The sequence below is a fragment of the Salmo salar genome, chromosome 12 (assembly GCF_965601325.2).
Source record: "Salmo salar chromosome 12, fSalSal1, whole genome shotgun sequence".
NCBI classification, from domain to species: domain Eukaryota; kingdom Metazoa; phylum Chordata; class Actinopteri; order Salmoniformes; family Salmonidae; genus Salmo; species Salmo salar.
The window spans coordinates 62,674,829-62,734,910 of record NC_138302.1 but is presented as its reverse complement, the minus strand read 5'-3'; the positions used below and the strand labels follow the sequence as shown (position 1 = coordinate 62,734,910).

The 60,082-nt window shown below is 43.7% G+C and overlaps 2 protein-coding genes across 2 annotated transcripts; both read left to right on the top strand.

Moving 5' to 3' along the window:
• Positions 1–7,848: 7,848 nt before the first annotated feature.
• Positions 7,849–47,648, top strand: LOC106565414 (inactive dipeptidyl peptidase 10). The gene is made up of 22 exons (XM_082959563.1): positions 7,849–8,212; positions 14,789–14,817; positions 16,752–16,866; positions 17,906–18,001; positions 38,903–38,997; positions 40,206–40,323; positions 40,818–40,972; positions 41,177–41,274; positions 41,389–41,512; positions 42,435–42,539; positions 42,756–42,847; positions 42,958–43,005; positions 43,215–43,333; positions 43,416–43,463; positions 44,460–44,558; positions 44,651–44,717; positions 45,184–45,378; positions 45,987–46,041; positions 46,193–46,289; positions 46,467–46,525; positions 46,856–46,928; positions 47,097–47,648. The coding sequence occupies exons 1-22, from the start codon at positions 7,849–7,851 to the stop codon at positions 47,303–47,305; spliced, it is 2,460 nt and encodes an 819-aa protein (XP_082815689.1). The 3' UTR covers positions 47,306–47,648.
• Positions 47,649–54,463: 6,815 nt separating this feature from the next.
• On the top strand, positions 54,464–59,757 carry LOC106565415 (protein canopy homolog 2). The gene is made up of 6 exons (XM_014132526.3): positions 54,464–54,601; positions 55,246–55,351; positions 55,499–55,614; positions 55,771–55,968; positions 56,250–56,346; positions 59,239–59,757. Exons 2-6 carry the CDS (start codon positions 55,246–55,248, stop codon positions 59,280–59,282), a joined length of 561 nt encoding a protein of 186 aa, XP_013988001.2. The 5' UTR covers positions 54,464–54,601; the 3' UTR covers positions 59,283–59,757.
• The last annotated feature ends 325 nt before the right edge of the window (positions 59,758–60,082 follow it).

The window sequence follows — 60,082 nt, the reverse complement described above, 5'->3', positions numbered from 1 at the left end:
TCATTCCCCATCAGAGCTTGAAAACCAGAGTACATGTACAAAAAGAAACCTTTTATAATATGCCATTTAGCAGGCAGTTTTATCCAAAGCAACTTAGAGTCCTGCATCCGCACATTTTACATATGGGCGGTCCCAGGAATTTAACCCACTGCCCTGGCTTTACAAGTGCCATGCTCTACCAACTGAGCTACGAAGGACTACCTTTCTAACCCCTTTCCTCTCCAGCCACAGTTTATCAGTTGTTGGAAGGATAAAAGTTAACCATCTCTATACTGATGACCAAAAGTTTTAATTCCTTTGCTGAACAATACAAATATAATACCATCTCTCAGGGCTTTGGATAAGATGGGGTTATTATTGAAATGTGTTTGTTCATATATAGATCTATGCCCTCCTGTTTGTTTAAGGACTTCAGTCAATATGTTTAAAGTGTTTTTAATTAAAGGATTGCTTGTGAGACCTATCAAAGCCTTAGGAGGGCTAATACAAGGTATAGATGCCAATGAAACAGGGGAAATACACGATTCCTCTGTCTCCAAGAGGGTGAATGTACTCTTGTATCTTGTCATACCCACACTCTTTTTAACTGAGAGGCCCAGTAATACACCTGGAAGTCAGGTAGAGTAAGCCCACCTTCTGAATATGGTCTGCATAAAGGTTTCCATTTCCACAGAAATGAGGAGACCTTCCTGTTCAGTTGTTTGGAGAAAAAAACTTTGAGAATAGGAAAGGGCAAACTTTGATAAAGGTACAGGATATTGGCAATATGTTCATCTTTAAACAATTGACCTGCCCAATAAGAGAAATTGGTAAATCCCGCCATCTACTTTAATATATTTGGCCAATTTCACTATAAAGGTGTATTAGTGTAATGAAACACTGTTTGATTATGTTTGGCTATACCCTGACGAAGAAGAAAAAAGTTATTCACATAATGTTCTTCCCAGCTGCGGCTGTTAGTTTCTCACCTCGAGCCTGAGCCTAAATCTCACACAGATCTGGAGGTGAGACATGATAGCTGCTGTGAAGTGACTAATATCTGCCTGCCAGAGTGAAAAAGTGATGCATTGCACCTAAAGCCAGTCTCACAGAGAGAGAAGCCGAGTATCTAGCTATCTGGCAGATGAAGGTCGTGGCTCGTGCTGAGCCGTAGTTTCAACCTGATGTACCTCCCGGTGGGGATCTTGGACGAGAAGGCTTATTTTGATGTAAATCAATGTGTAATTATGCATATACTCGTTTACATGTCACAGGCTTTCCTATTCTGGGTCGATCCAGATGGCTGATAGTAGAATGTGGAAGAAAATACTACTATGGGATTTTAATTGGCAATCTGTGTCACTTGGCCTTCGGCCTGAGAAGGCTACACAGGGGTTAACAGAAATCTACTTTAAGAAAAGGCTACTTCTGATTGCAATAACCTCAGGGCTTGGTGTTTAATGATAATGGCTGAAATAAGCAGAATAAGGATCCTTTGGAGGGCCTCTGTTTAATGTGTCTTGTACTGTAGCTCATTGTTAGGCCAGGTACAAGTCATTACACTCACTCCCTTAGGCTCAGCAAGATAACTAGTGAATTTACTGGCAGTAACCAAAGTCTAGTCATAGATGGAACCTAAATAGAAAGTGGAAATAAAGGGCTTGATTTATTCATCTGAGTTGAGCAGCGCCAATGACTGCCATGACTGAACGTAATTATGGATCTCCAGTGTCTCACAACACAACACACCTCATTAAGAAAGTCCTGGTTTCCCACAGCCTCACTGCTTAAGGGGCTCAGCCACTGCAGTAAAGGTTAAACCCCCATCCATTCTCCCATGCAGCCAAGTGGACTATAAAGAGAGTTCATGTAACACAAAGAGGGAGTGGGATGGAAAGGAGGTGGTTCACTCAGGCTCAGCACACAGATTACAGACAAAGCATGTCCACAGAATACTGATTGATCGGATAAGAGGAGGAAGAGTCTTTGAATTGGTACCCAGCAGAGATGGAAGGTGGTGCAAAGATACAGTACTGCATTTGGAGGGCATCAACTACCACAGGGGAAATTATGGAGCGATTTCAGTGCCAACAGAAATTGTATTTGAATTCCATCATTTTGAATTTGTATTAGGACATTGAATTTGAATTTCATATTTTGTATTAATTGAATTCATAAATTGACCTTGTATTTCATGATTTGAAACTGACTGTAATGAATATTGCATTCAGTTTTAGATTCAATATTTAAATATTTCGTTTCAATATGGTAGATATTGCATTAATTGTCTGTGTATTCAGATTCAGTTTTCTAATTCAGTTCTCTAAATTCCGATTCTAAACCAGAGACAACATCCTGGTGCTTTGCCAGCAAGGAATGGTAGAAGAGAACCGATAGAATCAAAGGCTCTCTGTCTTTAACAGTGTTTTCTTCCTATGAATTTGTCTCTAGTGTTTGAACTGTTTGGGCTATAAACTATTTGCTTCTTCCTGAAAGCTAAGACTCTCTGGATTATGGTTGTGCCTTCTGTTCCCCTCCATGATGCTCACAGGACACGTTAGAATGGAGTGTGACAAACCCCACAACTTGAGCCCTATAAGAAGAGAGTTGAATAGCTCTGTCATAGCCCTTCTAAGGATAGCTTTTTCACTCACTAATTCATCTTTCTCTTGTGACTGACTGGGTTCAAACATCTCATGCATGTCACAAGTCTGTGTAAGCCCCCTTAGCTAAAGCCCATAGGGATGAGTTCAGGAAGCTAACAGCCCACTGGGCCAAAACTGGTTGAATCAACGTTGTTTCCAAGTCATTTCAACCAATCAAATCAATATGATGATGTTGAAACCACTTGGAAAACTGATTGGATTTGCAAAAAGAAATTAACATAAGGGAATTTCGTCTTTTTTTCACCCAACTTTTAAACTAAATCCAATGACATGGAGATTTTTTGTTGCTTATTTCACGTTGAATTCAAGTTAGTTTACAACTCAACCAAATGTCAATCAAAACTAGATGTTAAACTGATGTCTGCGCCCAGTGGGATACGTCTTCACGTCTCCAGCAAGGTTACTCATCAAAAGAGCGTGGACCTCAGTTACATTTCACCCCCCTTTGATCTCTTACTCAGAGATCACGGCACCAATATAACTGACTGGGTTCTAAATCAGGCCTACTGCACAACACTTTCTGTGGCAAACAGAAGCAGAAGGATCTGTGCACCCCATTTAATGAGAGTGCAACAGAGGTGGCTTGGTGATCCATTCATGTGATGAGCAACCTGAGACCTGAAGACATGTTAGTTTGACTGATGGGGTTCTAACCCAGGTCTCCTATGCTCCAGACAATGCAACTTTTCAGTTCTCTGAGAAGTTACTCATCAACCACCTGTGTTACAGTTCACCCCACTTTGATCTCATCCTCAAAGAGACCCATCCAAGTCACAGAACCAATGCCTAGGCTTTAGCTCAGCAGGCTAAAAAAGTCTTAACCCAGTCAGTCACATGCTACCTTTTATAATGAGCACCCTTGCCGGAGACTTGAAACTAACACACGTAAAACGAACATGTCTTCAGGTCTCAGGCAAGGTTCTCATCACATAAGCATGGGTCATCAAACTGCGCTCTTTTGACGAGTAACCTTGCTGGATCTTGAAGACTTGTGTAGCAGATGGGAATCTGTGAAACTCCTCAGCCTGACGTTTCGCCCCTTGTGCAATTGAAGAATTCATTTTTTTTAAGTGTGATGGGTTGGAACGCTTCAGGAGAGCGGTCACGTGTTTTTGAGGCAGAGGTCCTGAGTTTGAGTTGCACTCAGCTCAAATGCCAGGGTTGCTGTGGTTTGAGTTTCGGGGGTGAATGTAGCAGATGGGAATCTATGAAACTCACTCATCAGCCTGAAGTGTTGCCCCTTGCGCAATTGAAGAAGGCTTTTTTTCAATAGCGCAGTGGGTTGGAACGTTTCAGTAGGGTGGTCACGTGAATTTGCGAGGCAGAGGTCCTGAGTTCGAGTCTCGGTATAAGCTGAATCAGGGGGAAGCGGTCCTCGCTAAGCAAGCAACGTGTCGTCATTCACATTAACTTCCTGAACTCATCTCTATAGGCTGTAGTTAAGTGGGCTAACACAGTCTTGTGACATGCAGGAGACCTGGTTTGAACCCAGTCAGTCACAAGAGCAATAAATAGGGAGTGGAAAAGCTATTCTATGACAGTGCTATTCAACTACTATATACTGTTATGGGGGCCAAATTGCAGCGTTTGTCACACTCCCTTGTAACGTGTGCTGTGTGTCCTGTAAGCATCATAGAGGGGCTCACGGCCACGTTCCAGAGAGTCTTCACTTTCAGGAAAGGGGTTATAATAGCTTATAGCCCAAACTCTAGAGCCAAATTCATAGGAAGAAAATGAATTCAACATACCACATTGGCTTCAGAAACCACCAGAAACCTGTTTAACACAGAGAGCGTTTGATTCTATCTGTTCTCTTCTACCATTCTTTAATGCAGAGGTGGCACCCAAAGTTCAAAAGTGATGTGACAAAAGAGCCAGAGACAACTTCAATGGACAACAAATCAAATCAAATTGTATTGGTCACATACACATGGTTAGCAGATGTTAATGCGAGTGTAGTGAAATGCTTGTGCTTCTAGTTCCGACAATGCAGTAATATCCAACAAGTAATCTAACCTAACAATTTCACAACAATTACCTTACACATACAAGTGTACAGGAATGAATAAGAATATGTACATAAAAAAATATATATATATGAATGAGTGATGGTATAGAAAGGCATAGGCAAGATGCAGTGGATGGTATAGAGTACAGTATATACATATGAGATGAGTAATGTAGGATATGTAAACATATAAAAGTGGCATTGTTTAAAGTGGCTAGTGATACATTACATCAAGATGGCAAGATGCAGTAGATGGTATAGAGTACAGTATATACATATGAGATGAGTAATGTAGGGTATGTAAACATTATATGAAGTGGCATTGTTTAAAATGGCTAGTGATACATTTATTACATACATTTTTCCATTATTAAAGTGGCTTGAGTTGAGTCAGTATGTTGGCAGCAGCCACTCAATGTTAGTGATGGCTGTTTAACGGTCGGATGGCCTTGAGATAGAAGCTGTTTTTCAGTCTCTCGGTCCCAGCTTTGATGCACCTGTACTGACCTCGCCTTCTGGATGTTAGCGGGGTGAACAGGCAGTGGCTCGGGTCATTTCATTTTCTATATCCTGTGCCAAACACAACATGCTCTGTAGTTTAGTGAACTACTATAGCAGGCCTGAGCGTTATGCAGAGAATGGTCACAGTGTCTTTAAATATTCATTTCACTCTATACACACAATGTTAAGCTGTGGACTTTGAAAAATAAAAAAGACAGACAGGTTTCAATGTAAAAAAGTATTTTAATTTATGGCGTGAAACCTATTATTTGTTCACCTGATTACAGTGCTCTCCTGCAATTATTAATTCTTACATTTAACACTATTCACAGTAGACTTTGTAACAACGTTTTTTTATGTGTAAGTCATAAAACCACTGTTGTTCACCTGGCCCACCAGAGGTTGGTTCCCTGGTGCTCACTGTAGGAGCAGATTGCCTGTAAAATCCATACTGTATTTTCAAGTATTGACTTAAGGGTGTGAATACTTATGTAAATGAGATATTTTTGTATTTCATTTTCAAGAAATTTGTGAATGACATTTAAAACATGTTTTCACTATGTCATTGTGTGTAGATGGATGACAAAAAATGTATTTAAACCATTTGAATTCAGGCTATAACACAATAAAATGTTGAATAAGTCAAGGGGTAAGAATACTTTCTGAAGGCACTGTATATCAGTAGGTGTCACAATGCACTAGCTAGTTAAAAAAGACTGACGCCATAATGGCTACCAGTCTCTGTATTTGTGAAAGTTATGGTGCCACATAAATTCTCTTGTTCTCTTTTGGCTGGACAAATGTGTTCATATTGTCTGTGTAGACTGCTCTGTGGTGGAATTTGTAGTTTTTTACTTTTAAGACTTGCAGTTGAAATAAAATAATATGCCAACATTACTGGACTAAAAAACTGGCTGACTAACCATTCAGGAACTTCAGTACTGTCATAAAATAAGTCGTACTCATCCTTAAAAATGTCGTACTGGAGAGAAGAGGACCAAAACGCAGCAGGTATGTGCAGGCTCATCTTGACTTTTATTAACTATCAAAATGAACACCCAAAATAACAAACATAATTACGATCGACAAAAACAGTCTGGTAAGGCCCAAGGCTACACACAGAACAATTCCCCACAACCCCAAAGACAAACACACACACCTATATAGGACTTCCAATCAAAGGCAACTATACACACCTGCCTTCAATTGGAAGTCCCAATCATCAACCCAACATTTAACAAACACAAACCCCCTGCCACATCCTGACCTAGACTAAGCAATACGCCCTCTGCTGGTCAGGACGTGACAAGTACTCCTTGGCCTTGTGTAGCAGCAGCAGATCGTTTCATTTTCTATATCCTGTGCCAAACACATTTATTCAGTGAGTCTAAATTATTAACGTTAGCTGCCTGCCGCATGTTTGCATCAAACTAGCTAGTTAATGTTAGCTATCTAGCTAGGCTACTAAAGCTAACATTAGTAGCTTTGTTAGCTAGCTATAGATTGGATCATTTTAGCTAGTTTTAGAGGACGACTAAACTGCTTTTAGTAAGTGCTTTTATTGACATTTAACACTACCTTGTTTTCCATGAAATTTGTGTTTTCTCTCTCATGAGGCAGGCAACCAGGTAGGCAGGAGAGGAGCGTGAGCAAAGAAAGAAACCAAGTGCAGAGTCAAACAATGAGGTGCTTGTGCAACCAAACATAGTTGTTGAAAGGCAGGGTTGATGAGGCTCTATAGGCTGTAGCTAGTATACCATTGTGACTGACAAATTAACCCACCTGTTGCAGTGAGTGTGGGGTTTACCGCTTGAAATCCCAGGAACAGGGTTGTATTCACAAAACAAAACAAAGGCAAATGGGCTGAAATTGGGGGAGGTATGTCAACTTGCCCAATAAGAAACACCTGCTTTCATTTTCCGTTACAAAACATATTATATTTTTTTTACCGTTTTCTATGACATGAACTAATGAATATGTCTGGCAAACGCATTCGATGCTGCTGCTTTGAAAGTGGTGTGGTGGTGCCACACCAGATTCCAATCTACTGGGGCAAATGCGGCTCTGCCTTGCTGGCAAAGTATAAGGATGTTGTCTCTGGTTTTGAATCTGAATTTAGAGAACTGAATTTGAAAACTGAATCTGAAGTTGAATATATGACATTTATATAAACTTGAAATTTGTCACGTATACTCCCTCTCCGGCCTCTAGGTCATCAGGCTGCTGATTATCCCGCACACCTGTCACCATCGTCTCGCGCACCTGCGCCTCATGACACTCACCTGGACTCCATCACCTCCTTGATTATCTTCCCTGTATCTGTCACTCCCCTTGGTTCTTTCCTCAGGTGTTATTGACTCTGTTTTCATGTCTGTCACGTCTGCTCCTGCTCTCCCCCCTGGCGCTTGAGGGCGCCAGGCTGCTCTGCATCACGCACTCCTATCATCCATTACGCACACCTGCCTTCCCTCGTCACGTGCATCAGCGATATTGGACTCACCTGGACTCACTCATCAACTGTTATTACATATATTTGTCAGTTCCCAGCTCTGTTCCCCGCTTTGGCATTGATTGTTTTTTGTCTGTATTATTAGTTTGCTGATGCTGTTCCTGTCTCGTTCCATGTCCGTTCTTTATTAAATGTTTGACTCCCCGTACCTGCTTCGTCTCTCCAGCGTCATTCCATGTGACAGAATGCAGAAGCCATCGCACGAAGCATCGGGGAGCACTCGCGTTCCGGTTGGTATGGTGGCATCGGCTCTGGGTCGCCACCGATGGAACCGGGGGTGCCAAGTCAGCTTGTCGGGCTTCCACACCCTAGCTGGCTCGAGAGGTTTCCTTGCCCCAGTTGGCTCGGCGGCTTCCCATCCCACGTCACACTCCACCGGATCTTCGGGCTCCCTCTCTGCAGCGGGATCGACAGGCATCTTGCCTCAGCCGGATTGTCGGGCTTCCATTCCTCAGCCGGCTTGCCAGGCTCTCACGCTCCTGCCAGTTCGTTGTGCTTCCACGCCCCAACCGGCTTGTCCAGCGCCCATGTCTCAGCCGGTTCGCCCAGGTGGGACGCCGGGTGGCGCCCCTAGAGGGGGTACTGTCACGTCTGCTCACGCTCTTCTCCCCCCCCCCCCCCCCCCCGGGCGCTTGAGGGCGCCAGGCTGCTCTGCATCACGCACTCCTATCATCCATTACGCACACCTACCTTCCCTCGTCACGCGCATCAGCGATATTGGACTCACCTGGACTCACTCATCACCTGTTATTACCTCTCCTATATTTGTCAGTTCCCCAACTCTGTTCCCCGCTTCTGTAATGATTGTTTTTTGCCTGTATTATTAGTTTGCTGATGCTGTTCCTGTCTCGTTCCATGTCCGTTCTTTATTAAATGTTTGACTCCCGGTAACTGCTTCGTCATTCCATGTGACAATGTCGGTGCCTTGTTTGTGTTTCGTGTTCATTGTTTCTTTTATTTATTAAAACATTCACTCCCTGAACTTGCTTCCCGACTCTCAGCGCACTCGTTACAAAATTATAGTTTGTAAACTTGATACACAGATAATGCAATGTCTAACATATTGAAACTGAATATATAGTAAATATTGATTTTAAATATTCAATTAAATAGAAATTGCATTTTAAAATGAATGCAATATTCATTCAATTCAGTTTGAAATCATGAAATACAAGTTCAATTTATGAATTCAATAAAAAAATGTGTGCATTTTCAAAATGATGGAATTCAAATACAATTTCTGTTGTCACTGAAATCTCTTCATAGAAGATTATTTTCATTTCTCCAACCATGACTCCTCAGTTTCCACTATTCTTAATTTTTTTACTGTCTTTAATTTTATTCTATTAGTCAGTGGGTTGAACTTTCCCCCATCCCCTTCCGTTTCCCCTCCTCTCTATGATTTCCAATAATATAACCACTGACGAGGCTGTTGCATGACTACTGGGACTACAACACATGCTTCTCTTCGGGATCATAATACACACATCATTGAGGGTCACCTTGGGAGAGACTAAGGGAAGTTACCTAATATGTCACATTTGTGTTCAATAATATACGTATTTGCTCGTATTGAGTGTGAGATTGTGTTATATCATGACGTGTTGACCCGAGGTTCAAGGCTCGTATTGATCGTGTTAATGTATCTGTGAGCCATGTTCGCTGCTGAGCAGGCTCTAGGAAATGTGTCTATTAGAGGCCTCTGGGTCGTATTCATTAGGTACAAAACAGAATAAAACTGAAAGAGGGAGGTACTATCTGAAGTTGTCCAATAATAAGAAACTCTTGTTTTGTTTTTGTTTTCCGTTGCTGTTATCTTTTTCAACTGTGTGCATTAATGAATATGAACATGATGCAGCATACGTGTGTCAGCTTCTAGTAGAATATCCAGGCTTCATTAGAATGTATGCTTTGGTTACCAAGTCATCCCCACCCCCACAGCAATACAGGCCTAATTGGCCAGTAGTACATGGTCATAGATAGGAAATAAGTCAGTTGATAGGAATATGTCCAGTTGAAACCTAGTAGGTTCTGTGTGGAAGGGTATCTCCATTGTCGAGCATTGCATTTATCAGGGAAATGAATAACACGATTAGCTAGTAAACCACAGTAAATGTCATATTGATTCCACAGTATTAAAATCAGGATATTTACAACCAATTTCAAATGTCAACAACAGGAATCCTTTCAACACTAGGCCACGTAAGTTTTTCACATGTACAAATATAGATTTGTACAATAGATTTTAAAGTTACAACAACCCTCCTCATTATAACAATGTAACTCTCGTATAACATACATGAGTGCAAAACCTAAACCGTTCGTTTCCCCACACACTTAGCAGTTGATGAAAACACCCTGGGAAATATTTTCTCTCTCTTATTGAGCTGGCTGGCTTTTGAGAGGCAATAAAAGTGTCAGAATCCCCATCTCCTCCACAGGCTTGACAATGTCTATGAGCCATGTTAACCTCCATCTGCTGCAGCTTAGCAGAAGAGAAATTTAACACAATCAAGGATAAAATGTCAGAGAAGCATTTGCCAGGCAGCCCTAGGCCGAAAATTAGATTTCTGGTATCAGTCAATTTGGTTGTACCTCCTCCACCCTGCCCCACACACCCCCTTCCTCTCATCTTCTGTCCCCTCCCTATTCTTTCCCCCTCTTTCTTCCCTTCCCTTCCTCCCTCTCTCGCTCGCTCGCTCCATCCCTCCCTTGCCTTCCACCAGAAAGGCTTATTATTCAATTTACCTCTGAGACCAACCGGCTGGTCTCAGGCTTTTCTTCAATTGTCCTTTTGCTTTCTTCCCAAAGATAGCCTCAGGTCCTAAGTGGTGTAAAAAATAAAATTTAAATAAAAACCAAGCAAGCACAATATTTTCCTGGACATTTGGAGCGAGGTAAAAAAAATATGCGGTCATCGGTGCTAAGGTACTTTAAAGGTCTCGCCGGTGAATACTGAGCACTGTTGTCTCATTCTCATTACAGATCTGTTTGTGAGACATAATGCACTCACAATGACACAGAACTCCCTGGCCAGTGTGGGTATCTAAGCATAGGCATATCTGATATCTGATATACTCATATGACAGTCCTCATCTTGATGCTAAAGTAAGCATTACACATCCCCATTCCTTCCTCTGAGCATTACACATCCCCATCCCTTCCTCTGAGCATTACACATCCCCATCCCTTCCTGTCAGCATTACACATCCCTTCCTGTAAGCATTACACATCCCCATCCCTTTCTCTGTCAGCATTACACATCCCCATCCCTTCCTCTGAGCATTACACATCCCCATCCCTTCCTCTGAGCATTACACATCCCCATCCCTTCCTCTGAGCATTACACATCCCCATCCCTTTCTCTGTCAGCATTACACATCCCCATCCCTTTCCCTGTAAGCATTACATTTTCGATTTTTAATTTTAGTAATTTAGCAGATGCTCTTATCCAGAGAGAGTTAGTGCCTTCATCTTAAGATAGCTAAGTGGGACAACCACATATCACAGGCATAGTAAATCAATTTTTCCTCAATAAAGTCATTACACATCCCTATCCCTTCCTGTAAGCATTCAGCATTTGCCTTGATCATCACATTCACAACACAAGGTATGATATCAAAGCCTAGCATTTTAGGTAGCAAAACAACAATCCACTTGGCTGCCAGCTCATTTCTCCCAGTGCTCAGCTATAATTCAGCATTAACAGTAAAGCATTTATACTGACACTCCACACAATCCTTTAGTCTACAGGCTTTAAAAAATCACATTCTGTAAGTGGGCTTTTACCCACTGGGCTTTTGTGTCACCTCAACCAAAGCCCCTCTAAAATCCATACCTGGAATAAAAAAGTAGCTAACTATTGGCTTAGGGTACCAAAGCAGGTGTGAGCCATACAATCCATGCCATTGACATGGCTTGCAAGCAGAGCCTCAGTCAGCTGAATTATTTATATGTGGCTCAATAGGCATGCTGCCTAACTTCGCTTTAATAATCCCCCATGCATTACAGAGACTAGACTACTCCACAACACTCTCCCACGACCTGTACACGCTGTATGAATGCTATTTTCTCTGCTATCATACTCTCAGCCCAGCTGCTTTATTTATTCATGGTAACATATTGCAGCAGCAGTAGCAGTGGTAGGGAGCACACTGCAGAGCTCTGCAGCTACTCCTCTAGATGTGAAACATAAGACTCCAGTCATCAGTAATATCTTCTGTTTCCAGACGCGTTTTACAACCAAAATGGGAAAACTAAAGAAAAGAGGTGGCGGTGCAGAGATGTTTCCGATAAGAGGGCGGCTGTTTATCCCCTCCTCCTACCTTCTGTAGGATTTGTATTTAGTTCCTTCTCGTCATCCATAACAGTTTTCATATAAACCCAGGCCTCTTTTCTCCTCCATTGCCCTCGGTCTCCGCTCTTGGTTATCCCTCCTCAGAGACAGGAAGTGATTGAACTAATGCTCCTAACGCTGGATAACACCATGACCTAATTTCACTGCTATAACAGCTAATGCAATAGAACATAATACAGATCCTCATAAGATACCGGAAAGCATATTACCATTAATTAATTATTACATTATTGAACAATCTGAATTATTGAGAAGACGTGCTTTAGCGGGAATTGGATTTGATCAAACAGACAGAGAGAGAGAGAGAGAGAGGAGAGAGAGAGAGAGAGAGAGAGAGAGAGAGAGAGAGAGAGAGAGAGAGAGAGAGAGAGAGAGAGAGAGAGAGAGAGAGAGAGAGAGCCTGGGTTATCATGGTTATCATGGTGACCTTTGGGTGACCTTTGGGTGAGAGGAGACAGACAACGCCATGATAGAATTTCTGTAATCCTCACAGCTTCTGCTCATTCAACATGCATGTGGCGCACAGCAGAAATAGAAAATGAACAAGCACATGGACAACAGCCATCTTTCTTTTAGATGTGACATTGTACAGAGCTAGTCTGCTTCATTGCACTACTTGTACTACACTACCTATACTAATACCAGTATACTAATACTACTTTCCCCCATTGTCAAATAAAATTGCTGAATAGTTTTTGGTAACCCAGATGCTAACAGAGTGTGTGTGTGTGTGTGTGTGTGTGTGTGTGTGTGTGTGTGTGTGGAGGGGGGGGGGGGGGGGCAGAACAAACTGAAGCAGCCAGTTTGGTTTCGAGAAACTCATCTACATTCTACTCTGATATCCCCAACTGCCACTCCAAATCTGTAACCTTTGGATTTTGGCAGCCGGTGTATAGCGTTCTGCGGGGGCATTTGGGGACGCGGGGGCATTTGGGGACGCAGCGGCAGTCTTCTATTCATGTGGTATTACTACCTGTGGACTGGTGCACCCTGGTCTCTTCCTGGCTGAGCTGCGGGCGCTCACTTTCACAGACACAGCACAGCTCTTTAATTGGAGCACTATCAGCGTGAGCTAATGCCACTTCAGTTACCTGCCCATAAACCCCATGGTTAAGACAGAGCAGCACTGCGGAGCCCACAGCTGACAGAGAGAGCAAAGAGAGTGAGAATGTCTGTACGTTTGTGGCATCATTTGGAACTGGACACCAATGTGAATATATACATTTACACCAATATTGTGTAAAGGGAAAAGCAAGGCAAGGCAACTAACATGATGACTAATGGTGTAATGCTAGTCAGTCAGTTTCCCCATGTCATAAAAGGCTTCCTAGAGTTGAATAGGATAAGGGTGTTGTAGGGAGAAAGTGACCCTAAGCTTAGTTCAGGGAAACATCCTATTTTATGATACAAGGATACAGGATATAATTATGGCACAGAGAGGATTTCCAGATGACCTCCCCCGCATGTCTGAGAAACACACACAGGAAAATTTGATAGAGAAAAACAGGTTTGGAATCCTTGTCTGACAAGAGTGATTCCTGTTTGTTTACTAGTAACATGTGGTGGCATCTGGTGACCCCTATGGTTCGGTGCTGGACGCTGTTGGCACTGAGTGGTTCGTGTGATTTCGCCGGTGACTAAATTCGCAGTGACAATCAGATTCTGAGTCTTGCTGTATGGCATGCTCTCATCAACATGACTCCGTCTTAACTTATAAGTCACAAGAGACTCCAGCATTGCAAACCGGCAGAGAGATTTCTCCGGCTATTCCATCATATCTGATTCTGAGATGCCCACTTTTCCATTCAGACTAGAGGAAAGGGTTACAGGGGTCATCAAAAGTTAATCTGCTATCAAGGAACAGTATGACATGGGGCCCATAGTAAACTATATGATAGAAAAAACATATTTCATCATCTACAATTCAATTTCATGTCATCTATTTCCCTGGGGGAATACATTATCTGTCAAAAAAGATTTCAATTTTTTTATTTTCAATTCCAGGATTATAAACTATCTTTCAAGGAACATATCTTTTCGATTTCAACAACTGTGCATTTTCTTTAAACAAATCACCCTCACAACTGACAGATTGAACTTCACTTTCCTGCCATATTGCAGATAGAAGTAATTAAGTCGAACAAAGTACCTTAGCTCAATTAGCCAACCAAGCCAACCTCTGAGTATCTCCCAGGTGAATATCCTGTCGGAAAGGAATGATAAATGACCTGCACTGGACCACTAACCAAAACATAGCAGTTAGTATGTTCAACACATCATATGAGTCACAACACACAAACATAGCAGTGGCCATGTTTAACACAGTCACTCACAACACAACACAACACAACACAACACAACACAACACAACACAACACAAAAAGTCATGGCCGGAGGGAGGGAGGCTGTTTGTTGGGCTGTTGAGCATACCTGACCCTGCAGAGTTTGGGCTCTGGTTGGTGGCTAGCAGTGTGATGAAGTCCTGGCAGGTGTTGGGCTGTAACAGTGGGCTGTCGTCCAGACAGAGGTCAATGATGAGGGCCACCGCCTTCTCACAGTACATATCATGGTCCTCTCTCTCCTCCGCAGAACTCATTCTCCTCTGTGAACCTAAGTCCCACACAGTCTTTAGCTCTCATCCAGGACTTGAGAAGTAAAGTGGGGGAAAAGCTAAGGCAGAAGAGGGATGGTGATGGTGATGGTGCTGCATGAAAAATAGATGCAACTTCCCGCTCTCCTCTTATTCTTGCTCTCTCTTTGCCTCTCAGGCTCCTGGATGTACAGCCAGTCAGTGTCAGTATGTGTGTCTTTGTGTGTGTCTGTGTGTGCGTAAAAGAGAGTGTGTGGGAGGGGTCTTAATGAAGCAGTGGGACCCCCCAGGTATTCCCAGAGCAGGAGTATTGCATCATATAAAAGTGCATGCTAAGAAAGGAAGAGAAAGAGAGAAAGCTGACCCTCACATGTGCTCTCTCTCTCTCTCTCTCTCTCTCTCTCTCTCTCTCTCTCTCTCTCTCTCTCTCTCTCTCTCTCTCTCTCCTCTCTCTGTCTCTCTCATAGCATGTGGTAGGATACAGTATGAATATAAAGGAGCGATCGCTCTAGCTCTCCTCCTCTTTTTGTCTCTAGAGGTCTTTCCACAGACTGTGCGTGTATTTATCTTGTGCTCATGGGTACATAAATGTGCAGTATGTAGAAGACTGTACATATTACTGTCATGTTACTGTAAATAGGGATGGGATTTACTGCATTTCATCAATTGAACTCAAATACTGTTCCTACTTTACATGTCTGCTGCATTTCTAATCATTCAGGTGTGACGTGCATGCAAATTAGTTCTGTTATTCCAAATAAGGTGTTAATGGTGATAAGGTGAAAAGTATTTCAGTGTGAGAAAAAATGAATATGAAAATGCCCAAAAAATGTATACACATGCAATAAATTAACAAATTAATTAAGTTTGTGCTGCTTTATTAGCTAATCAATTTATTTCAAAAACAGATAATGATATCAAATACAGCTGCTAACCCACTAATACTGCACCATGCAATTGACATGATACAAAGTGAAAGCAAAGAGAGAGAGAGAAAGAGAGCAAGAGAGTGTCTAGAAGGAGAAATAGAGAGAGAAAGAGAGATGAGATGCTCCAGTCACAGAGGTCAGATTTACAGTATTCCTTATCTGAGCCAGGATTACAAAAATCGGAGTCCAGATTAGGAATATATTGATTTATCGGCAACTACCGCAAAGATGATCGCCAGCACTCAGCAAAACATGCCCTCTGACATGGTAAAGTCACTTTACATATATGTGCTTTCATTCTTCTATTCAATAGTATTGTTAATGAAATACTGTACATAGGGAGCATCCCTTGTTGAAAAGTCATACAGGGAAACTGATTTCTTTAGAAGTTCTAAAGTCTGTTATGAGTGTCATGCCTTATGTTTCTCGGGTTAAAGTCACATTTCCGCTTGAACCTGTCTCCAAAGGACAGTGTGCATAGATCTATAGGCAACCATAATGAATTGAAGTATCTATGTGCTGTTGACCTTTACTTGCCCTCATAGATACTGTTGTGCTGTTGACCTTTACTTGTTGGCCAACTTTTGCATTTCTGGCATACAAAAAAATCTTCTTACATGTTTTTCTTAGCAACTCTTGACTACTACACGCTGCAGAAAATAGTTTTCTTTCAAGAGAAAGTCGCAAACTATGTTATTTGTTCGTTTTTTTGCTCATTTTAGTGATCATTAATGTTGTTCTCCTCTTTAAATCTCTCCTCCTCCATCTCTGTAGCGTATTGCTGTGTTTTAATTAGCGAGAATGACTGTAGCTTAAATCTTCACAATGGGATCTGATAGGCTATGTCAGTCCTTCCTTATCTACTCTGACTGTTATTATACAAGGCAGAATTCTGAGATTATTATGCAGGGTGTCAGGGTTATCCAGTGAAGCGTTTGAATCACATTAATTGACATGGATGCAATAGTCAACAGTGATTACATTTTTACATACTTTACATACTTAATGAAGTGTCACTGATTTGTTCAAGTTCTTGATGACTTCTTTTGTCGTCTATGGTGCTAATGACACAATGAAACCAACTCCCTCTCTTCTTCACTTTATTTTGTAACTCAACCTACCTACGTCTGAAGTTATAACCTAACAACTGTATTGTGTGTGTTTGTGTGTGCGTGTGCATGTGCATACCGGTATGTGTGTTTTCTCCATCAGAATGGTGTGGCTTACCATGGTCCTCCACGTAACTGGAGAGGCATTGGGATAGCTTTGATGGTGATCCTGATGGTCATATCACTGGTCATCCTGTCTGTCATCATGCTCACTCCTGGTAAGAGGAAAACAAGCTAGGCTCAAAGGCAGACGAGACTACAATCTCTGGGTCTCCCAATACTCCCAACTAGCATAGGCCTACTCCTTAATACTGTCAGTCCCAAGCCAAATCAGTCGGGTTTTGTCTGCTTGGCAAGCCTTACATTGAAATGCTTTACAATTTGCTTTTCAAGACAACCAGTAGAATTAAAAACTATTACTTTTGCCACTACAAAAATGAGATCCACCAAACAAAAACCTGATAAAAAAAAGCTTTTTATAAGAATAATGTAATTACAGGAAATGTTGGCTCAATGGGAAATTAATATTTTAAAAGTCTTGTTCAATTTGTGTTCAATTTCGAGTTTGTGAGGGCAACTATATGAGTCTATTACAGTATTAAATACGCAATTTCCTGGGTGAAAATGGATGAAATTGACCGGTATATCCACAAAACATCACCCATTGTCTTAAACTCATCTCTGTGACCTATCTGTCAGTGTTTGAAGTCTGTCTGGGAGCTATAAGAAAGCTCAGGAAAACATCTGAAAACATCTGGAATGATCACACATATTCAATGTAGAAAAAGTCAGATAAAACGTGTGTGTTACTGAGAGTCTAAGCTTTTCCATTATGGGGTCATAATCGTCTGTAGATCAAACTGTTCGGACTCTAAAGATGTTTTCATGAGAACAACCGATTTCGGTATCCTCTTTGGTCTTACAAACACCGCTCTAAGTCAGCCTTCACCCATAGCACAGAATAATGGAGGGTAGCCACGGATTCCGCAAAAATAGATGCATCCAGTCGATTTTTAGAAGCACGCAAAAATCGTCCACGAAATATTGGGACTGATTGTTAAAATGGAGCAATACATTTGGCATGCATTATGCAGTATGGAAGCAGGTTCATGCAATGTTTTATTTGTTTTCATTTTGGCATGAATCTGCTTCCATATCAGAGTGGTATACTGTAGTACTATGGTCATTTGTACCATTTCCTCCATTTGGCCCTTTCTTCCTGCTACTCATCCCTCTCTGTCTTCATCTTTGTTGCAGATGATTCTCTTCTTCTCCTGCGCTCCCGTCTTACTCTGGAGGACCTGAACAAAGACGATTTCAAAGTTCATGACTCCCATGTGACCTGGCTCAACGGTGAGGAGAGGCAGGCTTCCATGGCACAGATTTCATTTACAAAACATGCATGTCAAGCCTTAAATGATTGATATACTTTTTGACAGGCTGCCCACCTTGTATAGCATACTGTACACCCTGTGGCTTCACTGTAACTTGACATGATTTACAGAGCATTCTGCCTGCATCTCAAATGGCACCCTATTACCTATATAGTGTACTACTTTTGACCAGGGCCGATATTGTAGTGAGGTAAATATTGATCATATCACATCATATATACTGTACCTCACATGCAACCCATAATAAGACTATGCAATTAGCCTATTAAAATGTTTACCTGACTCCATAATGACGATTTATCAATATGCAAGAGACTACAGTTGAGTTACAGGAATTGGAAGGTCAAGAAAGTTCTATGAATGGAATTCTAAATCCAAGTGTATTTTATTAACATTGTAAAATGGATGGATTCACATACAAAGCATAAGCTTAATTTACAAAGCACGAAAAACTATTACAAGGCAGTATCCTAGACATGATCAGAGAGGGAGAGAGAGAGAGAGAGAGAGAGAGAGAGAGATAGAGAGACAGAGAGAGAGTGTTTTTTTAATTTAACTACGCAAGTCAGTTAAGAACAAATTCTTCTTCTTTTCCTGTAGTCCACAATCATCTCCTTTGTCTTGATCACATTGAGGGAGAAGTTGTTGTCCTTGCACCACACGGTCAGGTCTCTGACCTCCTCCTTATAGGCTGTCTCATCTTTATCGGTGATCAGGCCTACCACTGTTGTGTCATCTGAAAACTTAATGATGGCGTTGGTGTTGTGCCTGGCCGTGCAGTCATGAGTGAACAGGAAGTACAGGAGGGGACTGAGCACGCACCCCTGAGGGCCCCCACGTGTTGAGGATCAGCATGGCGGATGTGTTGTTACCTACCCTTACCACCTGGGGGTGGCCCGTCAGAAAGATCAGGATCCAGTTGCAGAGTTAGGTGTTTAGTCCCAGGCTCCTTAGCTTAGTGAGGAGCTTTGAGGGCACAGTGGTGTTGAACATTGAGCTGTAGTCAATGAATAGCATTCTCATATACAGTTGAAGTCGGAAGTTTACATACACTCAATTAGTATTTGGTAGCATTGTCTTTAAATTGTTTAACTTGGGTCAAATGTTTCGGGTAGCCTTCCACAAGCTTCCTACAATAAGTTGGGTGAATTTTGGCCCATTCCTCCTGACAGAGCTGGTGTAACTGAGTCAGGTTTGTAGGCCTCCTTGCTCGTACACACTTATTCAGTTCTGACCACAAATTTTCTATGGGATTGAGGTCAGGGGTTTGTGATGGCCACTCCAATACCTTGACTTTGTTGTCCTTAAGCCATTTTGCCACAACTCTGTAAGTATGCTTGGGGTCATTGTCCATTTGGAAGACCCATTTGCGACCAAGCTTTAACTTCCTGTCTTGAGATGTTGCTTCAATATATCCACATAATTTTCCTTTCTCATGATACCATCTATTTTGTGAAGTGCACCAGTCCCTCCTACAGCAAAGCATCCCCATAACATGATGCTGCCACCCCCGAGCTTCGCGGTTGGGATTGTGTTCTTCGGCTTGCAAGCCTCCCATTTTTCCTCTAAACATAACGATGGTCATTATGGCCAAACCGTTCTATTTTGTTTCATGAGACCAGAGGACATTTCTCCAAAAAGTACAATCTTTGTCCCCATGTGCAGTTGCAAACCGTTGTCTGGCTTTTTTATGGCGGTTTTGAGCAGTGACTTCTTCCTTGCTGAGCGGCCTTTCAGGTTATGTCAATATAGGACTCGTTTTACTGTGGATTTAGATAATTTTGTATGTGTTTCCTCCAGCATCTTCACAAGGTCCTTTGCTGTTGTTCTGGGATTGATTTGCATTTTTCGCACCAAAGTACGTTCATCTCTAGGAGACAGGGCTGCAGGCCGCCGCTGGAGACTCTGGGCTGCAGGCCGCCGCTGGAGACTCTGGGCTGCAGGCCGCCGCTGAAGACTCCGGGCTGCAAACCGCCGCTGAAGACCGCCGCCGAAGACCGCCGCTGAAGACTCCGGGCTGCAGACCGCCGCTGAAGACTCCGGGCTGCAGACCACCGCTGGAGGCTCCGGGCTGCGGAGCGCAGCTGGAGGCTCCGGACTGGGGAGCGTAGCTGGAGGCTCCGGACTGGGGAGCGTAGCTGGAGGCTCCGGACTGGGGAGCGTCGCTGGAGGCTCCGGACTGGGGAGCGTCGCTGGAGGCTCCGGACTGGGGAGCGTCGCTGGAGGCTCCGGACTAAAGAGCGTCGCTGGAGGCACCGGACTGAAGAGCGTCGCTGGAGGCTCTGAAGTGAGGAGTGTCATTGGAGCATCCAGGCGGAAAAGCGTCGCCGGAGGCTCCGGACTGGGAGGCGTCATAATAGGTTCCGGACTAGTGACCGTTGCTGCTGGCTCCATGCCATGGATCATCTCTAGTGGTTCCGCACCAAGGATCATCACTGGAGGCTTCTTACCATGGATTATCTCTACAGGTGCCGGGCCATGGATTATTCCTACAGGCTTCGTGCCATGGTTTATCCCTACAGGCTCCGGACCATTTATAATCCTTCCAGGCTTTTTGCCAAGGATTACTTCTTCAGGTTCCGGGCCATGGATTACCTCTTCAGGCTTCGTGCCATGGAATATCCCTACAGGCTCCGGGCCATGGATCATCACTAGAGGCTTAGTGCCATGGATCATCTCTACAGGCGTCGGACCATCGATTATCACTGGAGGCTTTGTACGAGGAGCAGGAACCGGTCTCACCAGACTGGGGAGACGCACTGAGGACCAAGTGCTCAAAGCAGGCACCGGCCGTACTGGGTTATGGATGCGCACTGGAGGGAGAGTGCGAAGAACAGGCACAGGACGTACTGGATTCTGGAGGCGCGCTGGAGGGAGAGCGCGAGGAGCAGGCACAGGACGTACTGTGCTATGGAGGCGTACTGGAGAGAGAGTGCGAGAGGCAGGCACATGCTTACCACAAAAAGCACGGGGAATTGGCTCAGGTCCCAGTCCTGGCCCAGCCAAACTACTCGTGTGCCCCCCAAAAAAAATGTTTGGGGGCTGCCTCTCGTTCTTCCCAGGTAGGCTCCGATATCGCTCGATTACCTGGCCCCAAGTCCAGTCTCTCGTCTCAATCCACTGTGACCAGTTGTCCATTTCTGCCCGGGCACACCGCTTGATCCAATCATGGTGGATAGTTCTGTAACGCGGGTCGTATAAAGGAGACCAAGGTGCGGCGTGTGAAGTGCTCATATTTACTTTTAATGAATATATTTAAACAAAACAACCGAAAACAGTTCCGTCAGGTGACATACACTAAACAGAAAAAAACTACCCACAAAACCCAGGAATAAAAAACCCTACTTAAATATGATCTCTAATCAGAGGCAACGAGGATAAGTTGCCTCCAATTAGAGATCAACCCAAACAATCCCAACATAGAAATAGAAAAACTAGAACTTAAACATAGAAATAGAAAACATAGAACAACCCAAAACACCCCGTCACGCCCTGACCTACTCTACTATAGAAAATGACATCTTACTAGGATCAGGACGTGAAGTGGGTCTCGGGTTTCTGGGATAATGGTGTTGATGTGAGCCATGATCAGCCTTTCAAAGCACTTCATGGCTACAGACGTGAGTGCTACGCGTTGGTAGTCATTTAGGCAAGTTACCTTAGTGTTCTTGGGCACAGGGACTATGGTGGTGTGCTTGAAACATGTTGGTATTACAGACTCAGACAGGGAGAGGTTGAAAATGTCAGTGAAGACACTTGCCAGTTGGTCAGCGTGTACTCGCAGTACACGTCCTGGTAATCCATCTGGCCCTGAGGCCTTGTGAATGTTGACCTGTTTAAAGGTCTTACTCACATCGGTTGCGGAGAGTGTGAACACACGGTCGCCTGGAACAGCTGATACTCTCAATCATGTTTCAGTGTTACTTGCCTCAAAGCGATCATAGAAGTAATTTAGCTCGTCTGGTAGGCTCGTGTCACTGGGCAGCTCTCGGCTGTGCTTCCCTTTGTAGTCTGTAACAGTTTACAAGCCCTGCCACAACCGACGAGCATCAGAGCCGGTGTAGTACGATTCAATCTTAGTCCTGTGTTGACGCTTTGCCTGTTTGATGGTTCATCGGAGGGCATAGCGGGATTTGTTATAAGCTCCCGGGTTAGAGTCCCGCTCCTTGAAAGCGGCAGCTCTACCCTTTAGCTCAATGCAGATGTTGCCTGTAATCCATGGCTTCTGGTTGGGGTATGTACGTACAGTCACTGTGGGGACGACGTCATAGATGCACTTATTGATGAAGCCAGTGACTGATGTGGTGTACTCCTCAATGTCATCGGAAGAATCCCGGAATATATTCCAGTCTGCTAGCAAAACAGTCCTGTAGCTTAGCATCTGCTTCATCTGACCACTTTTTCATTGATCGAGTCACTGCTGTTTCCTGCTTAAATTTTTGCTTGTAAGCAGGAATCGGGAGGACAGAATTATGGCCAGATTTGCCAAATGGAGGGCGAGGGAGAGCTTTGTACGCGTCTCTGTGTGTGGAGTAATGGTGGTATAGAGTTCTTTCCCTCTGGTTGCACATTTAACATGCTGATAGAAATGAGGTGAAACGGATTTAAGTTTCCCTGCATTAAAGTCCCCGGTCACTAGGAGTGCCGCCTCTGGATGAGCGTTTTCCTGTTTGTTTATGGCGGTATACAGCTCATTGAGTGCGGTCTTAGTGCCAGCATCGGTCTGTGGTGGTATGTAGACAGCTACGAAAAATACAGATGAAAACTCTCTTGGTAGATAGTGTGGTCTACAGCTTATCATGAGATACTCTACCTCAGGCGAGCAAAACCTCAGGACTTCCATAGATATCGTGCACCAGCTGTTGTTTACAAATATACATAGAACATCACCCCTTGTCTTACCAGAGGCTGCTGTTCGATCCTGCCGATACAGTGTATAACCAACCAGCTGTATGTTATTCCTGTCATCGTTCAGCCACGACTTTGTGAAACATAAGATATTACAGTTTTTAATGTCCCGTTGGTAGGATAAACGTGCTTTTAGTTTGTCACATTTATTTTCCAGCGATTGTACATTGGCTAATAGTACGGATTACAAAGGCAAATTAGCCACTTGTTGCCTGATCCTCACAAGGCACCCCGATCTCCTTCTGCGAAATCTCCATCTCTTTCTCCTGCGAATGACGGGGATGAGGGCCTGTTCGGGTGTCTGGAGTAAATCCCTCTCGTCCGACTCATTAAAGAAAAATTATTAGTCCAATTCAAGGTGAGTAATCGCTGTTCTAGTGTCCAGAAGCTCTTTTCAGTCATAAAAGACGGTAGCAGCAACATTATGTACAAAATAAGTTACAAACAATGCGAAAAAACTAACAAAATAGAATGGTTGGTTAAGAGCCAATACAATGGCAGCCATCCTCTCTGGCGCCATTATTCTCATCTCAATGCATCCTCTTGCACTGAGATGCAGTGCCTTAGACCGCTGCGCCACTCGGGATCCCTTATCTCACCAGCGCAGGTCCGGGACAAAGAAGAGAAAGAGACAATGAATCTAAGACCCTTTTATAAGAGTTGTATGCATTCAACATCTGAGTTATTGACTAATAGCATTGCTGTTGAGTTAACGCCCAATCAGATATCAGACATACAGGATGTAAAGACAACTGAATCTCTGTTACTCAGAGGTGTGACAAAACGGGGGTTGGAGAGATAATGCAGCATTCCTAAGACAACACAAAGGAAATCCTTGCATACAGTGTAAAGAGTCACTTCGGGGCTGCCCTACAATATGGCTCTGGTCAAAAGTAGTGCAGTATGTAGGGCATAGGGTACCAATTGGGACACTTCATGCTGCTGTTGACATGCAGAGCACAGCACAGCTCATCAAGTCAACACAAATCATGAAACTGTCTTCAGGTTTGTTGTAGGGGACAACGTTACAATGTGAGAGAAGCTCAGTATATGTTTTATGGAATGTACTCTTGTAATTAATACATGTTGATGTTGACTGTTCTGCATCTTAGCTGCACTTTAGAGAATCAAATAACTCCCCCCAAGGGACTGACTATACTTCTGCCTCAAGGACCCCTTACTACCTGTTCAATAATGGCCCAATTCTGACCCTAGTTAAGCGCCCTCAAATGGAACATAATACTCTTTTTATGCACTTTTCTCTATATGCATATTCCGAACTTGAACTTAAGCATGAGAATTGTGTGCTATTCACCTGTTATAAGTTTTGGGTAGAGATCGAATAAATAAAGGTGTGGTGGAGGTGTCTACAGATACCTGTATTCTGACCTTGACTTAATTCCCTTATAATTTCACCACCAGTTCCAAATAGAAAAAGCATCTACTTAATTTTTTCTGAAATAACACCATTCTCTATGCACTGTAATTTACAACTCTATAAGAGTGATTGATAAGAGCTAGGTAAATGAGTAATCCATTTGGATAAGGGAATTGTAAATATAAATTACACTTGTTTTGGATATATTTTACCTTATAATCGCTGGAGACAAATGTGAAACCAGTCATATGGCAGCAAACTGAAGCATATCAACATATCAACTTTCCCACAGTAATGTTTATGAAATGCTGTGCCATTATGCAGAATTTAAATTGTACTGCCTTTTAACTTGCAGGGATGGGCACTCTCAAATATCCCAAACTATCAGAACTCAGGATAAGACCCAGATGCAGACAGCTAGAGTCACATATGTTTATTGACCCAAACAGGGGGCAGGCAAGAGACAGATCAAAGGCAGGCAGAGGTATGTAATCCAGGGCAGAGTCAATAAGGTAAAGAACAGCAGGCAGGCTCAGGGTCAGGACAGGCAGAGGTTCGTAAACAGGTCAGAGTCAGACAGGTACAGAACGGCAGACAGGCTCGGGGTCAGGGCAGGCAGAATGGTCAGAACCGGGGAAACTAGGAAACAGAACTTGAGAAATCAGGGAGATGGGAAAACACGCTGGTAAGACCTGACAAGACAAGACGAACTGGCAACAGACAAACAGAGAACACAGGTATAAATACACTGGGGATAATGAGGAAGATGGGCGACACCTGGAGGGGGGTGGAGACAAGCACAAAGACAGGTGAAACATATCAGGGTGTGACACAAACTTTCTTTGTCTCCTATTTCTATAATATTGTTTATCTTCATGTGCTTCTTCTGAAAACACCGTCAAAGCCGTGTGGTTGTTGCTGACGATCATTAGTAACAGTTGACAATATAAACAAAAGACATGCAGTCTAATTAAATCATTTTTATTTTTATTTCACCTTTATTTAACCAGGTAGGCCAGTTGAGAACAAGTTCTCATTTACAACTGCGACCTGGCCAAGATAAAGGAAAGCAGTGCGACACAAACAACAACACAGAGTTACAAATGGAATAAACAAACATACAGTCAATAACACAATAGAAAAAAAGTCTATATACAGTGTGTGCAAATGGCGTGAGGAGGTAAGGCAATAAATAGGCCATAGAAGCGAAGTAATTACAATTGAGCAAATTAACACTGGAGTGATAGATGTGCAGATGATGATGTGCAAGTAGAAATACTGGTGTGCAAAAGAGCAAAAAAGTAAAAAACAATATGGGGATGAGGTAGGTAGATTGGATGGGCTATTTACAGATGGGCTGTGTACAGCTGCAGCTATCAGTAAGCTGCTCAGATAGCTGATGCTTAAGGTTAGTGAGGGAGATATATGTCTCCAACTTCAGCGATTCTTGCCATTCATTCCAGTAATTGGCAGCAGAGAACTGGAAGGAAAGGCGGCCAAAGGAGGTGTTGGCTTTGGGGATGACCTGTGAAATATACCTGCTGGAGCGTGTGCTACGGGTGGGTGTTGTTATGGTGACCAGTGAGCTGAGATAAGGCGGAGCTTTACCTAGCAAAGACGAATATGTAGCGAGGGCCAGCCAACGAGAGCATACAGGTCGCAGTGGTGGGTGGTATATGGTGCTTTGGTGACAAAACGGATGGTACTGTGATAGACTGCATCCAGTTTGCTGAGTAGAGTGTTGGAGGCTATTTTGTAAATGACATCGCCGAAGTCGAGGATCGGTAGGATAGTCACTTTTACGAGGGTATGTTTGGCAGCGTGAGTGAAGGAGGCTTTGTTGCGAAAAAGGAAGCCAATTCTAGATTTAATTTTGGAGGTGGATCAGGGAATCACCCGCAGCAAGAGCGACATCGTTGATATATCCAAAGAAAAGAGTCAGCCCGAGAATTGAACCCTGTGGTACCCCCATTGAGACTGCCAGAGGTCCGGACAACGGGCCCTCCGATTTGACACACTGAACTCTATCTGAGAAGTAGTTGGTGAACCAGGCGAGGCAGTCATTTGAGAAACCAAGGCTGTTGAGTCTGCCGATAAGAATATGGTGATTGACAGAGTCGAAAGCCTTGGCCAGGTTGATGAAGATGGCTGCACAGTACTGTCTTTTATCGATGGTGGTTATGATATCATTTAGTACCTTGAGCGTGGCTGAGGTGCACCCGTGACCAGCTCGGAAACTGGATTGCACAGCGGAGAAGGTACGGTGGGATTCAAAATGGTCAGTGATCTGTTTGTTAACTTGGCTTTCGAAGACTTTAGAAAGGCAGGGCAGGATGAATATAGGTCTATAACAGTTTGGGTCTAGAGTGTCACTCCCTTTGAAGAAGGGGAATCACCGCGGCAGCTTTCCAATCTTTAGGGATCTCGAACAATACGAAAGAGAGATTGAACAGACTGGTAATAGAGGTTGCAACAATGGCGGCGGATAATTTTAGAAAGAGAGGGTCCAGATTTTCTATCCCAGCTGATTTGTACGGGTCCAGGTTTTGCAGCTCTTTTAGAACATCTGCTATCTGGATTTTGGTGAAGGAGAAGCTGGGGAGGCTTGGGCAAGTAGCTGCGGGGGGTGTGGAGCTGTTGGGTTAGCCAGGAGGAAAGCAGGGCCAGCCGTAGAGAAATGCTTATTGAAATTCTCGATTATCGTGGATTTATCGGTGATGACAGTGTTTCATAGCCTCAGTGCAGTGGGCAGCTGGGAGGAGGTGCTCTTATTCTCCATGGACTTTACAGTGTCCCAAAACTTTCTGGAGTTAGAGCTACAGGATGCAAATTTCTGTTTGGAAAGGCTAGCCTTAGCTTTCCTACCTGACTGCGTGTATTGGTTCCTGACTTCCCTGAAGAGTTGCATATTGCAGGGACTATTCGATGCTAGTGCAGTCCACCACATGATGTTTTTGTGCTGGTCGAGGGCAGTCAGGTCTGTAGTGAACCAAGGGCTATGTCTGTTCTTAGTTCTACATTTTTTTGAAAGGGGCATGCTTATTTAAGATTGTGAGGAAAGCCCTTTTAAAGAACGACCTGGCATCCTCTACTGACGGGATGAGGTCAATATCCTTCCAGGATACTCGGGCCAGGTCGATTAGAAAGGCCTGCTCGCAGAAGTGTTTTAGGGAGTGTTTGACAGTGATGAAGGGTGGTCGTTTGACCGCGGACCCATAGCGGTTGCAGGCAATGAGGCAGTGATCGCTGAGATCCTGGTTGAAGACAGCAGAGGTGTATTTGGAGGGCAAGTTGGTCAGGATAATATCTATGAGGGTGCCCATGTTTACGGATTTAGGGTTGTACCTGGTGGGTTCCTTAATAATTTGTGTGAGATTGAGGGCATCCATTATGGAGCGGAGCGCAGACTAAGCCATAACAGTTTCAACCACACGCATGGCACAATACTTGTGTCACAGTATCCACAGAAAATGGTGCCCCTCCTCGGCCAGGCGGCGCTCGGCGGTCGTCGTCGCCGGTCTACTAGCTGCCACTGATCTGTGTTTCTGTGTTCATTGTGTTTTGTCTGCCTAGGTCCGCACCTGTTGTCATTTCTGTCATTAGTGGGGGGGTATTTAGTTTGTTCCTTTGGGGTTGTGTGTTGTGCGGGATTGTTTGTTTGTCAGCGGGTTTACGCTGTGGCCGTGTCTTCTCTATCGTTTTATATTGGAGGATTTATTTTCTCGCCGGGCTGCGCCCCATGCGTGATTTTCCCTTTGTGGATTACCTGTTTCCCTTTTGGGTATTGTGCACTCCCAGTGCCTTTTGATCACCTAGTGTTTGGGTGTGAATAAACTTCGAGCTACTGGACGATATCTCCTGCATTTGACTCTACTCCTTCCTCCTGCCCTAAGTACCCGTGACAGAATCCCACACCACCAATTATTATGGAGTCAGCAGGACCCGAAGCAACTTCAGTAGCTGAGCAGGTGTCGCAGCACGCCAGCCTCCTCCACCGCCTAGGCTCGGCGATGGACCAAGTACTGACCCGACTGGAGAGAGGTACCTCCTCCACCAGACCAGCTCCAGTGGCTCAGCTGGCGCCCCTACCGACACCCCCTGAAGTGTGCTCGAGTGGGATTCGGATTACGCCACCGAGGGAATTTGATGGGACGGCCGCTGGGTGTAAGGGGTTCTTACTCCAGATCGAACTGTACCTGGCGACCGTCCGCCCTTCTCCCTCCGACGAGGAGAAAGTGAGCGTCCTCGTCTCCTGTCTTACGGGTAGAGCCCTGGAATGGGCCAACGCGGTTTGGGAGGGCCCAGAATCGGCTCGGGGCGACTACCCGGAGTTCACCCATCGCTTCCGGGCGGTATTCGATCATCCCACGGAGGGCAAGGCGACGGGTGAGAGACTGTTTCATTTGAGACAGGGGACGAGGAGCGCTCAGGACTTCGCCTTGGAGTTCCGGACTCTCGCCGCGGGATCGGGGTGGAGTGAGCGGGCCCTGATGGATCACTATCGCTGCAGTCTAAATGAGGATGTCCGTCGGGAGCTGGCTTGTAGGGACCACGTCATCACCCTCGACCAGCTGGTGGATTTATCCATCAGGCTGGACCACCTACTGGCTACCCGGGGACGTTCTAGTCGGGGTCTGTTCATTCCACCTCCCAGCCCTCCTGCTCCACTGCCCATGGAGATAGGAGGAGCTGCTCCGAGGAAGACCGGAGGGGGGGGGGCCTCTCCTGCACCCACTGTGGACACAGAGGACACACTGCGGACCGGTGCTGGAGGGGTCCCCCCAGGAGTCCGGAGGGCAGGCAGAGCACTACATCGACCCCCCAGGTGAGTCAGCACCAACCACACACACCCAGAGCCCCCTGTCGACCACATGTACACTTCTGTTTGTTTTCCCGATTTTTTCCCCCTCACTCCCAGTATAAGGCACTAGTCGATTCAGGTGCAGCTGGGAGTTTTATGGACCGTGGGGTCGCTAATAGGTTAGGGATTCCCCTGGTTCAGCTGGACCACCCCTTCCCTGTGCACGCCCTAGATAGTCGACCGCTAGGGTCCGGCCAAGTGGGGGAGGTTACTGTGCCACTGGTTATGACGACGTGGGGGGGGTCATGTGGAACGTATCAGCCTATACCTCATCGACTCCCCGGCGTTTCCGGTGGTACTGGGACTCCCCTGGCTAGCCACTCACAACCCTCAGATATCGTGGAGACAGAGGGCTCTTAAGGGGTGGTCGAGGGAGTGCTCAGGTAGGTGTGTAGGAGTTTCCATCAGTGCAACCACGGTGGAGAGTCCAGACCAAGTCTCTACCGTGCACATTCCTTCTGAATATGCCGATTTGGCTATCGCCTTCAGTAAAACGAAGGCGACTCAATTACCACCCCATCGACAGGGGGATTGTGCGATAAACCTCCAAGCTGACGCGGTCCTTCCTAGGAGTCATGTGTATCCTCTGTCTCAGGAGGAGACAGTGGCTATGGAGACATACGTCACGGAGTCAAATAAAATAAAATAAAATTTATTTATATAGCCCTTCGTACATCAGCTGATATCTGAAAGTGCTGTACAGAAACCCAGCCTAAAACCCCAAACAGCAAGCAAAGCATGTAAAAGAAGCACGGTGGCTAGGAAAAACTCCCTAGGAAAAACTCCCTAGAAAGGCCAAAAACCTAGGAAGAAACCTAGAGAGGAACCAGGCTATGAGGGGTGGCCAGTCCTCTTCTGGCTGTGCAGGGTGGATATTATAACAGAACATGGTCAAGATGTTAAAATGTTAAAATGTTCATAAATGACCAGCATGGTCAAATAATAATAATCATAGTAGTTGTCGAGGGTGCAACAAGCACGTCCGGTGAACAGGTCAGGGTTCCATAGCCGCAGGCAGAACAGTTGAAACTGGAGCAGCAGCACGGCCAGGTGGACTGGGGACAGCAAGGAGTCATCATACCAGGTAGTCCTGAGGCATGGTCCTAGGGCTCAGGTCCTCCGAGAGAAAGACAGAAAGAGAGAAAGAGAGAATTAGAGAGAGCATATTTAAATACACACAGGACACCGGATAAGACAAGAGAAATACTCCAGATGTAACAGACTGACCCTAGCCCCCCGACACATAAACTACTGCAGCATAAATACTGGAGGCTGAGACAGGAGGGATCAGAAGACACTGTGGGCCCATCCGATGATACCCCCGGACAGGGCCAAACAGGCAGGATATAACCCCACCCACTTTGCCAAAGCACAGCCCCCACACCACTAGAGGGATGTCTCCAACCACCAACTTACCGTCCTAAGACAAGGCCGAGTATAGCCCACAACGATCTCCGCCATGGCACAACCCAAGGGGGGGCGCCAACCCAGACAGGAAGACCACGTCAGTGACTCAACCCACTCAAGTGACGCACCCCTCCCATGGACGGCATGGAAGAACACCAGTAAGCCAGTGACTCAGCCCCTGTAAAAGCGTTAGAGGCAGAGAATCCCAGTGGAAAGAGGGGAACCGGCAAGGCAGAGACAGCAAGGGCGGTTCGTTGCTCCAGCCTTTCCGTTCACCTTCACACTCCTGGGCCAGACTATACTTAATCATAGGACCTACTGAAGAGATAAGTCTTCAGTAAAGACTTAAAGGTTGAGACTGAGTCTGCGTCTCTCACATTGGTAGGCAGACCATTCCATAAAAATGGAGCTCTATAGGAGAAAGCCCTACCTCCAGGCGTTTGCTTAGAAATTCTAGGGACAATTAGGAGGCCTGCGTCTTGTGACCGTAGCGTATGTGTAGGTATGTACGGCAGGACCAAATCGGAAAGATAGGTAGGAGCAAGCCCATGTAATGCTTTGTAGGTTAGCAGTAAAACCTTGAAATCAGCCCTTGCCTGAACAGGAAGCCAGTGTAGGGAGGCTAGCACTGGAGTAATAAGATCAAATTTTTTGGTTCTAGTCAGGATTCTAGCAGCCGTATTTAGCACTAACTGAAGTTTATTTAGTGCTTTATCCGGGTAGCCGGAAAGTAGAGCATTGCAGTAGTCCAGCCTAGAAGTAACGAAAGCATGGATTAATTTTTCTGCGTCATTTTTGGACAGAAAGTTTCTGATTTTTGCAATGTTACGTAGATGGAAAAAAAGCTGTCCTTGAAACAGTCTTGATATGTTCTTCAAAAGAGAGATCAGGGTCCAGAGTAACGCAGAGGTCCTTCACAGTTTTATTTGAGACGACTGTACAACCATCCAGATTAATTGTCAGATTCAACAGAAGATCTCTTTGTTTCATGGGACCTAGAACAAGCATCTCTGTTTTGTCCGAGTTTAAAAGTAGAAAGTTTGCAGCCATCCACTTCTTTATGTCTGAAACACAGGCTTCTAGCGAGGGCAATTTTGGGGCTTCACCATGTTTCATTGAAATGTACAGCTGTGTGTCGTCCGCATAGCAGTGAAATTTAACATTATGTTTTCGAATGACATCCCCAAGAGGTAAAATATATAGTGAAAACAATAGTGGTCCTAAAACGGAACCTTGAGGAACACCGAAATTTACAATTGATTTGTCAGAGGACAAACCATTCACAGAGACAAACTGATATCTTTCCGACAGATAAGATCTAAACCAGGCCAGAACTTGTCCATGTAGACCAATTTGGGTTTCCAATCTCTCCAAAAGAATGTGGTGATCGATGGTATCAAAAGCGGCACTAAGATCTAGGAGCACGAGGACAGATGCAGAGCCTCGGTCTGACGTCATTAAAAGGTAATTTACCACCTTCACAAGTGCAGTCTCAGTGCTATGATGGGGTCTAAAACCAGACTGAAGCGTTTCGTATACATTGTTTGTCTTCAGGAAGGCAGTGAGTTGCTGTGCAACAGCTTTTTCTAAAATTTTTGAGAGGAATGGAAGATTCGATATAGGCCGATAGTTTTTTATAATTTCTGGATCAAGATTCGGCTTTTTCAAGAGAGGCTTTATTACTGCCACTTTTAGTGAGCTTGGTACACATCCGGTGGATAGAGAGCCGTTTATTATGTTCAACATAGGAGGGCCAAGCATAGGAAGCAGCTCTTTCAGTAGTTTAGTTGGAATAGGGTCCAGTATGCAGCTTGAGGGTTTGGAGGCCATGATTATTTTCATCATTGTGTCAAGAGATATAGTACTAAAACACTTTAGTATCTCCCTTGATCCTAGGTCCTGGCAGAGTTGTGTAGACTCAGGACAATGGAGCTTTGGAGGAATACCCAGATTTAAAGAGGAGTCTGTAATTTGCTTTCTAATGATCATGATCTTTTCCTCAAAGAAGTTCATAAATTTATTACTGCTGAAGTGAAAGCCATCCTCCATTTGCGAAGGCTGCTTTTTAGTTAGCTTTGCGACAGTATCAAAAAGACATTTCGGATTGTTCTTATTTTCCTCAATTAAGTTGGAAAAATAGGATGATCGAGCAGCAGTGAGGGCTCTTCGATACTGCACGGTACTGTCTTTCCAAGCTAGTCGGAAGACTTCCAGTTTGGTGTGGCGCCATTTCCGTTCCAATTTTCTGGAAGCTTGCTTCAGAGCTCGTGTATTTTCTGTATACCAGGGAGCTAGTTTCTTATGACAGATGTTTTTAGTTTTTAGGGGTGCAACTGCATCTAGGGTATTGCGCAAGGTTAAATTGAGTTCCTCGGTTAGGTGGTTAACTGATTTTTGTCCTCTGACGTCCTTGGGTAGGCAGAGGCAGTCTGGAAGGGCATCAAGGAATCTTTGGGTTGTCTGAGAATTTATAGCACGACTTTTAATGCTCCTTGGTTGGGGTCTGAGCAGATTATTTGTTGCAATTGCAAACGTAATAAAATGGTGGTCCGATAGTCCAGGATTATGAGGAAAAACATTAAGATCCACAACATTTATTCCATGGGACAAAACTAGGTCCAGAGTATGACTGTGGCAGTGAGTAGGTCCAGAGACATGTTGGACAAAACCCACTGAGTCGATGATGGCTCCGAAAGCCTTGAGACAGGGATACATACGGGGATACAGGGATACAGGGATACATACGGCCATCTAAATCACCAGTCTCCTCAAGTTTCTTTTTTGTGAAGAAGAAGGAGGGAGGCCTGTGCCCGTGCATTGACTATAGAGGTCTAAATTCCATCACAGTGGGGTTCAGTTACCCACTACCTCTCATTGCTACGGCAGTGGAGTCATTCCACGGGGCGCGCTTCTTCACCAAACTAGATCTCAGGAGTGCGTATAATCTGGTGCGTATCCGAGAGGGAGACGAGTGGAAAACCGCATTTAGTACCACATCTGGCCATTATGAGTACCTCGTCATGCCGTATGGGTTAATTACATCTAGACGTTCCGCTAGCGGAACACCTGCTCCAATATCCAATGATAGGCGTGGCGCGAATTACAAATTCCTCAAAAATACAAAAACTTCCATTTTTCAAACATATGACTATTTCACAGCATTTTAAAGATAAGACTCTCCTTTATCTAACCACACTGTCCGATTTCAAAAAGGCTTTACAATGAAAGCAAAACATTAGATTATGTCAGCAGAGTACCAAGCCAGAAATAATCAGACACCCATTTTTCAAGCTAGCATATAATGTCACAAAAACCCAGAAGACAGCTAAATGCAGCACTAACCTTTGATGATCTTCATCAGATGACAACCCTAGGACATTATGTTATACAATACATGCATGTTTTGTTCAATCAAGTTCATATTTATATCAAAAACCAGCTTTTTACATTAGCATCTGACGTTCAGAACTAGCATACCCCCCGCAAACTTCCGGCGAATTCACTAAGAATTTACTAAATTACTCACGATAAACGTTCACAAAAAGCATAACAATTATTTTAAGAATTATAGATACAGAACTCCTCTATGCACTCGATATGTGCTTTTTGGTGAAAGCACATTTTGCAATATTCTAAGTACATAGCCCAGGCATCACGGGCTAGCTATTTAGACACCCGGCAAGTTTAGCACTCACCAATATCAGGTTTACTATTATAAAAGTTTGATTACCTTTTGTTGTCTTCATCAGAATGCACTCCCAGGACTGCTACTTCAATAACAAATGTTGGTTTGGTCCAAAATAATCCATCGTTATATCCGAATAGCGGCGTTTTGTTCGTGCGTCCCAGACACTATCTGAAATGGTAAATCAGGGTCGTGCGCATGGCGCAATTCATGACAAAAAAAATCTAAATATTCCATTACCGTACTTCGAAACATGTCAACCGCTGTTTAAAATCCATTTTTATGCCATTTTTCTCGTAAAAAAGCGATAATATTCCGACCGGGAATCTCCTCTTAGCTAAACAGAGGAAAGTAAACAAAGCTTTCGGTCGACGCGGGCACGAGCCTGAGTCTCACAGTACTGTAACCAGCCACTACCCAAACGCGCTACTTTTTTTCAGCCAGAGCCTGCAAAGCCACGATTCAGCTTTTTACCGCCTTCTGAGACCCTATGGCAGCCGTAGGAAGTGTCACGGGACAGCTAAGATCCTCACTCTTCAATAAACAGAGACAAGAAGAACGATACCTTGTCAGACAGGCCACTTCCTGCATGAAACCTTGTCAGGTCTTTGCCTGCCAAATGAGTTCTGTTATACTCACAGACACCATTCAAACAGTTTTAGAAACTTTAGGGTGTTTTCTATCCATATGTAATAAGTATATGCATATTCTAGTTACTGGGTAGGAGTGGTAACCAGATTAAATCGGGTACGTTTTTTATCCAGCCGTGAAAATACTGCCCCCTAGCCATAACAGGTTAAAAAATGCTCCCGCTGTCTTCCAATCCTTTGTGGACGAGGTTCTCCGAGACATGCTCGGACAGGGGGTGGTGGTGTACATCGATGACATCTTGATCTACTCTGCCACCCGCGCCGAGCATGTGGCTTTGGTGCGCAGAGTGCTTGGGCGGCTGCTGGAGCATAACCTATACGTCAAGGCTGAGAAATGTGACTTCTCCAAACGAGCCGTCTCTTTCCTAGGATATCGCATTTCCACCACAGGGGTGGTGATGGAATGTGACCGCGTTACGGCTGTGCGTAATTGGCCTACCCCTACCACGGTGAAGGAGGTGCAACGGTTTTTGGGGTTTATCCGGGGTTTTGGTCAGGTGGCAGCTCCCATTACCTCACTGCTGAAGGGGGGTCCGGTGCGGCTGCGGTGGTCGGCGGAGGCGGACAGGGCCTTCCGTCATCTGAAGGTTCTGTTTACTGACACTCTGGTGCTGGCGCATCCGGATCCCTCTTTGCCATTCGTGGTGGAGGTGGACGCGTCCGAAGCTGGGGTAGGAGCAGTTCTATCACAGCGTTCGGGCGCTCCTCCGAAGCTCCGCCCCTGCGCTTTCTTTTCTAGGAAGCTAAGCCCGGCGGAGCGCAACTACTATGTGGGGGACAGGGAGTTGTTAGCCGTGGTCAAGGCTTTGACAGTGTGGAGACATTAGCTTGAGGGGGCACATCACCCTTTTCTCATCTGGACCGACCACCGTAACCTGGAGTACATCCGGGCAGCGAGGAGACTGAATCCTCGTCAAGCCAGGTGGGCTATGTTCTTTACTAGGTTCCAGTTCACCCTTTCATACATTCCGGGGTCTCGGAACCGGAAGGCCGACGCACTGTCGCGTCTCTATGACACAGAGGAGAGGACCATTGATCCCGCTCCCATACTCCCTGCGTCCTGTCTAGTGGCGCCGGTAGTATGGGAGGTGGATGCGGACATCGAGCCGGCGGTTCAGTCAGAACCCATTCCGCCTCAATGTCCCGCGGGTCTGAGGTTCGTTCCGCTTGGTGTTCGCGATCGCCTGATCCGATGGGCCCACACTTTACCCTCCTCGGGTCATCCTGGGGTGGAACGGACAGTGCGAGGCCTGAAAGGGAAGTGCTGGTGGCCCACCTTGGCTGAGGATGTAAGACACTATGTCTCTTCCTGTTCGGTGTGCGCCCAGTGCAAGGCTCCTAGGCACCTGCCTCGAGGGAAACTACAACCCCTCCCCGTTCCACAGCAACCTTGGTCTCACCTCTCGGTGGATTTCCTAACGGATCTCCCGCCATCTCAGGGGAACACGACGATCCTGGTTGTTGTGGATCGGTTCTCGACGTCCTGCCGTCTGCTCCCGTTGCCCGGTCTTCCTACGGCCCTACAGACCGCGGAGGCCCTATTCACCCATGTCTTCCGGCACTACGGGGTGCCCGAGGACATCGTATCTGATCGGGTCCCCAGTTCACCTCCAGAGTGTGGAGGTCGTTTATGGAGAGGCTGGGGTCTCAGTCAGCCTGACCTCGGGTTTCCACCCCGAGAGTAATGGGCAGGTAGAACGCATCAACCAGGATGTGGGCAGGTTTCTGCGGTCATATTGCCAGGACCGGCCAGGGGAGTGGTCGAGGTTCGTGCCATGGGCCGAGATGGCCCAGAACTCTCAACGCCACTCCTCCACTAACTTGTCACCTTTTCAAATTGTATTAGGTTATCAGCCGGTCCTAGTGCCTTGGCAGCAGAGCCAGACGGAGGCTCCTGCGGTGGAGGAATGGGTACAGCGCTCTCAGGAGACCTGGAGGGCTGTCCAGGAGTGCCTGAAGCGGGCTATCGGGCGACAGAAGGAGAGCGCTGACCGCCGCCGCAGTGAGGCTCCCGTATACAATCCAGGGGATAGAGTCTGGCTCTCGACCCGGAACCTGCCCCTCCGCCTGCCCTGCCGAAAGCTGGGTCCGCGATTTGTGGGGCTGTTCAAAGTCCTGAGGAGAATAAACGAGGTGTGTTATAGGTTACAACTCCCTTCATATTACCGCATTAACCCCTCGTTTCATGTGTCTCTCCTCAGGCCGGTGGTAGCTGGTCCACTGCAGGACGCTGAGGTGCTGGAGGTCCCTCCGCCCCCCCTGGACATCGGGGGGGCCCCGGCGTACACAGTCCGGGCCATCCTGGACTCCCGACGTCGGGTAGGGGGCCTGCAGTACCTCGTGGACTGGGAGGGGTACGGCCCGGAGGAGAGGTGCTGGGTTCCGGTGGAGGACATTTTGGATCCCACTATGCTCCAGGAGTTCCATCGTCTCCGTCCGGACCGGCCGGCGCCTCGCCCTCCGGGTCGTCCCCGAGGCCGGCGTCGGCGCGCTACTGAAGCCGCGCGTCAGGGGAGGGGTACTGTCACAGTATCCACAGAAAATGGTGCCCCTCCTCGGCCGGGCGGCGCTCGGCGGTCATCGTCGCCGGTCTACTAGCTGCCGCCGATCTGTGTTTCTGTGTTCATTGTGTTTTGTCTGTCTAGGTCCGCACCTGTTGTCATTTCTGTCATTAGTGGGGGGTATTTAGTTTGTTCCTTTGGGGTTGTGTGTTGTGCGGGATTGTTTGTTTGTCAGCGGGTTTACGCTGTGGCCGTGTCTTCTCTATCGTTTTATATTGGAGGATTTATTTTCTCGCCGGGCTGCGCCCCGTGCGTGATTTTCCCTTTGTGGATTACCTGTTTCCCTTTTGGGTATTGTGCACTCCCAGTGTCTTTTGATCACCTAGTGTTTGGGTGTGAATAAACTTCGAGCTACTGGACGATATCTCCTGCATTTGACTCTACTCCTTCCTCCTGCCCTAAGTACCCATGACAACTTGGCTGTGTCATCACACAGTTTAATGGTTAGTGCAGGCAATAGACAAGGATATAGCCTACTATTGTACACTATTCTCCCTACTTTAATCCTATGTACACTAATCTTCCAACATTACAATGGAAGAATGTGGCAATCAGAATGAATCAAACCACCATTTTCTTTCATGCGTAAAGGCTCTCCAAACCAGTTTTTTTTTATAATCTACAAGATCAGAGTATTTTCAAATCTACATGCAGATATTTAGATGGCTTTCTTTCATTTATCCCTAATATTCTGAACCCATTCTCTCGATGTAGTCTACTGAGTCTGTCGACAGAATTCGAACTAAAACATACACTGCATTTATAGGGATGGCTTAAGATAAATATACTGAAAACCCTATTGAATAAAAACTCCATGAGAAAATCTGTTGGCCAGCAAGTGGGATGGTTTTCAGTGGTTGAATTACATTTATTAAATGTGCGCTAGGGAACCCCTCCTGCAAAGCATGTTACACACCTTCATAAGGTGTTTGAATACCAACAACTGAGAAGTGCGTAGGAAAGGCGTACGTAAGAAAGGTGTAATTTCCTAAATTGGAATCGGGCTCTATTAGAACAGTTTCCAATCCCTAACATAACCATCTGAGGCATTGATGAAAGGTTGCTCATTGAATTAAGAAACCTATTAACAAAATACACATATGTATGTCACATGCAGTACATGTAAAATACATGTATATTTGACATAAATCCAATGGCCTTTATATTACATTACACTTTGCAGTTTATTCGTATAGCAGACACTCTCTTTACTTTAGGAGAATCAGGACGGTTTCCGGATTAAACATCATTCTCAATGGAAAATCTCAATCCAAAGTGGGGTTTTTTGTCCACAACTAGGCTTAATCTGGGTCTGGGAAACCAGTCCTTCGTGTTTCAACAACAACTCTGTCATCTGTATATTTGCCAGTCTCACCATTGCATGGCTTCTACTCTAACCCCCCTCTGTAGATGATGAGGTGGCCTTTCGCACCAGGGAAGGGCACATCCTGAAACACAGCCTGAGTGAGAACCTCACCATCTCTCTGCTGGGCGGAAGCATCCTAGTGAGTACAGACGCAACAAACAAAACTCTGCTCCAAGGTGGTTGATTGACAGACTGATGGATCTTCAGCATACATATCCATCCTCCCAGTCTCCCACAGGTGTCAACTTGTATTTGAGAAATAATCACTCCTCCCACTGCAGTTTTTATTTGCATTTTGATATATTTGTTTCTGTTTTACAAGAATCTGAATGACACAAAGTTTCAAGTGTCACCAGACCAGAAGTATATTCTGCTGGCGTACAACTTGCATCTGGTAGGTAATGTTTAACAGTCAGTGTATCTATTGAGGAATATTTCAAGACAAAACTGGCAACTTACTGCTGATTTGTATCTATAGCTCCACCCCTGTTTAAATAGACTGATTTAATTCTGCTCTAAGCAATGTCTTCATCTTTTAACAGGATATTTTAATTAAGATGGGACTAAGCTAAGATTATTGAGCGAAAACAAACAAATCGGAACACTGTTATGCTCCCAAAGGGCTTGTTTTAATCAATTCAGAATCTGGCACAGTTTCTCTTTTGGGATGGGCATTTATTGTTCTTAAAGACTTGGAAACGCCTCAATGCAAAGAATTTAAAAAATGTGGCAGCACCAGCAGCTATGTATCCATGGTAACTATTATTGGAAAATATTTGGACTGTGTATTCATTTTAGGCAAGTCCTTTACTGTTGATTTGATTATATTCCTCTCCTCTGCCCTTGATAGGTGTTCTCAAAATCATTTTCAGCCTCCTATGTAATTTACAGTGTGGGTACAGGGTAAGTATTATTGATAGCATGATAATGTATTCCTATATTGTGCAATCAATCCAAACCAACACATCCAAATGTAATATGATGCATAACAGGTCATCTGGTAATTTAACAGTTTACTTCAGCCAATACCATGAATTTAAAATAAAGTTGTTGTGTATGCATGTGTTTGTGTGTATATTCTCATGCATTTCTGTGTTTGTTTCTCGCAGGGACTTTCTTGAGCTAAACCCACACGGAGTGAAGCCATCTGCTCTTCAATATGCCGCATGGGGTCCCCATGGAAATCATTTGGTGAGGCCCTAAGGCAGGAGTGCACAACATGCGGCCCACAGCCCAAATACGTCCCGAGAGATGCTCTTTTTTGGCCCATTATGTTCATACACTGTATGTTAATTTGTGTGTGTTATATTTTCATTGAGTTACATAGGCACTCTGTTATTTTGGCAGATCTACATCTTTCAGAATAACCTCTACTACCAGCCCGGTGTGTACAGTGGTCCTGTACGTCTCAGCACTACAGGCAGTGGGTCTGTTATCAACGGGCTGTCAGACTGGACATATGAGGGTGAGAGAGACACTGCCTCTGTAGAGTAAAATCCTACTTACTTACTTAGTCCTCTTCTTCCCAGGTAGGACATAAGGCTGCAACAATCTTCTGCCACTGGAGTCTGTCTTTGGCCACAGCTTGCGCCCTGTCCCATGAGAGACCCAGCTCACCCAGCTCATCCACTGATCGTCGCCATGTAGTTTTTAGCCTGCCTCATTTGTGCTTTTCTGTTAGTGTCCACCTGACAGAAAAACACCATAGACATCACTTATATATATTTTGTCATATACTACACTTTACCTCATAAATGATAATAGATCTATAATATGCAATATATATGAATGTAATGTACTTGAATGTGCCTGACATCACAAATGAAGTTCATGTAGAAACATTACATTCTTATCAATCTATATTAAGAATTCGTGAGCTAGAGTCTGTGTACTATATACAGTAGATGGGTCCATTTACACCTGCTACTGCATGTTGACTGTCATGTTATGTGTTTCCAGAAGAGATCCTCCAGACGTATCCTGCCTACTGGTGGTCTGGAGACGGGGTACGGCTGGCGTACCTGTCCATCAACAACACACACACACCCAATGTGGAGATCCCTCGTTTCACTGGAGGGCCATACCCCACAGGAGCCTACTATTCATACCCTAAGGTGAAATGTATAATAACAATAATAATAATAATGTCAATAAAGACTACTTTTATACACCTTAACTTAAGATAAATTCCAAGGTCATCTCCTCTGCCATAAACCCTCTTGGCAGAGGCTACAATAAGATGAATTGTGTTCAATACAGAATGTCTTTGAACAATTGTATCTATGCAGAATGTGTTGATGTGCATCCTTCCCTTCCAGGCAGGAGATAATATCCCGGCAGTTACTCTTTACGTGGTGAACGTCTTCAGCCCTGCTCACACTCTGAGGATGACTGCTCCAGTCTCACTCAAAAACAGGTACTGTAGGTACACATTTAAATCAGTGTATTTATTCTCTCCATATGTAAATCGTTTTTCCAGACCTAAATCTCGGTGTTTCTCCCTTCTTTCTGTCTGCCTGCCTGTGTCCAGAGGTCATTACATCTCCATGGTGAAGTGGACCAGTGGGACCAGGCTGGTTGTGCGTTGGTTGAACCGGGTCCAGAACCAGTCTGTTCTCTCTGTGTGCGAGGCCACCACTGGAGTCTGCTCACAGGTGATACACTGATCAGTTGTATAGGGAGTAGATCCATCATTTCTAGCAGCTGGATGTGATTCATGTGGATGCTTATTGGTTGTCAATGATATGTATGAGTGAATAAATAAGAGATTCCTTCTATATTTTTAATTAAGATGCAATGTAATGCCTTTTTTCTGTTACAACCCTCACAGAAACGCAAAATGACCATGGATGTCTGGCTAGGGCAACCACAGGTAAATTCTGCATACTAATCACTTTAACCAAGATCAACCAAAAGGCTGAATCTATTCACAGAAAATGTATAAGAAATGGGAAAACTTGCTGTGTTTCATTACAGTTTTCAAGACCGTTATTATATGTAGCGAACCTGGTTTCAGTTTCCTGGACAAGTAAGAACCCTGAGGGGAGGATTTGCCTATTCTAATCATTAAGTGATTCGATTCAATTAAATTAATGTGGTTGCATGAAGACAAGATAAATTAAGATGAGGAAGACATGAATACAAGATAAATGGATTTCAGTGGGACTTGGAGGGAGAGAAATGGAATACTAAAATGAGTAGTGTTAAGTAATGGGAATGAGTCGAGATGATTTGGGCCCACAGTTTCTCTTCTGACCACGTGACCTTCGGGTCTGGTCAGGTCACATTGACAGGAAAACCTCTACTAGGCCCTAGATCAAGGATGGGCAACTCCCGTCCTCGGGGGCCTGATTAGTGTCACACTTTTGCCCGAGCCCCAGCTAACACACCTGACTCCAATAATCAACTAATCATGATCTTCAGTTTCGAATGCAATTAGTTGAATCCGCTGTGTTTGCTCAGGATGGGGAAAAAGTGTGACACCACTCTGACCCCCAAGGACTGGAGTTGTCCATCTCTGCCCGAGATACTGTATGATGACTTACAACTGTGGAAATGACTCTTTCCGGCCAACAGGAGGCCCCCCTCTTCTCTAGAGACGGCTCCATGTTCTATGTCACTCTGCCTGCAGCACAAGGGGGTCACGGAGAGTATCGACACATAGCTGTCCTCCCTACTCAGGTCAGAGTTGCGTTTCAGCCTTATCTTATTGCTTTATCTTATTTGGCCCAAGTCAGTCTATTTTGAATGGCTAGGGTTTTCTCCTCACTAGCCTCTTTCACAATGACCCCTTCATCTGCCTTTAAGTCCCTCTCTCCCTCCCTCTTACACGGTCTCTATCGCTGTGTCCTTAGCTTGTCTCTCTCTCTCTCAAACTCAATTTCTCTCTCCCTGCAGCCTTTGACTACCCCCATGTCTCCACGATTCCTGACATCAGGGCAATGGGATGTGATGTCACTCTGTGGCCTGGATGAAGACGCAGAGAAAATGTAGGAGGAGTAAAGAGATTTGCTTATCCCTAGCATTTGCTGGTGCGACTGCAGCTGGCATTAATGTAACCACAGCACATCAGCCTGATATGGTTTCTGTCTGTTTGCAGATACTTCATCAGCACAGAGGCATCCAAACAAAACAGACACCTTTACAGGTAAATATGCACAAGGTCCTATAATTATACCATAATCCATAAATAGATCAATATGTTTTTCCTGACCACGTGACCTGACCAGCAAAACTCTAAGCACTAGCCCAGACTTTACCCTGGTAAAGTCCCTTTGTCGGGAGTAACTCAGGTCCATAAGAAATGTTTACATCGTTCAGTCTGAATGTTTTCTATTCACTGTTCCTCTCTCTCAGTGTGAACCTCCGGGGTTTTTCTCAAAGACACTGTCTTACCTGCACACTCTCAGAGACCTGCCGCTTCTACAAGCCACAGTTCAACCCCAGCCTCACTCGTGTTATCCTCCACTGCTTGGGTGAATCTCTCTCTCTCCATCTATCTCTTTCTCTCTTTCTTTCCTTTTTTCTGTCCTTCATCTTGATGTCTCGTTGTTGTAGGCCCTGGCATCCCCAGAGTGACCGTCCACAGCACCAGACAACATTTCAGTGAGTTCTACACAAGTTATTTTTCCATGTCTTAATATGTCTACTGGGTTTCATAATTGAGCTACAGTATATACAGTATAAATGCTTCCTGTATGTTTGGCCCCACATTCCATCTTTACTCATTTTTTCTAAACAAATGGGATGGGAAAGGCTAAGGGGAGTATTTGTGTTTGTGGCCATTTTCGAGCTGATTACATTAAACACTGTTTGACTATAGCCTTCGTCCTGTCCTTAACTCACAACTTGAATTAGCTATTTGACAATATATTGTCTGAGCAGAGGCTGATATTGAGCACAATCGAATATGTGTAGATGTCTTACAATGTCGGCAGCTGTAGCCCTAAAACACTTGAATGATTTTTAGTTCAGCCAGATGTTTTATGTTCAGTATTCAGTCACTGGTGAGGATGCGTCCCAAACAGCACACTATTCCCTACATAGTGCATTGCACTCCTTTTGACCAAAGTCCTATGGGCCCTGTGTCACGTCCTGACCAGTAATAGGGGTTATTTGTTATTGTACTTTGGTCAGGACGTGGCAGAGGGTATTTGTTTTATGTGGTTCGGGGTGGTGGTTTGTTTAGTAGGGTATTTGATTTATGTATTCCGGGGGTTTTTGGGCACTGTTCTATGTTAGTGTATTTCTATGTTCTGTCTAGTCTTTTGTATTTCTATGTTTTGTTAATTGGGGTTGGACTCTCAATTGGAGGCAGGTGTTTTCTAGTTGCCTCTGATTGAGAGTCCTATTTATAGGTATGTGTTTGTTGAGTACTTTGTGGGAGATTGTTCTGTGTATAGCCTTGTGCCTTACCAGCATGTGATAGTCTTTGTTTTGGTTCTCCTTCTTGTCTGTTTATAATAAAGAAGATGAGTGCACATTTCCCCGCTGCATTTTGGTCTATATCCGATGACAACCATTACACCCTGGTCAAAAATAATGCACTGTAAGGGGAATAGGGGTGCCATTTTGGACGCAAACTGAGTGTTGTTTTCTTAGGGTACAAGGTCCTGGAAGACAACAAGCCTCTGTCTGAGGCGCTGGAGGGCAAACGGCTCCCCATCACACACTACAGAACCATTACAGCTGACCACTATGGTACAGTAAACTCTGAGGAAACCACTCTTTTTCTCAGAGAACTTATTATGACTTACCATGAATTGAGAGCAACTGTGGTATCCATGTTGCAGATATGCATCTAAAGCTGGGTCTACCACAGGGGTATGAAGAAGGCCTGCATCCTCTCCTCATCATCGTGTAAGATCTGCAAAAAGAAGCAAGCATGAAAATGTGAAACGGTTTTGCACTGAGATAAGAAATGGCCATCGAAACAAAGACCTTGCAAACTAACATTTCATAACGATAAGATCAATATTTTTGACACAGGTGTCCTCCAAATATTAATAATTATTAACACAAAAGCTCCATAACCTCCTACATTTTTTATTTAACCTTTATTTGACTAGGCAAGTCAGTTAAGAACAAATTCTTATTTACAATGGCGGCCAAACCCAGACGACACTGGGCCAATTGTGCGCCGCCCTATGGGACTCCCAATGTGATGCAGCCTGGAATCGAACCAGGGTCTGTAGTGACGCCTCTAGCACTGAGATGCAGTGACTTAGACCGTTGCGCCACTCAGTGTATACACTTCTCCTCCACCTAACTTTGTTGACTTCCTGATCCCATTTCCTTTCTTCTCATCTCTGTCTGTGTGTCTCAGGGATGGAGCCCCTGACACCCAGGCAGTCACAGACCGTTTCTCTCTGGGCTGGCCCCAGGTCCTCTCCAGTATCCACAGTGTAGCTCTGGCCTGGGTGGACGGCAAAAGTGGGGCGGCACACGGCCTGAGGTCACCTAACCTTGACCCCAGGAAACTCAGCTCCCAGAGAGTCAAAGACCTGCTGAGAGTAATAGAGTGAGTAATCAATGATGAGTACAGCGTAGATTTCAGCAGCATCTAAATAATTTCTTAGTCATACTGTATTTAAGCAATGAGTCATTCCATGTCATCCAAAACTGTTTCATAGCAAATTTTCTGCAATTCTACACATTTTATCATTGGGGCTGAGAGAAAACATTGTAGTTTTAAAACAAATCTCAGGGTTTCTACACGTTGCCATGGGATTGAGTGAAAATGTGCAGTTTAAAAGCTAATTTCCTGCAATTCTACACATTTTCCATGGCTAATGCTGTGATATTATGCTAACTGAGTGATTCAAACATTATAACAAAATAAATGGGGGCATGACATTTTTTTACTTTAGATTCTCCCTGACTGTCTAGTTTTTATTTTGGTGATTGTTCGTTTTCAAAGACGAGCTTATGAAAAAATATATAGCTCATTATCTTTTCTACATACTTTATATCTGGTTTTAGTCGTTTAAGTTTACACTGTTTCAGGAATGCTGATCATATCTGTCACTAACTACAAAACAATTTCAGAACAATTTGAGATTGTGGGTGTCGAAATCCTCTTTCTTGTGCTTTTTGAGGTGGAAAGACCCAATGCATTCTTTGCTACAGGTGGTTGTTGGAGTTGCCGTACATTGACAACAGAAGAATTGCGCTGTATGGAAAGGTATGGTCTATTTCCAACTATATTGCTGCATTGATTCTAGCAGACCCAGCCAAAGTGGGAAAAGAGCTTAAAACATCCATGTTAGATCAAACAGTATTCTGTATGTAGTCACCTCTGGATGTGAGTACCCCACCCTTTATCTTTTCAACAGGCATTTGGTGGACTTCTGACACTGAAAATGATGGCAGCAGCCAAAATATTTAAATGTGCTGCAGTGATGGCTCCAATCACAGACTTCAAAATCTACAGTACGTCCACATTTAGGAGTAATCTGTGTTGCTTTTCATCTTTGTTCTTGTGATTAGATATACTGTGTCTGACAGTTTGTTACATTATTATTGAAGCCTATACCTACCCCGGTTCTTACTTGATTTATCTTTTAGAGTTTGTTAGCGATTTATAAACAATAATGACTGTCATAATAGATGCTGCTTTCTCTGAGCGATACCTGGGTCTTCCAGCCACTGAGGAGAGCTTCTACAATGTAAGTCAAGATCTTGTTCTTCAAATTGATTGTAAAGTGTAAGATGGTGTAACATCGTCTCTCTCACATGCACTCAACTTGTCCCTTTAGTCTTCCTTTGAGCGAAAAACAGGTTGTGACTAGATGGAGTACAGCTAAGACCAGAAGTGACTTTTCGTAGCAGGTTAGGAGAGCATTTTTGCTAACCCTTTCCTAACTTTAAGCTAATTCTCCTAACCTGCTGCGTAAAGTCTCCGAACATGCTATGAAAAAAATCACTTCTGCTCGTAGCTGTATTCCACCTAGTCAGCATTCCAAAAACCTGGGTCTTAGTTCAACATGTCTTCCCAGGCCGCCTCTTTGCTGGATGATGTGGTCAATCTGAGGGACAAGAACTTCCTCCTTTTACATGGAACCGCAGATGGTGAGAAACTTTATGATCTATTCAACTATTCAACTAATATTTAGGGGAAAACTTTCAGAAGTGCCACAAAAATAAAGACATGGCCCTAAATGGACCTACTTGCACATATTTGTCAAGTAACACCTCAATCTTGAAACAGTCTGTTTTCTGTTTACTTTTTTCTTGTAGCACATGTCCACTTCCAGCACACTGCCGAGCTCATAGACCGTCTGGTGTCAGCAAAGGCCAACTACTCCCTGCAAATTTACCCTGACGAGGGCCACGTTTTGAGACGGAGCCACAGTGATCAGCACTTCCGGCGCACCCTAACAAACTTTCTCCAGGACTGTCTGGCTCCTATGCCCCCTCAAACGTCTGATGGACAAGAGGATGACTGAGAGCTACCCTCCCAAACATTTACATCCAACAACAAAACATCATACTTCCATCCTTTTGACCTTGAGGACTTTGAGGATTTTGCATGAGGGAAATGTGAAAAGGCATGTAGTTTGACGGGAAAGTATGCTCTGAAATGTCTCATGTTGAGTAGAGTTTGCATTTTTGTATTTAAATAGCTGACTAAACTCAACTCCATGGTGAAGGAAGTTAAACTTCCTTGGAGTTTAGTCATCTAGTATTTAGCATGACCCAAATTGCAGAACCTGATTATTGCAAAGATCCTTAAGAATTTGTTCTTGTTTCCTAAGTGCATTTGAGATAGTAATAAATAGTTTGAAGTTATCTGGTGGTGATAGTTTGTTTAAATCAAATCAAATGTTATTTGTCACATGCTTCGTAAACAACAGGTGTAGACTAACAGTGAAACGCTTACTTATGGGCCCTTCCAGATAGCATGGTGGGTAGGAGCGTTGGGCCAGTAACCCAAAGGTTGCTGGATGGAAACCCTGAGCTGACAAGGTAAAACATCTGTTGTTCTACCCCTGAGCAAGGCAGTTAACCAACTGTTCCCTGGGTGCCAATGACGTGGATGTCAATTAAGACTGCCTCCCACACCTCTCTGATTGAGGGGTTGGGTTAAATGCAGAAGACACATTTCAGTTGTACAACTTCCAAACAATGCATAGAGAAAAATAATAACATGAGGAATAAATGCACAATGAGTAACGATAATGTGGCTATATACCAGTTCCAATTCGATGTGCAGGGGTACAAGTTAATTCAGGTAGATACAGTATGTAGGTAGGGATAAAGTGCCTAGCCCAGGTGACAATTTGGTATTTTATTAGGATCCCCATTAGCTGTTGCAAAGGCAGCAGCTACTCTTCCTGGGGTCCACACTAAACATGAAACATAAGACAGAATGACATAATACAGAACATCATTAGACAAGAACAGCTCAAGGACAGAAATACATACATTTAAAAAAAAGCACATGTAGCCTACATATCAATGCATACACACAAACTATCTAGGTCAAATAGGGGAGAGGCGTTGTGCCGCGAGGTGTTGCTTTATCTGTTTCTTGAAACCAGGTTTGCTGTTTATTTGAGCAATATGAGATGGAAGGAACTTCCATGAAATAAGGGCTCTACATAATACTGTACGTTATCTCGAATTTGTTCTGGATTTGGGGACTATGAAAAGACCCCTGGTGGCATGTCTGGTGGGATAAGTGTGTGTGTCAGAGCAGTGTGTAAGTTGACTATGCAAACAATTTGGGATTTTCAACACAATGTTTCTTATAAAAAGAAGAAGTGATGCAATCAGTCTCTCCTCAACTCTTAGCCAAGAGAGACTGGCATGTATAGTATTTATATCAGCCCTCTAATTAAAATTAAGAGCAAAATGTGCTGCTCTGATCTGGGCCAGCTGCAGCTTAACTAGGTCTTTCCTTGCAGCACTGGACAACACGACTGGACAATAATCAAGATTAAACAAAACTAGAGCCTGCAGAACTTGCTTTTTGGAGTGTGGTGTCAAAAAAGCAGAGCATCTCTTTATTATGGCTAGACCTCTCCCCATCTTTGCAACCATTGAATCTATTTGTTTTCACCATGACAGTTTACAATCTAAGGTAACGCCAAGCAATTTAGTCTCCTCAACTTGTTCAAAGGTCACGCCATTCATTACCAGATTCAGCTGAGGTCTAGAACTTAGGCAATGATTTGTACCAAATACAATGCTCTTAGTTTTAGAGATGTTCAGGACCAGTTTATTACTGGTCACCCATTCCAAAAACAGACTGCAACTCTTTAAGGGTTTCATTTTTTTACATTTTAGTCATTTAGCAGACGCTCTTATCCAGAGCGACTTACAGTAGTGAATGCATACATTTCATACAATTTCATACATTTATTTACTATTTTAATATTTTTTCTGTGCTGGCCCCCCGTGGGAATCGAACCCACAACCCTGGCGTTGCAAACACCATACTCTACCAACTGAGCTACAGTTACAGCTACAGTGACTTCATTAGCTGTGGTTGCTGATGCGTATATGGTTGAATCATCAGCATACATGGACAGACATGCTTTGTTTAATGCCAGTGGCAGATCATTGGTAAAAAGAGAAAAAGAGTAGAGGGCCTAGAGAGCTGCCCAGCGGTACACCACACTTTACATGTTTGACATTGGAGACGCTTCCATTAAAGAAAACCCTTTGAGTTCTATTAGATAGATAGCTCTGAATCCACAATATCACAGGTTGAAAAGCCATAGCACTTAAGTTTTTTCAACAAAAGGTTATGGTCAATAATATCAAAGGCTGCACTGAAATCTAACAGTACAACTCCCACAATCTTCTTCTTATCAATTTCTTTCAACCAATCATCAGTCATTTGTGTCAATGCAGTACATGTTGAGTGCCCTTCTCTATAAGCATGCTGAAAGTCTGTTGTTAATTTGTTTACATAGGAATAGCATTGTATTTGGTCAAACACGATTTTTTCCAACAGTTTGCTAAGAGCTGGCAGCAAGCTTATAGGTCTGCTGTTAGAACCAGTAAAGGTCGCTTTACCACTATTGGGTAGCGGAATTACTTTGGCTTGCCTCCAGGCCTGAGGACAAAGACTTTCCTCTAGGCTCAGATACAAAAAATATTACAGATAGGAGTGGCTATAGAGTCAGCTACCATCCTGAGTAGCTTTCCATCTAAGTTGTCAATGCCAGGAGGTTTGTCATTACTGATCGTTAACAATCATTTTTCCACCTCTCCCACACTAACTTTACAAAATTCAGACTTGCACTGCTTTCCTTTCATTATATGTTTTTTTATGCATGAATAAAATTGCTCACTGTTTGTCGTGGGAATTTCCTGCCTAAGTTTGCCCACTTTGCCAATTAAATAATCATTAAAATAATTGGCAACATCAAATGGTTTTGTGATGAATAAGCCATCTGATTCGATGAAAGATGGAGTTGAATTTGTCTTTCTGCCCATAATTTCATTTAAAGTACTCAAAAAAAATGTCATCATTCTTTATATCATTGATCTTGGCATCATAATAAAGTTTCTTCTTCTTTTTGTGAGTTTAGTCACATAATTTCTCAATTTTCAGTAAGTAAGCCAGTCAGACGTGCAGCCAGACTTATTAGCCACTCCTTTTGCCCCATCTCTTTCAACCATACAGTTTTTCAATTCCTCATCAATCCATGGAGCCTTAACAGTTCTAACAGTCAGTTTCTTAGCAGGTGCATGTTTATCAATAATTGGAAGAAGCAATTTCATAAATTCATCAAGTGCAGTGTCTGGATGCTCCTCATTAATCACATCAGACCAACAAATATTTTTTACATCATCCACATAAGAGTCACAGCAAAATCTTTTGTATGATCTCTTATACACTATTTTAGGCCCAGCTGTTGGAACTTTGGCTTTCCTGGATAGAGCCACTATATTGTGATCACTGCATCCAATGGGTACGGATATAGCTTTAGAACAAAGTTCTACAGCATTAGTAAAATTGTGATTGATACATGTGGATGATCTTGTTCCTGTAATGTTTGTTAACCTGAACCAGATTACAGGCACTGGTTACAGTAAGATGCTTCCTCTTGAGCGGACAGCTTGATGAAAACCAGTCAATATTCAGGTCCCCAAGAAAGTAGACCTCTCTGTTTACATCATATACACTATCAAGCTACTGGATGGTCGACAGTTTACACCCTGTTGTAAATTAACGGAGAAGGAGACTTTCTTTCCACTTCCAGTAGTTACCCAAGGAATGTTCTTTGTCAACAGACTTTTTCCTGTCGAAACTCTAACACGTTAAAAAAAGTGAATACTGGAACAATATTTCTAACATAAGAACGTGGGGAATGGTCAGTGGGATGCTACAGAAAACGAATGTTATTTTGGTTTTTATTTTGTGATGTCATTAAAAATGGTATGGATGAAATACTGGAACTTGGAAAGTGTAAAGTGTAACCCCTTTATCTGTCAAGTTTCCATCCAATACGTTGTGCATATAATATGAACAATTATGAAAGTATTGTTGTTAAGATAGGAATGTGATTTTAGAAGTCATAAGAGATAACTTGCAATCATATACCTTTGCACAGTAAGTAGCCACACCCCGAGTGAGGTCAGAGAGCATGTCAGCCTGATGGAACCGTCCTTTTCGACCAGAGTGCATAAAAGGACTAGCTAAGAATTAAAATTTCAGACCAGAACATTGCCATGTTGCAGCTGTGCCTTCCATTCTTCTTGCTAACGTGCAATCATTGGAAAATAAAATTGATAACCTACTATTAAGATTATCCTACCAACGGGACATTAGATACTGTAACATCTTATGTTTCACAGAGACCTGACTGAACGAAGATACGGACAATATAGAGCTAGAGGGATTTTCCATGCACCGGCAGAACAGAGACGCTACCTCTGGTAAAACGAGGGGTGGGTGTGTGTGTCTTTTTGTCAATAACAGATGGTGTGAGATGTCTAATATTAAAGAAGTCTCGAGGTATTGCTCGCCTGAGGTAGAGTACCTTATGATAAGCTGCAGACCACATTACCTACCAAGAGAGTTCTCATCTGTATTATTCGTAGCCATCTAATTACCGCCAGAAAATGAAGCTGGCACTAAGACCGCTCTCAACCAACTCTATAAGACCATAAGCAAAGAAGAAAATGCTCACCCAGAAGCGGCTGTCAGAATGCTCAAGGAAGCAGGAGGGTTGAAGTCAGGCGCAGGAGACACAAGTCCGTGAACACTCGTCTTTAATAAACAATCCACACTTGCCAAAAACAGGTAGGGCAGGGCAAGGTAAAACAAATACCCATAAACAGCCCGAACACAGCGTAGGGACACAGCCCAAAACACACTGCCACAAAACCCACAGGCAGAAGGGAAAAAACACCTGTTCCCCAGACGTACAACCTGACGAAAATAATCACGCACAAACACAGACATACCTTGCTAGACTAAATAACCCCCCCTACTAATAACTAAACCAAAACAGGTGCGTGCCTACCTAGACCTAACCAACAGAAAGTGAAACAAAAAGGATCGATGGCAGCTAGTAGACCGGCGACGACGACCGCCGAGCGCCGCCCGGTCGAGGAGGGGCGCCACCATCCGTCGGTGTCGGCGCTCCTAGTAGCCGGGGACTTTAATGCAGGCAAATGTAAATCAGTTTTACCAAATTTTTACCAGCATGTCACATGTGCAATCAGGGGAAAAGAATCAGCACATGTGGCAAATGTGGCAAATAAAGTTTGATTTGTTGTCTTTTGTCTCTCTTTAAGTGGTGTTGTGTTGTCTCTCTTGTGTGTTTTGTCTTATATTTACATATTTTTTATATTTTTATTTTTAAGCTCAGCCCCCGTCCCCGCAGGAGGCCTTTTGCCTTTTGGTAGGCCGTCATTGTAAATAAGAATTTGTTCTAAACTGAGTTGCCTAGTTAAATAAAGGTTAAATTAATTAATGAAAAAATTAAAATGGTAAAAACAACCTCTTCTATGGTGCCCCAAATTCCTAATGAGTTAATCTTTACATGATTAATAAGGTAACAATTAAACATAGCTAGTTGATTAAATAAATAACAGTCATCAGATTAATGAAAGTAAAGTCATGACGTCAGTGTATATTGCTAAGAATGTGAGAGTAGGGTGACTGACTCCCCTAGAAGGTCACAAATGCAGGCCACTAGCCCAAATAACAAATGCCCCAACCACAGTCCCAATAAGGGATAACTCCAGGGTATTTGCTTATTGGGCTAATACAGGTAGGCCCTGTTCAGAAGAAAACATAAACTATCCTCTCTTGGCACTTGTGTAGATATGAAACAACTTGATAGGTGTATGCAATAAGGTGAATGCACTTTGAAGTAAATCTCAGCTCTCTTAAGAGGGTGAATTGGCAAGACAAAAGATTTAAGTGCCTTTGAACGGGGAATGGTAGTAGGTGCCAGGTGTACTGGTTTGAGTGTGTCAAGAACTATAACGCTGCTGGGTTTTTCGTGCTCAACAGTTTCCCGTGTGTATGAAGAATGGTCCACCACCCAAAGGACATCCAGCAAACTTGACACAACTGTGGGAAGCATTAGAATTAGTGCAAAGAGGTTCAATGCAGATTGTCCAGGTCTTGCGGTCGGATACCAAGCAGTTGCCATACCAGGTGGTGATGCAGCCAGTCAAGATGCTCTCAATGCTGTATAACTATTCTAGGATCTGAGGGCCCATGACAAATCTTTTCAGCCTCCTGAGGGGGAAGAGGTGTTGTTGTACCTTCTTCACAACTGTGTTGGTGTGTGTGGACCATGTTAATTCCTTAGTGACGTGGACAACAAGGAACTTGAAGCTCCTGACCCGTTCCACTACAGCCCCGTCGATGGCCTTCCTTTTCCTGTAGTCCACGATCAGCTCCTTTGTATTGCTGACATTGAACATTGAAGGAGAGTTTGTTGTCCTGGCAGTCACTGACTTCTTCTCTATAGGCGGTCTCATCGTTGTCGGTGATCAGGCCTACCACCGTTGTGTCATCAGCAAACTTAATGATGGTGTTGGAGTCATGCACGGAAATGCAGTCGTGAGAGAACAGGGAGTACAAGAGGTTGCCTACCCTCGCCACCCTCCCAGTTGCAGAGAGAGGTGTTCAGTCCCAGGGTCCTGAGCTTAGTGATGAGCTTGGAGGGAACAATGTTGTTGAACGCTAAGCAGTTCAACATCATACTGTTGATGACATAGCAGTGAGCACTCACCAAAGTGCTCCTTCAGCAGTGGCTACTCAGATTTGATTTTGGACAGAGAGGAAGAGGCAAAGCAGACCAATAAGATAGCCAATAAGCAACTAGGCAACTGGCAGTTCCAGCCTTTGAGACAATGGCAACATTGATAGGGCTGAGACAAGACCATCTCGTCATATACATTATCTTTGGTTTGACGGTCCAAATGCAAACAGGCAAAACGAAAGACAGCCATAGATCATTGCACATCAGCGATTTGAATGCAATCCACTTAATAGTCTAAATAAAACCCCTGTTTCACTAAATGTGATGTATATGACTTTTTACATTGAAGACCGTGGATATTTGCCATGAAATCAAGAAATCGAAGGTTATTCGCTCTCTGATGACATTTGGTTTGGGTCCTAATTGTCTCTGGCATAAACTCAGACAACTACCGGTATTATCCCGTTGCCTACGTCACCAGTTTTTACCGAATGCGATGGAACAGCGTGGAATGAAAATCTTCAAATCTTTCTAGCGGTGGCTGAAATTCACAAACAACAGGTCATTACTAATCATTGAACGTTGAATTGCATCTTTGTTACACGTTAGAAATTGTTCAGCGCAGTAGCATGTATGCATGTTCAGTGTGATTTTTACCATTCATTTATTTTGATTACATTACTTAACTAGCACAGAGTTTCTAAACCCAGAGGCGCAACATTGCGAGACTTCCGGAAATGGCCAAGTCAATGGGAGAAGTGTAATTAGTTCCCGTAGTTGTACCTTTTCTCGAAATCTAAAGGTACAACCTAGATTCGAGCCAAAGTCTTAAGTAGTTGAACATGTAATTACTGCTACCTCGTGAAAGTGATTAAAAGTTTTTAAATTTGTCAAACACCTTAATATCGCCTTTTGATTTGACTCCGTACACATGCGCAGTTTATCGCCTGTTTCTACGCATGAGCTTAGCTAGTCAACGTCGCCTACTAGTGTGATCGGGGATTTCTATTTATAGAAGCAGTTTTAGACGATCTTCATACTGTACTGTCTTTGGTTATAGTCCCTGAACATGGGGGAAAAATAGCTGTTCACTGAATTATGACAACTCATTGAGAAGGACTTGCATGTCTCCATAATGTTTACATGATTTTATTTAAGTATAATTTATATTTGCTGTGTTTTTCTTCCTCTCCAATTTTGCTTAGATGAAGATGTCTTATCCCTTGCAATCACTTGCTCGATGTGTGCTACTTGTTCTCCTTGTAAGCCACTGCCAAGGAGCCAGGCAGGGCCAGGATCTCAAATGTGGAGGTAAGTATTTGGACTTAATACCTATTTACACTAGATCCCATTTATTCTCATAATTTGATCCCAACAATCTTATTTTCTACATTGTGCATCCACTTTTGGTCCACATACCTTTATTGAGCAACCTAACATTTAGTTATTCTCCGTCAGCATGTAGGGCCATGGTGGATGAGATGGAGTGGGCGATATCCCAGGTGGATCCTAAGAAAATGATCCAGACAGGGTCTTTTAGAATCAACCCAGATGGTAGCCAGTCTATTCGAGAGGTAAGGGTACCTGATGGCTACCGGGTCCTACATTGGCCTTATTTTACACATTCAATGTTATGTATTTGTAGGATTCTACAGTTGATTAGTGTTTAATATTATCGGGTTATAATCGTTCTCTCTTTTTAAGCTCACCAACATTGTGTCCCCCCCCAGGTTCCCTTCGCCCGCTCGGAAGGTAACCTCCTAGAGCTGATGGAGGAGGTGTGTGAGCGGATGAAGGATTACGGGGAACGTGTGGACCCCACCACCAGCAGGAAGACCTACGAAAGGGTCACGTCTCGGAATGGCAAATCCATGGACCTCTCAGAGGCTAAACTGGATTCCAGAGTCACATCCAGCCTGAAATATGCTGTGGGTAGCTTTTTCATTTTCACATGTTGGGGGGTAGGGACTAGAGATGATGACACGCTATAGCTCATCAGTGTGACATTCTAGAACCTATAGTGAATGATAATAGCAACAATGACTGCAGTTGATTGCAACTTTCACCTAAACATACCAATGCAGTGAAGGGGAAACTTTCCATATGTTTGTATTGTGGATTGCAAGCCAATGGCTCCAAGCTCTTGCAACTCAGGGAAATGTGCCCACTACATCTTATTAAACCATTATCTCCTCCACCTTACCCCCAGTGTGAGACCATCGTTGAACAACATGAAGATGAGGTCATCGAATTCTTTGCACATGAAACGGACAACGTCAAAGACAAACTCTGCAGCAAGAGAACAGGTATGCCACTTTATTACATGATATTGACCACGAGATTACTGCTCAATCCCAATACCCCCCCCCCCCCCCAGCCCTCCCCCTCAGTGGGGGAGTGGCACATTTGAACGGAGCAACTAGTTGTAGGGAGAGCTGAATAGCCCTAGGGATTGGAACATTTCTACGTCACTTAGATCAGAATTTGCCAGCGGATAGCCTACAACGCAATTCATTGGTGAAGAGCCTTGTTTTTGAAAATGCCTGTACTGGCGGCAGTAATAGCGTTCCCTATTTCTCATGCAACAAATATGTACATCCATATGAGCAACAAATGAGAACAGCAAAACAATGTGGCTGTAATGTACCCATCCTCTGGCTGCGGTTCAATGTGGAGCTCAATTGACATTGAAATTACTAAAACTAAATCAAAACTGTGTAAAAATGATAATACACTTAAGCAATAAGGCCTGAGGTGTGGTATATGGCTGTTGTACTTTGGTAACAACTTAAACATTAGTAAACATATTTGATCAAATAAGCCTCACTTAGCAAATAAGCATTCACCTTTTTTTACAATATTTATTGGCATTTTTTTTAAACAATTTTTAACAATCATCAAAATATGACACAGATAATGCGCAGTTATTCCTTCCACCTACACAAAACACCATGCTACAGGGGGTCACATCGTGCAAAACCCTTCCCTTCAACACATGAACACCCTCCTTCCTCCCCTCTACCGGTAGTAGCTTCAATGATTAACAACAAAAAAGAAACAGAATGACATTCACATTCAATGCTAGAAAATAAATTACTCAACGCAAAAACAAATACATGAATGAAGAAAATGAGGCAGCTAAGGTGACGACTCTAGAAACTGCTGAAAGTCACTCCAGGCATCAGTAAATTCAAAGGGTTTATTATGTAAATTGTACATCGTTTTTTTTCAGATGGAATATAGGAAGTTAGTTCGTTTAGCCACATCTGTTTGTTTGGCGAAGTGTCACTCTTCCATATAAAAGCTGTGCACTTATTGCCTGCAATGACTGCCAATTTAATGAATCTGGTTTTGCTACCAATATTAACTGGTAGAACAGTGTCATCTCTAAGAACAATAAGGGAAAGATCTTATTGTAGAGTCATATTAGTGACCTGTGATAAGATCTGAATGTTTTATTTTACCTTTATTTAACTAGGCAAGTCAGTTAAGAACAATTTCTTATTTTCAATGACGGCCTAGGACTGACGGCCTTGGACTGCCTTGTTCAGGGGCAGAACGACAGATTTGTACCTTGTCAGCTCGGGGATTCGAACTTGCAACCTTTTGGTTACTAGTACAACGCTCTAACCACTAGGCTACGCTATGATGTCTTTCCAATAATTGCTTAGTTCAGGGCAGGACAAAAACATATGCATAAGGGTGCCCACCCCCATTTTACATCTTGGGCAATATGGTGAATATTTAGAATTGGTCTTATACAGTCTCTCTGGTGTAAAGTAGACCCTATGTAAAAGATTGAATTGCATCAACTTGTGTTAAATGAAAGACGCTGAGCATCTAAAAAGGGATTTCCCCATTTCTCATCCTCAACAATGAGACCAAGGTCATCATGCCACTTCATTCAAGTCTTCAGAGCTTCATTGTTCTCCAACAGAGCTTAAAGACTAGAGTACATGTAAGAAATTAAACCTTTTACCCCTTTCCTCTCCAGCCACAGTTTCAGTTATAGGTTTACTCATGGGCTGAATCCTACCTCCCTGCTGAGTGGCAATATAGTGCCTAACTTGTTGGTACTTGAAGAAATGAGTTTGAGGTAACTGAAAATTAGATGCCAGTTGTTGAAAGGATAGTAGTTCACCTTCTCTATATAGATTACCAAATGTTTTCATTCCTTTGTTGAACCAAGAAATGTAATACCATCTCTCAGGGCATTGGGTAAGATGGGGTTATTATAGAAAGGTGGTTGTTTACAGACTTCAAACCATATTTTAAAGTGTTTTTAATGAAAGGGTTTGAGATCCTTTCCACAGAAATAACGAAACCTTCCTATTAAGTTGTTTGAAAAAACTTTGGGAATAGGAAAGGGGAAGGTTTGAAAAAGGTACAAGATTTCTGGTTTGAGGTAAAGCAAAATGTCATCAGCATACAGCGAGACTAGATGGTCACGCCCACCTGTACGAACACCATAGATAGTGGGTGGATGGAGATCTAAAACCTTCTGCTAGTGGCTCTATAGTGTGGTGGTTTAATTTCTTTACTATCAAATGAGGAGAGACACTTATCACACAAGTCAGAGTTATACTTAAACTAAATCTTTATCAAATTATCCATTAAAGATACCAACCCAAAACCTACGTATGTCTACATATGGGTAGTTTAAATTGTATCTAATTATATTCCCAGTATTACTTTATGAAATCTCTAGTAATTGATTATACACACATAGAATGTATCATTCACAGAATCCATATAAAACGTAAGGAATTCTTAGGTACTCACAACAACCATTCAATTTGCTTTTTCAAGGACTCTCCACAGCTACTAAGCAGCTCTCCAAACATACTTCCAGCAGAAAAAAATGACCATGGTATCCTCAACGGTTTTCTCTGAGTACCACTTGGTAGGAAGTTAGCAACTCTATTTGCTTTGTTTGGGGGGCCAACTAGAGGACTGAAAAGGTACCACGCCTTGCTTAAAGTTGAATTGGGACACCACTCCCACTCCATATGGCTCACCAGGTCGTGTAAAACTGAGGGGGGGTGCTAAGGGGGCGCATTGGGATTGAGCCTAGGGACTACACAACCTACTACTGGGGATGCAGCTCTTACCAAATTGTGTTTGCTGTAACGAGTTGTAATACAATGTGAAAAGTGTAAAAATCAATACCAAAGTAACTCATTGTTTTTTCTCTGCAGACCTTTGCGACCATGCTCTGCAAATCCCTCATGATGAGCTATAATTCCGTCGTGCACTGGACGCAGCTCAGCTATACGCACATCTAACTTCCACTGCGTTACAATGGGGACGGGGACTATCCGGAGTAGCTCCAGCACCAGGTGCTTAGGGATGAGGGGAGGAGAGGATTGTACGACCAATAGAACAATCTTGTAATGTGTATTACTGCAATGAAGTGCTGTTTGTCTTACACACAGCTGTAGTAACAACAAATCACGCTGGATGATTTCACGAGTTTTAACTCACGCTTACTCTTGAAGCAGAATGGTGAATAAAATTCTCGAACAATAGTTAGATACTGTAATTGTCCAACAGTTGCTGATCTTGTTATGCTTGTTGCTTTGATTCATTGTATTCTGTGAATGGAAAGGTTCGATTACACTTTCTTAAGCAACTCCAATTCATTTTCTATTTTGTGTAATCATCTTGTCACTGTCATCTGTTTTTCATACTTTGATGGAAATATATTTCTACAACAATCTGGAGTCATTGTTTTCAAATCAAATGTTATTTCTCACGTGCAGAATACAAGAGGGGTGCCGAATACAAGACCTTACAGTGAAATACCTACAAAAAAAGTAAAATAAAAGTAACTAAATTAAAGAGCAGCAGTAAAATAACAATAGCGAGGCTATATACATGGGGTACTGGTAGAGAGTCAATGTGCGGGGGCACCGCTTAGTTGAGGTAATATGTAAGTAGTGTTATTAAAGTGACTGCATAGATAATAACAGTAGCAGCAGCGTAAAAGAGGTGGGGGGGCAATGCAAATAGTCTGGGTAGCCATTTGATTAGACATTCAGG

What these genes read in the sequence shown, in the direction of transcription:
- LOC106565414 (XM_082959563.1), top strand. Translation starts at nt 7,849, where the DNA reads ATGCAGAAGCCATCGCACGAAGCATCGGGGAGCACTCGCGTTCCGGTT. An exon ending in CCATGTGACCTGGCTCAACG is followed by an intron (nt 18,002 to 38,902) that starts GTGAGGAGAGGC and finishes CCCCCTCTGTAG; the next exon opens with ATGATGAGGTGGCCTTTCGC. An exon ending in CTGAGGAGAGCTTCTACAAT is followed by an intron (nt 46,526 to 46,855) that starts GTAAGTCAAGAT and finishes ATGTCTTCCCAG; the next exon opens with GCCGCCTCTTTGCTGGATGA.
- LOC106565415 (XM_014132526.3), top strand. Translation starts at nt 55,246, where the DNA reads ATGAAGATGTCTTATCCCTTGCAATCACTTGCTCGATGTGTGCTACTT. An exon ending in GTAGCCAGTCTATTCGAGAG is followed by an intron (nt 55,615 to 55,770) that starts GTAAGGGTACCT and finishes GTCCCCCCCCAG; the next exon opens with GTTCCCTTCGCCCGCTCGGA. An exon ending in ACTCTGCAGCAAGAGAACAG is followed by an intron (nt 56,347 to 59,238) that starts GTATGCCACTTT and finishes TTTTCTCTGCAG; the next exon opens with ACCTTTGCGACCATGCTCTG.